This window comes from Sitophilus oryzae, unplaced genomic scaffold (assembly GCF_002938485.1).
Source record: "Sitophilus oryzae breed Bouriz unplaced genomic scaffold, Soryzae_2.0 scaffold_576_pilon_pilon, whole genome shotgun sequence".
Taxonomy (NCBI): Eukaryota; Metazoa; Arthropoda; class Insecta; order Coleoptera; family Curculionidae; genus Sitophilus; species Sitophilus oryzae.
This window is the reverse complement of record NW_022147169.1, coordinates 2032654-2104742: the sequence shown is the minus strand read 5'-3', so window position 1 is coordinate 2104742 and position 72089 is coordinate 2032654. Positions and strand designations below refer to the sequence as shown.

Genomic DNA, 72089 nt, shown 5'->3' with positions numbered 1-72089 from the left:
AAAATGTTTTAGGGTTTTTCTCATATACTGATTTTATTGCCAATAATACCAGTTATGTTCTACAGGATTTTTTGTTCTCATATTGGTTCATTTTAGATTAGACATTTTCCAGTCTTATCCGTTTTTAAAAAAGTCTAGCAACTTGGAGACTGTACAGGGTGGGTCAAATTCGACGCTTTTAAATGGAAACACCCTTTTCTGTAGGAGATAGACAAAAACTAATATCGGTGTCTGGAGCTCAATTTTTGTCAAAAACATGATGGTGAAAACCGCATATCGATATCTGTTACCGTTTCGGAGTTACGGGGTGTTTTTCAAAAATATGCATTTTTAATAAATCGCTGTAACTTTTATGCTATGGAATATGTTGTATTTTTTTGAAAACATTTCCAAAGCACCTTTTACAATAGACTTTAAGGTTTAAGTATAATTTTTGTAAAATTAATAATTTAAGAATTATCAACAGAAAATTTGATTTTTTATATGGGACACCCTGTATATTTTTAGTTTATTGAAAAGAATTTAAAATTACCTTTCCAAAAATACAACACACTTGATATTTTGCTCGATTCCTCTTCGAGATATAGAGTATATAAAAATTTGCCCGCTTCTACTTCGAAAAAATTCAAGTTGTGAGCATCAATTAAAAAGAAAATAATATTTGTTATGAGAGATGCAGAATTTTATAACAATTTAAAATATATATTAACCAACATCAACACATTTAAACTATATCTAATAGCAATAAAAATAAATAGCAAACCAAGACAAGATATTTTGCTACAGGTGTTCGACATATCGACTGTCTTCTGTTATGGACAGCCACACGGGGCCGTTTTTGAGCATTTCTCGCGGAATTCATTCTCAGTGGGAGTGAAAGACACCCTCTCATAACTGCTAAGTATTTCTAATTCTTGTCTAGATTATACGGAATAAGGAACCTTTATTCTTCAGCAAATATATCCATAGGATTAGATCCATGGGCACTAAGTCAGGCGGCCTCGACGGCCAACGGCTGGGATCTCGATTAGCTATTCAATTATTCTTGAAATTGGCTGCAAAAATTTGCTGATAACTTCAGCGTTCAGAGGCGGTGCGTCGTCATGCTGGAAAAATGTGTTTTCGAGTTCCATTAAGGGCATATCAGCAATAAGTGATCCAAAGCCTACTAGTTAAAAGTAGCGAAATTTTAAAAATTCTGTATTTCGAAGGGGATTATAACAAAATATCAAGTGTGCTATATTTTTGGAAAGGTAATTTTAAATTCTTTACAGTTAATTAAAAATATAGAGGGTGTCCCAAATAAAAAATCAATTTTTCTGTTGATAACTCTTAAATTATTAATTTAAAAAAAATTATACTTAAACCATTAAATTCTACGTAAAAAGGTGCTTTGGAAATGTTTTCATAGAAATACCAAATTTTCCATAGCAAAAAAGTTACAGCAATTTGTTAAAAATGCACATTTTTGAAAAACACCCCGTAACTCTGAAACGGTAACAGATATTGATGTGCGGTTTTCACCATCATATTTTTGATGAAAATTGAGCTCCAGACACCGATATTAGTTTTCGTTTATCTCCTATAGAAAAGGGTGTTTCCATTTAAAAGCGTCGAATTTGACCCACCCTGTACACTAAATAAATCTCTTCGTCAGTGGCCTACCAGTAGAAAGAACCACACATTTGCCATAAAATGTGTTTCTGTCGTTTCTTCTTGAGACAGACTGAAATCTGCACATGCTCCAAACAGGTTTAGATGCCTGTTCAGCTTACAAAGTCCTATTAGTAAACCCACTACAGCTTTAACAGTCTTTCCGTTTTTGCTTGCATTATTTTTCAATTCTTTGCAATATTTTAACACAAACTGCGTTTTGAAACGTGCTGATCTCTATATTTGTTAATTTATCTTTTTTTTTTGTTGTTTCAGATTCAAGGGTTAGGAGCTTTTTCGAGGTTTCACATTCAAACACTATACCGGGCATCAATAAAAAAATGGACCAATTATACGTGTATAAAAAAATATTATAACAATATTAAATGCGAAACTAAGAGACTTCTATTGTCCTTATTTATTTTTCCTTACACAACGTTGTTGTCAGAAGTATCACTGACCACTGACCGTTATTAAGTGTGAACTCATCTAAATTCTAAAACTACTGAGCTTAATATTCTAGAGCCGACCATTCACGATTCATTTATTCTTAAGGGCGTTGGTTAAATTTACTTAGTAATCGAAATGGTACATTATTCTTTTTTAATTATGGTGTCGTGCAATGGCCAAGTCATTATAATTATTACACAAATAAAGATGTCTAATATTGATACTAACAAGTTGTAACAAAATTGTTGAATAGGTGCTTAAAGAGAAACTAAATAAAATAAAATGACTTTGTTTTACATGAGATAGGTGCCCGGTGGCGTAGAGGTACAGGCTCTCGTCTACCAATCTCAAGGTAGTGGGTTCGTAACCACACCCGGTATTTCAGCCGACTATTTTTATTAAAATAAAGATAGTTTGGGTACCTAGGTCGACTGAGCCTTAAATGAGTACTTGGGATTCACAATCCTGAGGTAATAATAGACGGTTGAAGCGTAGTGCTAGCCACATTACCTTCCTTGTATACCGAACGGTCCCAGTATGGCAAGCTGTACCTTGCTACACCCAAGGCGTTAAACGCTATATACGGGAGCTATTATTATTATTATTTACATGAGATTCTACAATTTTTTATAGTGGGAGAATTGTACTTCGATACTTGGCATTTTTTACATTCTATGTTTTGTCTCATTTCTTTTTATGGGTTATCCTCCTACTTTTTTCTCGGGTAATATAATATAATTCAAAATAATATTAAAGAAGTTTGTCCAGAAATAATTCGTAAACTTTCTATTATTGTATGGCTAAGAAATGAAGATCGCTGTCATTTTAAATGTAAAATTATATAGAAAATGTCATCGATGTTATTATCCAAGCCAACCGAACGCCATTTTTTCTCGTTCGCTGTATTTAAGCAGTTGCTGTCGAACAGCAACTGTTTAGAAATGTTATTGATTTTTTCACTCGTGTATTCTTTCTTCCTTACTGAATAAAGTTCTTTATTATTATTATTACTCTGCTGAAATTTTTCGATCTATATAATTTGTTTTGCCATCGGTACCAATTGCCAAATCTAAATTCCCTTATGACAGGTTTTCCACCCATTCCAATCATTTTCGATTAATCCGTATAATGCTCGCAGCACCGCTAATGTTTTGCGCGCCCGGTATAACTTCATTACTTGGCTAATGTCGTTATCGCTAAATTTTATGGGTTTCATAAATTGAAAAAACCGTATAAATGTTCCGACACGAAGGGAATCAGCTATAATTTGAGTTTAGTCTTATTTCTAAACAAATATGGTAAAATTAACATCCTTAGTTCTTCTGGTACTTGTGGTAACAGTCGTTCAGGCAAGCAGTCAGTTAAATGCAGGTAAAAAAAAGGGAGTCAATCGCCAGATCTTCGCCAACATTCCATGTAAAGCTGGATACATACGTGTCATAGGTGGGAAGTGCCCAGAAACGTAAGTTTTTATATAAATAGAGAGATTGGATTTTTAAAAAAAATGTATCTTCTCTTGGTATTACCCACAAAACATGTTTTAGGGTCTTTCACATATACTGATTTTATTACCAGTAATACTAGTTATGTTCTACAATATTTTCTTTTTCTCATATTGGTTCATTTTAGGTTAGACACTCTCCGGTCTTATCCTTTTTTCAAAAAGTCTAGCCAGCTTGGAGACTGCACCCTCCATAAAGCTCTTCGTCAATGACCTACCCAATGACTAAAGAATATACACTCATGTAACAAAGTGTCTAGTCCTAGCAGTCAACTTTTAAGCTTGACCAATCAGGTTGGTTAGCGTGGTTATTTGAAGGGTGCTAATTCATTTGTGTTTGTCAAAAACTCTAACGTGATTGGTCGGGCTTAATAGTTGCCTGCTAGGGCTAAACACAAGTCATGTAAGAACGTTTTCGATGGGCCACCCTGTATGTACTTGATGTGTGCTATACGTCGATACTAGTTTTGTACCTTTTGTTAATATTTTAATACGGGTTTTCCGTAATTAATTAGTATGATGCCACCGCCTAACACCATAGGCGTAGTCAAAACATTTATCAAAAATATAAATATCCCTTCAACCAGCTAAGTTAAAAAAATATGGCCACGGCACTGTTTGGTGCCATGGTAACAATTTGCTCTCGAGTGTTATTTGTCCTTGAATTCTTTAGTCATTGGGCCTACCAGTAGAAAGAACCGCACATTTGTCATAAAATGTGTTTCTGTCGTTTCTTCTTCAGATTGACTGAAATCTGCACATGCCCCAAACGTCCAAACAGCTTTAGATGCCTGTTCCAGCTTACAACTTACAACGTCCTATTAGAAAACCCACTACAACTTTAACAGTCTTTCCGTCATTATTTTTCATTTCTTTGCAATTTTTTTACACAAACTTCATTTTGAAACGTGCTGATCTCTATTTATTTGCTATTTTATATCTTTTTTTTTTGTTTCAGATGGCCCAAAATAAGCTAAACCCTAAGCAAAAGAATATATACCGGCCATCAGTAAAAAATGGACCAATACTATGTATATAATATATTTATACTTGTATAAAATATATTTAATGCCTACTAAAAGAATTTCGGATTTTTCTTTATTTATTTTTGCTTACACAACGTTTCGGTCAGAATTATCACGACCGTTATCAAGTGTGAACTAAACTAAATCCTAAAACTACTGTGCTTATACAGGGTGGTTCAAAAAACATGTGCCATCTCTCGTGGGGAGATTTCTCACGTAAAAATAAGATTTATTTTTCATATCAACATAAGGCCGATTCTGCTTTGTTTGGCAGCTTTGTTGTCAAAAACATGATGGTGAAAACCGCATATCGATATCTGTTACCGTTTCGGAGTTACGGGGTATTTTTCAAAAATATGCATTTTTAACAAATCGCTGTAACTTTTTTGCTATGGAAAATTTTGTATTTTTATGAAAACATTTCCAAAGCACCTTTTTACGTAGAATTTAATGGTTTAAGTATAATTTTTATAAAATTAATAATTTAAGAATTATCAACAGAAAATTTGATTTTTTATATGGGACACCCTGTATATTTTTAATTTGTTGAAAAGAATTTAAAATTGCCTTTCCAAAAATATAACACACTTGATATTTTGCTCGATTCCTCTTCGAGACATAGAGTATATAAAAATTCGCCCGCTTTAAATAAGTAGGCTTTGAACGGCACCGGCTGTAATGCAAAAAAAATCTAGCTGTGAGAAACGAAAATAATATTTGCTATGAGAGATGCAGAATTTTATAGCAATTTAAAATATATTTAACCAACATCAACACATTTAAACTATATATAATAACAATAAAAATAAATAACAAACCAAGACATGAGATTTTGCTAGAGGTGTTCGACAATTCGACCGTCTTCTGTTATTGACAGACGGGGCAGTTTTTGAACATTTCTCGCGGAATTCATTAACTTAGTGGGGGTGAAAGATACCCTCTCATAACTGCTAAGTATTTCTAATACTTGTCTAGATTATACGGAAGAATATGAAACCTTTATTCTTCGGCAAATATATCCATAGGGTTAGATCCATGGGCACTAAGTCAGGCGGCCTCGACGTCCAACGGCTGAAATCTTGGTTAGCTATTCATTTATTCTTGAAATTGGCTGCAAAAATTTGCTGATAACTTCAGCCTTCAGAGGCGGTGCGTCGTCTTGCTGGAAAAATATGTTTTCGAGTTCCATTAAGGGCATATCATCAAGAGGTCCAAAGCCTACTAGTTAAAAGTGGCGAACTTTTAAAAATTCTGTATTTCGAAGGGGATTATAACAAAATATCAAGCTTGCTATATTTTTGGAAAGGTAATTTTAAATTCTTTTCAGTTAATTAAAAATATAGAGGGTGTCCCAAATAAAAAATCAATTTTTCTGTTGATAACTCTTAAATTATTAATTTAAAAAAAAATATAATTAAACCATTAAATTCTACGTAAAAAGGTGCTTTGGAAATGTTTTCATAGAAATACAAAATTTTCCATAGCAAAAAAGTGACAGCGATTTGTTAAAAATGCACATTTTTGAAAAACACCCCGTAACTCCGAAACGGTAACAGATATTGATGTGCGGTTTTCACCATCATGATTTTGATAAAAATTGAGCTCCAGGCACCGATATTAGTTTTCGTCTATCTCCTATAGAAAAGGGTGTTTCCATTTAAAAGCGTCGAATTTGACCCACCCTGTACAGTTTATGATCATCTGCTGATGATGTTAACATGGTTAGCGAAACGCGCGTCCAGTGTAAAAGTAAAAGTGTTTTGGTGTATTGTGGTGATTTAGTGTTTTTATTTTGATAAACCATACTCCAAAAACGCTTCCGCTTGGAGTAAAATGGCGCTAAAATTTGAATTATTTTTCGGTTTTTATTTTATTACTCGTAAGCCAGAGGACCTAAATACGCAAGTGTTTGGTTAAATGCTAAGGGCAACGTGGCTGATATGTGTGAAAAAAATTAGATTAATTGCTATAGAGGGTGTTGTTTTTGTGAGTGTCAACTGCACGCAACCTTGTCGAAAATTTTTGTCGCGCGCCACTGGATAAATTTGTATTTTTTTTATACCTTCCGTCTTTTTACTAACTTTTCTTGTTCTTAAATTTTGATATGTCGCTTAGTTTTCGAGATATTCCACAAAATTCCGAACATAGCTCAGCTGCGTTCGAAAAATGTTACTTAATTAGCAGCATGCCATAGATAAAAAATAATTCAAATTTTAGCGCCATTTTACTCCAAGCGGAAGCGTTTTTGGAGTATGGTTTATAATACAAACTATCATTATTTCGGTTAGTTCTATCGAGAGATACCTGAAGTTATTCTAGTAAAATCTGAATCACCCTGTATAAGCAACAAATGTGTTAAATCTTAAGGGGTATTCTCACTTCTCACGACTCGTGTACTTGACAAACATTTGTAATTGGTATACAGGGTATGTATACACGGTGCGTCGGGCATTTATACAGAATTTCTAAGTTATTTATTATAGCAGCTACGCCGAATTATCGCCAGACCCTGTGTGCCAATAAAAAATACTTGCTAGGTAGGTTTATTTGGCTGTCAATTGATATTTTTTTAATACACTTTTAACCATAGATTTTGAAGTAGTTTGATATACAGATAAAATCTGTTTAATTATAAGTATTGGGACATACTTTTTTAATGCCGATATTTTATGTAATATTGATAAATATTTATGTTTGGCATTTAATAACTTCCAAGTTTATTACAATAGTTAATTTTTCGTCGTAAAAAGAATTTTATTTTTTTCTACAACATAAAATAAAAGTATTATAACTAAGACGAATGATTTATTATTATAAATTAAATGTCAAATTTCAAATTAATTTTAAACAATAGTTTGTACGATGTTTACTAGAAAATTGTAAATATTTTGAGATTACATTTCTTAAGGGTTTTGACGGAAGCCAGTATCTGAGACGATTTTACAAAGATTAGTTCTACATCTCCGATATCAGTCGTACCAAAGTTTATGGCAAGCATCAAGCACATTGGGGCTACTACAGTGGTGCCCGAGGGTGCCCGAGGGTGCCACCCTTCCGCTACTGCTGTGCTGGGCACCCCCCAGAGAAATATTGTATTATGACTCTTGGCTACGTATTAATTGCTTGTGATGTAGTAAAAATGACGTGTTTTCTAGTTTTGTTTAGTTAATATTATTTTGTTGTGTTCAAAAGATGTGTTAATTTTTTTTAGGAAATTTTGTAGTTAATTTTTTAGTAAAGTAATCTACGGAAACACGGTTTGATAACCAAGTCTATGAAATTTATTGATAGAGAAATTCATGTAAACGTATTATTCAAAAAATGTGTTTTTTAAAATTATTCTTCATTTAAAAAAAAACAAAAGCACTAGGCTCGCCTGGGCGAACCCCTGACCCCCCCCCAGGATGAATTGCTAGTTAAGCTAATGATCAAGCATATGATCGGAAAAAAAAACGGCGTCAGCGATGGCTATGAAATGAAGATCAATAAATAAATGCCTTTACTGTCAAAAAATTTTACAATTTGTAGACAAAGGTAAAGTAAACAAACAAAAGAGAATACAAATCAAGTATACAAAACAGAGTACTAATATACATATATACAAACAAAATATATAGGTATAAACAAACAAGTAGTACAAATTACATTGTCAGTCTTATTGTTTAAAATAAACATTTATAAATGTTTACAATGTCAAAGAATAAAAACAAAATAAAAATAAGAATCAAAAATTATTTAGGTAGTTAATAGTAAATATAGTAATAGCAAATATTACACCATCAATGTTTACAAGATCAAATTCGATTATCAAAATATCTAGTCTTGTCTAGTAAATAAGATTTCCATGCTTTGCGAAATTAAGAAAATGATTTTATGGATTTGATTTTAAATGGCAGGTGATTGTGCATTTTTTTCGAGTTGTATAATATTGAACTTATAAACTAACTCTGAGCGTGGGGTAGGTAGATAAAGATCTTGTTCCGCGTTCCTGAGTGGATAAGTGTGAGATGGCCTTTCTTGAGAAGCTGATACATGCTTACGTAGTAGGCAAACGGATTCAAATATACTACTGTATTTTTCAAAAAAGTCCCGGCAATAAGTTCTACTGTTTAGTCCCAGTGAATATCGAACAGCTCTCTTCTGGAGCTTGAAAATGCGGTCAAATTGAGTCGCACAACACCTACCCCGGAACCCGGAATGGAAGGGCATATCTGAGGTGTGACTCACAAAGTAAATAATAAACAGTTCTAGCCACTGACAAGTTAAGCTCCTTAGAAACAGATCTTAATGCAAAACAGGCAGAGCTTAATTTCGTAGATATGCATGTCCCATTTTAGAGAATTGTCTACAACAAGTCCTAAGAATTTTACAGATTTTACGACGTCAATAGTGGTGTTGTTAAGTACAAAAGGCTGCAGCGAGTTTTTATACGACAAAGCTTTAGTTTTAGACACGTTGAGACGCAGGAGGTTCAAATCGCACCAAGATTTAATGGTGCTTAAGTCATTTTATATAATCCTATGAAGTGCCGTGACGTCCTTGTTGCTCCAAGTCGTCCGCATAAAATAATTAACTAGAAAGAAGTGTCAACTCTGTGTTAAATCGTGGAAACACGATACGCCACCGAAAGCCTTCGTTGTCGTCTGGAGAACTAATTTTCCAATTGACAGGTTGACATGATAAGGACATGATGGCTTAATTTTCATTTCCGTTTCCGGTTATTCAATGGCGGGCCCTCTTTCAGTTCAAATGTATTTTGTATTTTTTCTTTTCATAAATAAAACCAAAAAATAATTTATTCACATATATTTATTTGAAATATGGAACAGCGTGACTAAATAAATATAAAAATATAGAGGATTGTATTGTTTCACTACCAGTTAGTTAATTATATGTACTTTTAACGTAAATTAGTTAAGGTATAAGCATGACTTACAGTAATTTGTAAATAAACACACGTATTCGCAGACTTCAAGGACAGAAAACGGACACAGGGACATGAAAACGGGAGCCTTATACAAAAACCTGGGTATACCAAAACCTGAAAACAGAAAAACAAATTTTTTTATACTAAAATTAACAATGTAAAAATATCAATATTAAATTTATTTAATATTGATATATTAGGTATAAAGTATAAATATACTGTTTAAAAAAGCGTCCATTATTCCCAAAAAGACCTGGCTTATAAATCAAAAAGAAGCAAAAAGAGACTTTTAGTCGGATAACATAATCAGATTATCAGTCAGATTTATTGCATTATTGACAATAAATCGCACATACTGGAGATAACTAATGTTGGCTATAGTTAAAAATGATCTTACCTAGCTGTAAATTGTTTCCATTTTCAAAAAAATCGCCGATCAAAGAGATTATAACACCATTTTCTTGCATCTAAAAAATGAAAAACAGTGTTTATTTACTACCTATTTTTCATATACATGGGACTCAACGTAAGATTACTGCAGAAACGTCATTTTCTCCAGGATTCTTCATGTAACATATATTTTATATACTTTATTACCTTTATAATTATAAATTTCAGCCGAAATATTAAATTGAACTTCCAAAACGAAACTAAACGGAATGAATTAAAATGGCGTCGAATATTTTCGAATTTGTTCTAGAACAAATCTGAAGTTGTCTCTGAAACTATCTGTCAATTCTAAACTGTGAAGTTAGACAATAGATAGACAAAAACAATGCTGTCCTTGTCTAGGCGGCTATACTTGTCGTGAGGAGAATGACAGGAATGACACTAATGACTGTTTCCAATTTTCCTATTTCACTGTCACCCTCCTGGTCGTCCGCAAAAAGACATATTTTACCACTGATGTTTATGTTAGCAATGTCGTTAATAAAAAGAAGAAACAAAATAGGGCCTAGTACTGAGCCTTGAGGTACTCCACATTCTAAGAATTCACTGAAGATTGATCACTGTCAATTTAAATGTAAAATTATATAGGAAATGTGATCGATGTTCTTGTCCAAGCCAACTGGACTCCGTTTTTTTTCGATAATATGGTATAAGAATAATATGGTTAATAAACCATTTACACAATGAGTGGAAAGTGAAGCCCATCAAATGAAATGGGAATATCAATCTTGCGTAAGTTTATCCTTTTGGTTCAACACGATTTTTCTGCGCAGACCCCAAATAAATCGATCTGATTCGTCTACATCATCACCTGACCGCGCATTATTTTAAACTCTAATCTATACTAATATATAAAATCCTTAAGCGACTGACTCACTGATTAATCACGATCCTGCTCAAACCACTCAACGTAAGAAGCTCAATTTTGGCATACAGGTTGATTCTAGGCTGTAGAGGTTCGATAAGAAGGGATTTTTCCAAATTCCAGTTCCAAGGGGGTGAAACCACCCCTCAAATATTACAATATTTTTTATTTAGAAAACGGTCAAGTTTCCGAAAAAACGCTTAAACACGTACTGTTTGACCAGCGGATCTGTAGCTACGGAAGGAATGCGAGAAAAAAAAATCGATATTGCCACGTTTATCTATAAAATTGCAAAATTGCCAGACATGAACTATAAATTTAATATATTTTTATTATATATAATGTGTTTAGCATATATTCTGACGTATATTACTAAGGAATTTTAACGTAGTTCATATTGTTCGATATGTTTTATTTAATAACTTATTTCTTTCATTCTGTATAATCTGCCTATTATGAAAGTTGAAGATTTTCAACGATATCATTGGCAAACCGGCATCGCCGCGCATGGCCGCCTATTCATCGAACATGATTGGCGAGTACGTCACAGGATTTGTTACCACGCGGTTGCCATGGCTTTTACGCCTTTCCTATTCGCTTGCTTTATCCCCAACTTCACGGTCTCTTCTGAAAAGAGTAGGAATATTGAATACTATTGAAATATCCAGTGGCGGTGTCATTTTTTTTGATCATTATTACTTTATTTCATTATTTTATACCGGTTATCCTAAACTTTATTCCTATATTTTTAGTATATTTGATAGTTAAGTTGTGTTTTATTGTTTTGTTATCTTGTTATAATGTTTTTCGTTCGTAGTTTTTAATCATTAATATCAAGTTTGATCGTATATTTGTGTTTTAAAACGAATAAATTTGTTAAGGATAAGACGCTACATAGTCAGACAAGAGAAATAATAGCTAATTTATATAGGTAAGTTAATAATAACGTGGATGAAATCTCATTTGGTATATTTCCTTGTGTTCATAATAGGGTTTGCGATGAAGAAGCTACAGAGAGTTCGCTTGAGTTGCCGCTTAAACGTAAACTTGAGCGGATATTTCTTTATACCGGAGTTAGCGTATCGGCTATAAAAAAATTCACACAGAAGATAAAAAAAAAGGCTGAAAACTAACCCCGATAAAATGATATCCTCTCTGGAAAGAAACGACCACGTGAGACTTCTGTCGAAAAGCTCAACGACTTTTTCGAAGTGGTCAGAAATTTGATAAATAGATTTTATCTCGAATTCAAACTCGTCCCCACAATTAGAAAGCTTTTGCAAAAATTGCAGGAAGAATCGAATTTTCCTTTTGCAGGGAAACGCTTAGGGGGTTATTAAAATCAAATGAATTTTTTTATGTAAATGTTAAAATAACAGATAAATATTAATGGAGCGGCCCATTATATTGCAGGGAGAGATATAAATATATATACGCGAAATTCGAAAATATAGCCAAGTATTATCTATTTGGATGTAACATATGGGTAGACAATGACCTAACCTTTAAAAAACTGCTGGCGGAGCGATACCATATCTGGTGTAATAGGCACTATCAGATCTACTGAGTAAAATTATGTTTTGTTTGCGCTTCCAAAGTTAACTATTTTCAAGATTTTTTTTTTGCTGGAAATAGTTATATCTAAAATTATGTATTATAGAAAAAAATATAGTTAGTACAGATATATAAATAAATATACCTCAAGACTCAGTCTTGATCATCTGCTGATCGCAGACATGGTTAGCGAAACGTGCGTCCAGTGTAAAATTAAAAGTGTTTTGGTGTATTGTACTGATTTAGTGTTTTATTTTGCTGTGTAACACCAAAGGTTCCCAACCCCCAGCTGTAATTATTTCTTCTATTATATTAACAACACAATAATAAAATGATTCAAAATATTTAAGGGAGCTTTAATAAAAGCTTTTAGTGCTTATCTGCTAACTCAACAGTAACGATTCAAACAGCATAAAGTTTTTTGAAAAAAATTATTAATCTGAGTATTATATTTATGATACACATTATTTTCATATAACACCGTACGCCCATGCCTATTTTATGAATGAAATTGGGCGTGTTTTGTTTACAACTGCGTTCCCCTGCCGATACCCCGTAGCTACAGATCCGTTGGTCACACTATATATTTTATTTTGTTTCTTTACATATTTTAAGATTTTTTAAAAATGTATACAGGGTGTTTTGAACAATCTGGTCATTGATTAATCACGATCCTGCTTAAAGCGCTTGACGTAAAAAGCTGATTTTTAGAAAACGGATTGACTTTAGGGTGTAGAGGTTCGATAAGAAGGGATTTTTCGAAACTCAAATTCTAAGGGAGTGAAACCACCCGTCAAATATTAGAATATTTTCGAGGGGTAAGCCGCAGAGGGAAAAGTGTACACCGTAATTCCCTTTACTCAAATAATTCCTCAGAATTCCTCGTAATTCCTTCGGAATTCCTTGGAATTCCTGGTCTTCAAGGTCAAGGTCAATCATTCAAGGTCTTCCTTGGAATTCCTTGGTATGAACTCGTTAACTCTTTCAGTCTGAACCAGCGTTGCCACCTCGGTTTCGCAGTTCCGCTATGAATTTTCTGGTGATTTTTATAAATGTCTAATGTCTCTATAAGTACTAGATCTAACAATAAAAAGTACTATTACGAGATTTACGTTTTTTTAGTTAAATTTTAGGACCAATAGGGGATCATGAGGTAAAATACTGGAAATATGTCGGCACTTACTTATTAAAATTAATTTTTCGGATTTTTTGAAAATGATAGGTACCTAGTTATACTCGTATCTATAGGAAAGGAAATTAATAAACTTCAGTTGCACGTCATAATACGATCACCAGTAAATTCCATAAGATTACGCATGGTATCATTGATGAAGTGCACCTAAAGTTGTATTAATTTCCCTATAGTATATATCTAGGTATTATTCCGAGGAAATGAAAAATCAACTTTACACTTTCTGGAGTACTGAATAAAAAAAATCTTATGAGGGTTTCTTTAAAATGGCGAAATCAGGGAACGTTATAACTAGATCTCTCGGGGGGTGGTTCAGCTGTACTATTGGAAAATATTTTAGATATATAATCGAGGGTACAGTATTAAATTAAAAGAATATCTAACCTGTAGATATTTGATATTGGGAAATTTTGGAAGCGAAAACGAAAACGGATAGTAAAAAATCGCCTGCAAAACGTTATTCTTTAAATTTAGTACTACCTATTATAGTATTCATGGTTTACTAATGTTCGTTAATTTTTATAAAGTTGCTTGTAATTCCTCTTAATTCTGTGGAATTCCTCTAAATTTCTAAAGGAATTCCTTGGAATTCATTGGAATTCTTACAGAAATAATTGGAATTCCTAGTAATTCCTATGGAATTCCTTGGAATTCCTCGTAATTCCTTGGAATTCCTGTAGAATTCCTTCATAGTGTACACCATAATTCCTCTGCCGTTTACCCCTCGAATATTTTTTATTTTAAAAACGGTCAAGTTTCCGAAAAAACTCTTAAACACGTATATTTTATTTTGTTGTTTTACATATTTTAAGATTTTTTAAAAATTTATACAGGGTGTTTCATAAAATATGACCATTGAGTAATCACGATTTTGCTTAAACTGTTTGACTTTAAAGCTGATTTTTGGCAAACGGGTTGACTGTGTGATGTAGAGGTTCGATAAGGAGGGGTTTCTCGAATCTCAAATTCCAAGAGGGTGATAACGCCCCTCAAATATTACAATATCTGTTATTTAAAAAACGGTTAGTCTTTCGGGAAAAAGCTTGGAAACGCAACTGTCGAACTGCAACTTAGTCAACAAGCCCTTTATAATTATTATTACTTTGCTGAAATTTTTCGATCTATATAATTTGTTTTGCCATCGGTACCAATCACCAGATCTAAATTCCCTTATGACAGGTTTGCCACCCATTCGAATCATTTTCGATTAATCCGTATAATGCTCGCAGCGACGCTAATGTTTTGCGCGCCCGGTATAACTTCATTATTTGGCTTTGTCGTTATCGCTAAATTTTATGGGTTTCATAAATTGAAAAAACCGTATAAATGTTCCGACACGAAGGGAATCAGCTTTAATGTTTTAAGTTTAAAGTCTTATTTCTAAACAAATATGGTAAAATTAACAACCTTAGCTCTTCTGGTACTTATGGTGTTAAACGCAAGTATGGTGTTAAACGCAAGTACATCAAGCCGTGCACCCGGTCCCAATCTCTTCAGAAGTGAAAACTGTATTAGAAAAGGAGACGTACATTTAAGAGGGAAGTGCAGAAAAACGTAAGTTTTTATACAGGGTGTTTCAAAACAAATGCGAAAAACTTTAGGCGGTGATTCCTTGTTCAAAATAAAGGGTAGTTTGCTTTATAAACGTTGGGTCAAAAGTCAACCATTAGGGAGATATCGCGGTACAAAGATGGCGGAAAAATAATGTTTTTATTTTTTATCTTGAAAACGAAAAGAGATAGACTAATGAAATTTTATGGAAGCATTACTGTTATGAAAACACACTTGCCTTTGAAATAAACTACCCCTATCATTCTTGAAAGAACGAGGGAAAATCTTATCAAACACATGCAAATGCTTTAATTTGATAGTTTAGTTTGTTTAGAAACTTTTTACCTCTTGTGTTTTTTGATAAAACTCACCAATTGGAAATTAAAAAATAAAATGTAAAGCATTACATGTCAGGACAAAAACATTTTTAGATTAAGAATCTAGTGATAATAACGATAATAATAATCATCTAGATAATAACGTATTGCAGTAGAGTAATGTCAAATAAAATAATATTAGGAACATCCTAAAAGTAACAGCAGCTGACTAGATTTTTTTCCTAAAAAAATTACAGCAGCCCACTAGATTCTTTATCAGAAAATGTTTTTTGTCCTGACATGTAATGCTTAACATTTTATTTTTAATTTCAAATCGGTGAGTTTTATCAAAAAATACAAGAGAAAAAAAGTTTCTAAACAAACTAAACTATCCAAATTAATTTTTTTGCATGTGTTTGATAAGATTTTTCTTTAAATTTCGTTAACAAGAATGATAGGGGTAGTTTATTTCAAACCCTTCCTCTCATTTTAAAAAAGTGAAAAAATCTCCAGAAAGTGTGTTTTCATAACAGTAATGCTTTCATAAAATTTTATTAGTCTATCTCTTTTCGTTTTCAAGATAAAAAATAAAAACATTATTTTTCCGCCATATTTGTACCGCAATATTTCCCTAACGGTTGACTTTTGACCCAACGTTTATGAAGCAAACTACCCTTTATTATGAACAAGGAATCACCCCTGAAGTTTTTCGCATTTGTTTTGAAACACCCTGTATAAATAAGAGTTTGATTTTTTTAAAAAATGTATGTATCTTCTTTTGGAATTTGCAATTTTTTTACACAAACTGCATTTTGAAACGTGCTGATCTCTATTTGTTATTTTATATATTTTTTTGTTGTTTCAGACTCCAGGGTTAGGAGCTTTTTCGAGGTTTCACATTCAAACACTATACCGGGCATCAATAAAAAATTGGACCAATTATACGTGTATAAAAAAATATTATAACAATATTAAATGTGAAACTAAAATACTTCTATTGTCCTTATTTATTTTTCCTTACACAACGTTGTAGTCAGAAGTATCACTGACCACTGACCGTTATTAAGTGTGAACTCATCTAAATTCTAAAACTACTGAGCTTAATATTCTAGAGCCGACCATTCACGATTCATTTATTCTTAAGGGCGTTGGTTAAATTTACTTAGTAACCGAAATGGTAGATTATTCTTTTTTAATTACGGTGCCGTGCAATGGCCAAGTCATTATACTTATTACAGAAATAAAGATGTCTAATATTGATACTAACAAGTTGTAACAAAATTGTTGAATAGGTGCTTAAAGAGAAACTAAATAAAATAAAATGACTTTGTTTTACATGAGATAGGTGCCCGGTGGCGTAGAGGTACAGGCTCTCGTCTACCAATCTCAAGGTAGTGGGTTCGTAACCACACCCGGTATTTGATCAGCCGACTATTTTTATTAAAATAAAGATAGTTTGGGTACCTAGGTCGACTCAGCCTTAAATGAGTACTTGGGATTCACAATCCTGAGGTAATAATAGGCGGTTGAAGCGTAGTGCTATAGCCACATTACCTTCCTTGTATACCGAACGGTCCCAGTATGGCAAGCTGTACCTTGCTACTCCCAAGGCGTTAAACGCTATATACGGGAGCTATTATTATTATTATTTACATGAGATTCCACAATTTTTTATAGTGGGAGAATTGTACTTCGAGACTTGGCATTTTTTACATTCTATGTTTTGTCTCATTTCTTTTTATGGGTTATCCTCCTACTTTTTTCTCGGGTAATATAATATAATTCAAAATAATATTAAAGAAGTTTGTCCAGAAATAATTCATAAATTTTCAATTATTGTATGGCTATGAAATGAAGATCGCTGTCATTTTAAATGTAAAATTATATAGAAAATGTCATCGATGTTATTATCCAAGCCAACCGAACGCCATTTTTTCTCATCCGCTGTATTTAAACAGTTGCTGTCGAACAACAACTGTTTAGAAATGTTACTGATTTTTTTACTCGTGTTTCCTTCTTCCTTACCGAATAAAGTTCTTTATTATTATTATTACTCTGCTGAAATTTTTCGATCTATATAATTTGTTTTGCTATCGGTACCAATCACCATAACATAAATTCCTTTATGACAGGTTTGCCACCCATTCCAATCATTTTCGATTGATCCGTATAATGCTTGCAGCGACGCTAATGTATTGCGCGCCCGGTATAACTTCATTATTTGGCTTTGTCGTTATCGCTAAATTTTATGGGTTTCATAAATTGAAAAAATCGTATAAATGTTCCGACACGAAGGGAATCAGCTACAATTTGAGTTTAAAGTCTTATTTCTAAACAAATATGGTAAAATTAACAACCTTAGTTCTTCTGGTAATTGTGGTAACAGTCTTAAACGCAGGTATGTCTACATCAAGCGATGTAGGGAGCAAGGGGGTCAATCGCCAGATCCTCGGCCATATTCCATGTAAAGAAGGATACATACGTATAAAAGGGCAGTGCATAAAAGCGTAAGTTTTTTATAAATAGATAGTTTGGGGTTTTAAAAAAATGTATCTTCTTTTGGTATCCCCCCAAAAAATGTTTTAGAGACTTTCTCATAACCGATTTTATTACCAATAATAATAGTTATGTTCTACATGATTTTCTTTTTCTCATATTGGTTCATTTTAGATTAGACACTTTTCTTATCAATTTTTCAAAAAGTCTACCAACTTGGAGACTGCACCCTCCATAAAGCTCTTCGTCAGTGGCTTATCAGTACAAAAAACCACACATTTGTCATAAAATGTAAAATATAATGTAAAAAAAACTACTGTTACAACAATTCGTGGCATTTTTTTACACAAACTGCATTTTGAAATCTGCTGGTCTCTATTTATTTGTTATTTTATCTATCTTCTTTGTTGTTTCAGATACAAATTCAGTGAATCCAACTAAACACTAAGCAGAATAATGTATACCGGGCATCAATAAAAAAGGACCGATTATACATGTATAAAAAAATTAGATTATATATATATATATATATATATTGTTTTTATTATAACAATATTAAATGTGAAACTAAAAGAATTTCAGACTTCCCCATTGTTTTTATTTATTTTTGCTTACACAATGTTTCGGTCAGAAGTATCACTGACCACTGACCGTTATTAAGTGTGAACTCATCTAAATTCTAAAACTACTGAGCTTAATATTCTAGAGCCGACCATTCACGATTCATTTATTCTTAAGGACATTTTGGTTAGATTTACTTAGTAACCGAAATGGTAGATTATTCTTTTTTAATTATGGTGCCATGCAATGACCAAGTCATTATAATTATTACACAAATAAAGATGTCTAATATTGATACTAACAATTTGTAACAAAATTGTTGAATAGGTGCTTAAAGAGAAACTGAATAAAATAAAATGACTTTGTTTTACATGAGATAGGTGCCTGGTGACGTAGAGGTACAGGCTCTCGTCTACCAATCTCAAGGTAGTGGGTTCGTAACCACACCCGGTATTTGATCAGCCGACTATTTTTATTAAAATAAAGATAGTTTGGGTACCTAGGTCGAGTCAGCCTTAAATGAGTTCTTGGGATTCACAATCCTGAGGTAATAATAGACGGTTGAAGCGTAGTGCTAGCCACATTACCTTCCTTGTATACCGAACGGTCCCAGTATGGCAAGCTGTACCTTGCCACTCCCAAGGCGTTAAACGCTATATACGGGAGCTATTATTATTATTTACATGAGATTCCACAATTTTTTATAGTGGGAGAATTGTACTTCGAGACTTGGCATTTTTTACATTCTATGTTTTGTCTCATTTCTTTTTATGGGTTATCCTCCTACTTTTTTCTCGGGTAATATAATATAATTCAAAATAATATTAAAGAAGTTTGTCCAGAAATAATTCATAAACTTTCAATTATTGTATGGCTATGAAATGAAGATCGCTGTCATTTTAAATGTAAAATTATATGGAAAATGTCATCGATGTTATTATCCAAGCCAACCGAACGCTATTTTTGTCGTTCGCTGTATTTAAACAGTTGCTGTCGAACAACAACTGTTTAGAAATGTTATTGATTTTTTTACTCGTGTTTCCTTCTTCCTTACCGAATAAAGTTCTTTATTATTATTATTACTCTGCTGAAATTTTTCGATCTATATAATTTGTTTTGCCATCGGTACCAATCACCAAACATAAATTCCTTTATGACGGGTTTGCCACCCATTCCAATCATTTTCGATTGATCCGTATAAAGGCTGATTCATGGTACACCGGGCCGTACCCGAGCCGGGCACGGACGCGCTCTGGCGAAGCTCGGCCCGTGCTCGGCTTAGCATGAATGCATACGTATAAATAACATTTGACAATATTTGGCCGTGCCTTCACCGTCGCACGGCCCCGGCCCGTCACGGTGTACCATGAATCAGCCTTAATGCTTGCAGCGACGCTAATGTATTGCGCGCCCGGTATAACTTCATTATTTGGCTTTGTCGTTATCGCTAAATTTTATGGGTTTCATAAATTGAAAAAATCGTATAAATGTTCCGACACGAAGGGAATCAGCTACAATTTGAGTTTAAAGTCTTATTTCTAAACAAATATGGTAAAATTAACAACCTTAGTTCTTCTGGTACTTGTGGTAACAGTCTTAAACGCAGGTATATCTACATCAAGCGATGTAGGGAGCAAGGGAGTCAATCGCCATACGCTCCTCGGCCATATTCCATGTAAAGAAGGATACCTACGTAAAAAAGGAAAGTGCCTAAAAATGTAAGTCTTTATATAAATAGATAGTTTGGATTTAAAAAAAAATGTATCTTCTTTTGGTATTTCCCCCAAAAAATGTTTTAGGGTTTTTCTCATATACTGATTTTATTGCCAATAATACCAGTTATGTTCTACAGGATTTTATTTTTCTCAAATTGGTTCATTTTAGATTAGACATTCTCCAGTCTTATTTTTTTTTTGAAAAAGTCTAGCAACTTGAAGACTGTACACTCCATAAAGCTTTTCGTCAGTGGCCTACCAGTAGAAAGAACCGCACATTTGCCATAAAATGTGTTTCTGTCGTTTCTTCTTGAGATTGACTGAAATCTGCACATGTTCCAAACAGGTTTAGAGTTTAGATGCCTGTTCAGCTTACAATGTCCTATTAGTAAACCCACTACAGCTTTAACAATCTTTCCGTTTTTGCTTACATTATTTTTCAATTCTTTGCAATTTTTTAACACAAACTGCATTTTGAAACGTACTGATCTCTGTTTGTTATATCTATTTTTTTTGTTGTTTCAGATTCAAGAATTAGGATATTTTTGGAGGTTTCACATTCAAACACTATACCGGGCATCCATAAAAAAATGGACCCAATTATACGTGTATAAAAAAATATTATAACAATATTAAATGTGAAACTAAGAGACTTCCGTTGTCCTTATTTATTTTTCCTTACACAACGTTGTAGTCAGAAGTATCACTGACCACTGACCGTTATTAAGTGTGAATTCTAAACCTAAAACTACTGAGCTTAATATTCTATAGAGCCCACCATTCACGATTCATTTATTCTTAAGGACATTTTGGTTAAATTTACTTAGTAATCGAAATGGTAGATTATTCTTTTTTAATTACGGTGCCGTGCAATGGCCAAGTCATTATACTTATTACAGAAATAAAGATGTCTAATATTGATACTAACAAGTTGTAACAAAATTGTTGAATAGGTGCTTAAAGAGAAACTAAATAAAATAAACTGACTTTGTTTTACATGAGATCCCACAACTTTTTATAGTGGAAGAATTGTATTTCGAGACATTTTTTACATTCTTTGTTTTTGATGGGATCTCATTTCTTTTTATAGGTTATCCTCCTACTTTTTTCTCGAGGAAAATAATTCAAAATAATATTAAAGAAGTTTGTCCAGCAATAATTCATAAACTCTCAATTATTGTATAAAGTCAGATAATAATATCAAATGGATTAACTCTTCTTTTCTAACGAATTGCGCGTTTCCGACTTTCGTTATAACCCAAATTTCAACTTTAAATATGTTCAAGTCACCATTTTACCAATGCTTAATCAAAATCATGTTTTTGCCAATTTTACACATATTTTATTGTTTATCCCGAAAACTATAAGATAGGTATAGAAAAAGAAGAAAAATCATGAGATATGAAAGTAGTTTCCAAAAATGTAATAATATACTAGGTGTTCCATTTAAAATAACAAATATGCTACCACCTTTCAAATGATCCGACAACACCCAGACAACCCAGGGTCGTTCAACAAAGTTGAAGAGGTAATATTTTGACCAACTGTATAACAAGCAATCTAAATGAAAGAAAGGAACCTACGTTAGGTTAAAAATATTTTTATTGTGATACTAGTGACATTAGTGTAATACTAGGTGTTCCATTTAAAATAACAAATACGCTACCACTTTTCAAATGATCCGGGGACACTGTAACGCTGATAATATTTTAGATTATATCAATGAAATGAGAATATCAAATCTTGCGTAAGTTTATTCTTTTCGGTTCGACACGATTTTTATGCGCAGACCCCAAATAAAACGATCTGATTCTTAGACAAGGAAAGAGAGGGGACAGGTAACACGGCAGCTGAAAGTGAGGCAAGTTGTCACCACGCGAAATTCTCCAATGACGTAGCATCAGAAATTAGCTTGTGCCTAGACGGAACAAAATATTTATTAAAACGTAAACTAATATATCGTTCATTTTTGAGTAATGCATATACAATTTTGAATTTTATAGTCTCGCCTTTATAATATTAGAATATCTAAGTCGATAATGCAAAATGTATTTAACAGTTACAGTGGACTGATTATCAAGACAATTATTTATTTATTAACGTGTGTATAATGTATAATTAAATAAAAAATAATGTAATAACCAGGGGCGGCTTGTCCTATGAGGCAGATGAGGCAGTGCCTCACCAATACATTTGAAGAATTACACGTATTAATCGATACATCTTTAATCACAATTTTATATTTTTTTCCCTATTTGCATCAATAATAATTGTTTTTTTTTATCCGTCATTCTACAATAAATTACGTCGATGGTATTTCTTTAAACGCGCTTCCTTTTCCATATGCGACAAAAGGTTGTCGCCCACTAGACCGCTGCGCGGCGCGGCGCTGGGAAGAGAATTTTTTCCGGCTGCGAAGGGACTGCGCCCACTATAGCGCGCTTTTGAAACGCGGCAACGCTATTTAGTTATAGTCGAAGTGTCTTTTACTTACTGTAGTTTAGTTTTTAAAGCAATGAGTTCAAGTACGAACGAAAGCGTATTTTTTGTGCTCTTCTAACAGAGGAAGAGGAAGAGGGGGTGAGGAAAAGTTTGGACTCATACGATTAACGAAAAAAGAAAGAAATTTGGAGAATTTTACCATCTTTTTCCAGATTTAATAAAAGACAAAATCATTTTTTTCAGTATTACAAAATATAAAGGAAACATTTACGCACTCTCCTCAATTGAGGGTTTTAGAAGAAAAAACACCGGGTATATCTACTCATCATATTTTTTCAGAAGAGACAAATTACTAATATTTTTGATAATTCTTATTTATTCTGATGTGTATATTAGTTATGTGGTCAAAAAAAACCCTGATCTTTTTTATATATTTAGGTAATTAGAATTTAAAAATTGGAGATTGTCACTTTTGTTAAAAAGTGGAGATTGCCAGTTTTGCCTCTACACCCCTCAATTATATTAAATCTTTGATAGAAAAGCATTTCGTCCATCTGTCTCTAGTGAGGGAAGACTAAAAAAAATATCATATTCCTTTATGAAAATCGATTTGCCTAATTTACCTTTAAAAATACAATTCTGCCATTAATACATATCACTAGTTCCTAGTCAAAAAGCCAACTGAAAAGACTCGAATGCAAAATTATCTGCCTTGTGAGTACGCACACTGCAACGCGTCGAAACGCGGGAGACGGAAAAAAGTTGCTAGAGAAGTCTTCCGACTTCTTGACGGAAATTCCGTGGCGCGCTTCTGCGCTGCGCGCTCTAATGTGCGTTGGTCCATTTAAATACATGGCAAGCAGACAAAAGAAATTTCCACATGGCGCCGCGCCGCGTCGCGCCGCGGTCTAGTGGGCGACAACCTAAACTCGACGATATATATATCCATCTCATTTGTTCTTTAAGAAGTATATGTGCAGAGGTTTGCCTCTCGCCTTTCCTTGTCTAACGTATTGTGGTATATCGCATTGACGGAGCGACAGCGTTCATTGGAATCTTAAATCTATAGAATGAAAAGAAAAAGCATAGGCAAAACCTTTAGTTGAAGAGAGATAAAAAGTATGGAGTAGTAGCGCGTAAAAAGACCGTATTGATGCGAGCCTCAAATGTAAATTTAAACCTTAAAAGCCGTTCGTTAAAAATATGTACCACTTCCCGATCAGTCCGAGAGATTTTAGGCGACAGGCTGAAAATGCAGAATTGTATTATTTGGGAATTTGTATTAGTTTGAATCACAGTTTGAATTAACTCTGCCGGTTATTGCACTGTTTTGTCTCTAATTGATTAATATATACGTTTTTTAATGTGAATTGCATGTTTAATTACTCGTCTTACTGATTACAACCTATTAAGTAAATACCTAAAAAGTGGGCAGTGACTTGTTGATTGATATGATGATTTAGAGGGACCATGCATCATCAGAGGTAAAGTTTTTCGAATTCGAATCATTTCTAGATAAATTGTGTACTCGTATAGTCAAAAAGTAAAGCAACCTGTTACAGAGATTTCATTTTGTTTTATTTTTATAGGATGGGTAGAAAAACAAAATTTTACCATACAGAGTAAAATATAAGACAAAATATCCTGAGCACGCTTTGATAAAACTTTAGTGTTGCAATAGCCTTTGTAATAGGTACCGTATGATCGAAAAAAAACGGCGTCCAGTTGGCTTGAAAATGACGATCGATAACATTTCCCATATAATTTTACATGTAAAATGACAGCGATCTTCACTTCATAGCCATCGCTTACGCCGTTTTTACTCGATCATACGGTATAATACTGTGAATTATATTACATAAGGCTTAAGGCAACTGCTAAAAGTTTAGAAATATTTTAAATACAAAAATGTTTGCTTTTTAAGTTTGTAGGTATCTAAAATATTAAAAATAATATACAGTGTGTATTGCATTTAAAAAATTGAGATATAGCATTATAATATTGCAATGTTGGCCGTGCCATAAAAAAATCCCTGTATAAAATAATGTAAATTTTTCTCTGATTTCTTCTTTTGTCCTAAATACCTCGCTATATACGTACTTAAGCAATAATATATCAATAAGTCAAATTCACTCCAGGTTTTTACCACTTTTTAAAAAATGACATTTTTCAAATATGAATTATCATGGAAATCCCGCATATATAGTGCTTCAAATAAATCAATAGTGTGATCTATTCTGAATTTTATGCTGAACCCAATTCTGCAAAGAAAAATGGTAATGCGATTGCAATTTTAAACAAAATATTTTTTTAGGATATGCACTTTTTTATATAGAACTTTTTTTTCATATATTTGTCAACTCCGAAGATATTGAACTTCCTCGTACTAATGGTCACCCTATATAGATACTAATAAAAATTCTCTTCTAATGTGCCTCACCATCTTCCAGTGCTACGAGCCGCCCCTGGTAATAACATATATTTTAAACGTGTATATACATATCTACTGTATGATTTTTTAGTACCGATATTTTATGTAATATTGATAAATATGTTTGACATTTAATAACTTCCAAGTTTATTACAATAATCGATTTTTTGTCGTAAAAAGAATTTTATTTTTTCCACAACATAAAATAAAATTATTATAACTATAAGGTAAATAATTTTTGATTACAAATTAAACGTCACAGTTCAAATTAATTTTAAAAAATAGTTTGTATCCAGAGCTGCAGAAAACTTAAGTCATTTGATTTTAAGTCATTTTTCGAAAGCTGAATTAAGACTTAAAATTTAAGTCTTTTTTAAAATGACTTGTGACGTCTTTATTCAAAAATATAAAAAGATTTAAGTCTTTTTCGAAAAAGTCTGAAAATGACTTGACTTGAAATAAAATAATGTAAGTCAAAGACTTAAGACTTCATAATCATCTAAATCATTTAAACTTTATGTTGAATTTTTGTTGAATGTTGTTGAAATTATGTTGAATATGTTGAATGACTTAAACTTAAGTCTTTGTAAAACTGACTTGTTGCAGCTCTGATTGTTGGGGTTGGTCGGCCAGTAAGCAAAGAGTGTTATTTTTTCTGCTTTTAATCCGTCATTTTGTATAACTTTTAATTTTTTTCCTCTATATCTGTCGCTGTATTTTATATTATTTAAGAGAGCGCTTTAATACTTTAATTGATTTTGAATAGGTATCGGCGAGAGCGAGCGGCGCGAGCGGCACGACCACAGTGCTTCGAACATATGGCTCTAGAGGACAAAAATGCAAAACTTCTCTTTTATTGTAAGCAATTTATTCAAACTAGGTTTATTTGACACAAATGATGAGTACTCTCATTGTACTAAATGATGATGTTCTTAGTCCCACGTTTATGAAAAAAAAATCTTATAAATAATATTGTGTTCCATCTATATAATATGTGTTCCATCTAAGCAAATAATAATTAATTTATAGTATGAAAACGGTGTAAGTATTAAATAAATCCCTGTGATAAAAAAGAATTGAAATAACATTAGAACATGATTCCTACAATATAAGTCTAATATAAAATAAAAATGTTTTTCTTTAATTAATTAAAGAAAAACATTTTTATTAAAGTAATATTTAATTAAAAAAAAACTTAAGATACTATAAATTTACTTTAGGACAACAAAATGCATAGATCGTAACTACTCTGATTCAGAAGAATCACTGCTGACAGAATCTTCCAAATTTATAGTATCCAAATCACAGGTAGACGATGTATCCTCACATATAAGATATTTCTGTACATCATTTTATAATATGTTACTTTTTCGCGTTGTTACTGTTCTTTTTGTTGGTATGAGGGGTTCAGATGTTAATAGTTACCTCTTTAATAGACCATATCCATATATTATTTTTTCCTTTTCTTGGGTATGTGGTTTTATAATAAACTGAAAGATGGAAACTTTTTTTATGCGACGTTTCGCTCCAACATAGTGGACTTTTTCAGGCACAAGTGGTGTCTCATTTGACTGGAGGGTTCATCAATATCTAATAAAGAACACATTTTTTGAAATACATATAATTTTGATTTCTTGTCCTTATGATCGAGCCAAGTATTAACCAGATCGGCATTGCTTATCAATTTTACTCCATCTGAAAAGTATTATAAAATAAAGTTCGTCGCAAGCAGACGTAGGTGAACTATACAAAAATTAAAAGTGTATGAATATGACAACAAAAATATTTAATAAATACGATATGTTTTGATGTTTTTTTTTAAATGCCTTTTTGAAGTTTGAAAACGTAAAATTTTTATACCCATTTAAGAATCATCTTAAAAAATAAATAAAAACTAAACAATCACGACCTTGTTTAGAAATAAATTTAAAGTACATACCTTGTTTAACAATATTCATAGTGGCTTTCAATTAAGTACGTACCGTTTAACTCCATAATATACAGAACTACTATGAATGTTATTCTTTTCACTGATAAGATAATGATCGCAAAATTTATTTTTAGTGAAAATATTTGCTAACAAAAAACGCTGTTTATGAAAAATAATATACAGGATGGTTGAACATTGCTATAAGTATAAAATTATATATTCAGATATTAGTAAATTTTAACTTATTTTTTGATTTTTGTCCATGGGACGAAGCACTGTGCGACCGGTCGGAAAGTCGATTGTAGCCGCGCACTGGAGTCGCACGATCGACGGTCGACGGTCGAGAGTACGTCACCAGCATAAATTTGAGCATAGACGAGGAGAAGTTTATTCAAATTTAGTCAAATTCATTCGGCATTTCAAAAAATTATAAAGTATTATTACTATTTATATTTTTATGCAACTTTTTATATTTTATGCTTTATGATGGAAATTGATATTATTTAGATCTTAACCAAACACACATTAATAAATTTAGATCTTAACAAACCACATAAAATTAGTGAAATAGAGTGGAAGATGGGGATAAAATATACTACATGACTCTTAGCTTAACCGATTTTAACAAATTTGGTATAACTCAAAAGGGTTTAATTTGTTCTTTAAAAACAAAGCTAGATATGAAAAATAGTCAAATAAAACTTTTATTTCTAGTTTTTTAATCTAAATAAGTGTCATTACAAACATTTATATATCGCTTTTATTTTAAGTTTTTAAAATCTTTGTTTTAAGTCAGTAGTAAATAAAACGAAACTTGTGTTTACATTTTGTTTAATGATTGACGTTTCGACCAATTTTAATTCGGCCTTCTTCAGAATCTATAATATACGTATAAATAATTTTCTACGTTTGTGGTAAGAAAAAATTATATATTAAACACATTGTTAGTGATAAAATTGTATTGTATATTATAGATTCTAAAGAAGACCGAATTAAAATTAGTCGAAACGTCAATCATTAAACAAAATGTAAACACAAGTTTCGTTTTATTCACTACTGACTTAAAACCAAGATTTTAAAAACTTAAAATATAATAAAAAAGTCAAAGAAAATTGAAAAAATAAAAAATATAAATAGTTTTTATAGTACCGTATTATCGAAAAGGAACGGCATCAGCGATGACCATGAAATGAAGGTCGGTGCCATTTTATATGTAAATTTATATAGGAAATGTCATCAATCGTCATTTCCCATCCAACTGGACGCCGTTTTTTTCTAACATACGGAAGATATATGTACAAATATTTTATTCAAACATAAATATTATTTTCTCTATTTGTACCTTTTACGGAGCGATCAACATAGAAACATAGGATGACTATCAGCTGTTATTACTAACGTCAAAACAAACCAAAAATTAAATAATATGATAAGTTTTTTGACGATATTTAAATTCGATTTTCAAAGTAATGTGAGATAATCAAAACGAGATGAGAAATAAACGGGTTTAATCGGAAGGTTTTCTAATTCAGTTATTGAATAAGTGTAGTAAACAATATAGGTTACGTGCTTGTAAGAAATTTTTATCAGAAAGCGCATATTAAGTATGATATGGTCTCGTACACTTTCGATTAATAATTCATCGGACATGTTTAATGTAAAACCGCTCCACTAAAAACAGTCGCTCGGCGTAGACTATTCGCCCCCTCCCATGCATTCTCTGATTTCGCTTGATGGCGCGAGTATCGCCGATAGCTCGAAGCGCACCGAGCGCACCGATCTAATGCGGTGCGCGGGCTAAAGCTCCGCGCGCACTGCATCGGATCGGGCCGGCGAGAAACGGCGAAGGCGATGACTTGACTATCGTAGATAGGTAGAGGCATAGACAAACAGAAAAATTAAAAGACTGCCAGAAGACATACGACGCGCAGGCAAATGTACCTGTAGCGCATCGACGCAAGTGCCGAAATACGTCCATCTAGCTATCTGTGTTTCGACACTAGTCCGTTAGTCTTAGCATATTCAGAAAGAACACGCTAATCTCCAGCGTTGCCAATTTGTGGGGAATTTCCCTAATTTTGGGGAATCCGGAGCCGATTGGGAATTTTGTGGGGATTAGCAATAGGCGGCGAAAATAAGGGGAGTTTCAACATTTTATTGCTGATTGAAAATGGCGTAAAATTTTTAGCTTTAAAAACGGAGCGGGACGATACCTATATCTTTCCCAACTTAAAAATTATAATCTGCTTTTTACTTATGCTTCCCTTTGCAAATGCTTCAGTTGAAAGAAAATTTAGTGACCTCAAATTATTTAATGACTACTAGGGAAGGGATTAAAAAACAAGGAGTCAATTTACAGTTTAATCCCTCTAATATGTATAATAAATATTGTATTTTTATTAAAATTATTTTTTTTTGTTAAAATAATCATATGGGGAATTTTTGGTGAATCTGGACATTTTTCTCCCCAAATTGGCGAGTTTAATTTAGATTTTTGGATAGTTTAGAAAATTGACATTGGCAACGCCGCTAACCTCATTTTTTTGTTTGTTGTTTGTTCAAAAACCGGCACACGGCGTAGTACAAACGCTTGATCATTTTTTAAGAAATTTTGATTGTTAATTTTATTTTTGTGCAAACTAAACAGTGGTTTTTTATTAAAAAATAGCAGACAAAGGTAAGAAAGGTAATGTCCATGCAGAAGTTTTTATTTCACAGGCTATTCTTTCTAGAAATTATACCATCCAGCCCTCCTATTTAATTATTAAATAAAAGTGTGAAGGAGATATCAAGGGCTATTCTGTTAAAATATCATCCGGCCAGTCTAGGCCCTGTTGTGAACCAGAAGGTCTGCTAAGTTGGATGTTGGATATAGAATGGAAGGAATATCATGGCCGAGAACAAGGCATAATTGTATGTCCCTTGATGTAGGGGGGTAGGTTTGTTTCTAATAGGTAGTAAAACCAAAAATTCTACTGTGAATCTTCATATTCTAGGCCTGTAAAGATAAATAATTCCTGGAGCCATCTCGAGGTATAGTAAGTACTCAAGTCGGAGCGAATCAATTGGTAGCACGTTGAAATAAAATAATAGCCATCATAAAACTGTAAATATGGATATAACTAGTACAATGTAGCTATTTAACTGTAAGTACAATGTAGCTAGATATTTAGTAGAGTAGGGGTATTATAAATTAACACAAAATACAATAATTGGTCATTCTTTCCATTCCCATTCAATTCTTCCCATTTAATCGTTTTCCCATAAAAAAAGGAAAATTAAAATAAAGAGTGCCCTTAACCAAAAATAGTGAAATAAATGGAGATAGTCAAATTTTATATTAGCGTGTAAGACTTTGAATAAAAAGGCGTAAAAGGATTATAAATGCTGTATTTATATCCTTTAGTATCATGATAATATAAAACTTGAGTAGGTATCTCCATTTATATCACTGTTTTTGATTAAGGGCACTCTTAGTTTTAATTGCCTTAAAAATAATAAGTATAATAATAATTTAAATCTCCCGCTCTTTCATAGTTCGTACCTGTAGCCAAGTAGAGGGCGCTAAAAGCGCAATCTCCCAACATTTTACCACGCGATTCACCACTCTCTAAACTTTCTCTATGGGTAGAGGTAGGAATCTGGCCTCTACAGGCCGAAATGTTTTAGTGGACGCCGGCGCCGCGGCCGTCTATATGTACGATGGTCGCAGTCGCTTTTGCTGGTCGGTCCGATCCGATGCAGTGCGCGCCCTCCTTTATATTTATTTCAACGTAAACTGAAAATTACGTGTCGCTCGCTCTCGCCGATACCTATTCAGTGCAGCGTTATTTCCTGGTGTATTTTTTCTTCTTTACCGAATAAAGTTCTTTATTATTATTATTACTTTGCCGAAAATTTTTCGATCTATATAATTTGTTTTGTCATCGGTACCAATAACCAAACCTAAATTCCCTTATGACAGGTTTGCCACCCATTCCAACCATTTTCGATTGATCCGTATAAGCCTCGCAGCGACGCTAAGCTTTTTGCGCGCCCGGTATAACTTCATTATCGCCATATTTTATGGGTTTCATAAATTGAAAAAACCGTATAAATGTTCCGACACGAAGGGAATCAGCTACAATTTCAGTTGAAAGTCTTATTTCTAAACAAATATGGTAAAATTAATCACCTTAGTACTTCTGGTACTTGTGGTAACAGTCTTTCAGGCAAACAGTCAGTTAAACGCAAGTATTTCTACATCAAGCAATGTAGAGAACAAGGGAGTAAATCGCAATATCATCTTCGACAGTAAATGTAACCCTGGATACATACTTCTAAATGGAAAGTGCAGACCAACGTAAGTTTTTATATGAATAGAGTTTGGATTTTTAAAAACTTTCTGATATACTGGTTTTATTACCAATAATACCAGTTATGTTCTACAATATTTTCTTTTTCTCATATTGGACTAGATTATTTCATTTTAGATTAGAAGAGACATTGTCCAGTCTTATCTTTTTTCCAAAAAGTTAAAAGCTTGGATACTGTACTCTCCATAAAGCTCTTCGTCAATGGCCTATCAGCAGAAAGAACCGCACATTTGCCATAAAATGTGTTTCTGTCGATTCTTCTTGAGATTGACTGAAATCTGCACATGCTCCAAACAGCTTTAGACCCTGTTCAGCTTACAATGTCTTATTAGTAAACCCACTACAGCTTTAACAGTCTTTCTGTCTTTGCTTACTTTATTTTTCCATTCGTTGCAATTTTTTTACACAAACTGCATTTTGAAACGTGCTGATCTCTATTTGTTAATTCATCTATTTTTTTTGTTGTTTCAGATTCCGGACTAAACGCTAAGCAAAATAATACATATATACTGGGCATCAATAAAAAATGGACTAATTATACGTGTATAAAAAATATTGTAACAATAGTAAATGTGAAACTAAAAGAATTTCGGACTTCCATTGTCTTTATTTATTTTTCCTTATACAACGTTCGGACAGAAGTATCACTGACCGTTATCAAGTGTGAACTAAACTACGTTTTACGAGTGGCTCTCATTTTGTAGAAATTTCCATACTTGGATTGCTAAATAATTTATTATTGCTAGATATGAATACGGCCTCTTTAAATTTGCGCTTTTTCCAAAAGGGTTCTTTGTGGACAACCCGTGCTTCCGACCATTTTATGTTGTGGTGCTTGGACCACACATGATCTGCAATGCCCGACTTCATTGTTTCACCTCTTTGCGTATGTTTTTTATGTTCGTCAAAGTCGTACATGTACCGGGTGGCCAAATAAGAATGGACGCCGGCTGTATCTCAGAAACTACTTATCGTATAACTTTAGGAAAAAAAATCTAAAAAGTAAATCGACTAAGAGAAATCGCTGGAAAATATTTTCAACTTCGAAAAATGTCCGCTAAGGGGCGTTTCTCTGATAGCCAATCAGAAAACAGGGGTTTTCTCAAAAATATGCAGGTGAGCAGGTATTTTAAATATTACTCTTGTAATCATCGAGAAATTTGTAATTTTTTTGATATAGAGTGTTTTGCTCTATCTCATAAAATAAAGTGGTGGGGGAAGGTTAAACTTGCTTTTATTAAAATAAGGATAACTTTGGTTTAGGTTACCCGATTTATACAAACTAGGGCTCGTTTTCAAGAGCTTTTCTTCCTTAATGATCTCTAGTATATTTTTTTTCCATAATTTCTTTCGTGGTAGCTGGAGGGCGTTGTTTGACATCATAACAGATATTGGGGTTTTGCATAAAAAAATCTATATTTCTCTTTGTACAGTTAAATAGAGCACAAAATTTCCAAAATATCAGCGCAAACCGCAAGTTTCTATCTTCTCTCTAACCGGAAATATTAAGAGAACAAATCATGTTAGGCTGCCGCTTAGGATTATATGGTCTAAAAATTATAGTAGTAGGCTAGGAAACAAAAAGAGGTAAATTGGTAAAAAAAAACTTCTTCTTCTTCTTCCTTCTTCATACTAGGCGAATTGCCTGTTTGGTTTCGTCGTCTCTACCGGTTAGACTGACAAGTTGTCGCTCCATCGTTTTCGTGGACGTTCTAAGCTTCTGCGACCTAGCGGTGATTTGTCGCGTGCAACTCTCACTATCCTTCTGTTGTCCATTCTGCTGATATGCTCGTTCCATTCTTCCTTTCTGCTAAGTACCCACTCATTTACATTTTCCACCTTGCACGCTCTTCTTATGCTTTCATTTCTCTTCCTGTCCAGAAGCGTCTTTCCAGCTATTCTGCGTAGTACTCTCATTTCGGTTGTTTCTAGTAGTTGTTTAGTTTTCGCTGTATCAGGTCGAGTTTCTGCAGTGTATGTCATTATTGGTCGTAGCGTTGCCTTGTAAATTCTCGCTTTAGTCTCCACCTCAATGTTTTTATTTCGCCATATTGTATCATTTAGGCATCCTGCTATTCTGGTTACCTTCGTTGTCCGTTCTCGCACCTCCGCTTCTACATCACCATATCCTGAGATTTCTATGCCTAGATACTTAAACTTCATCTCTTGCTGAATAACATTGCCCTCGACTTCCAGTTTGCATCTTAGTGGTACTTTTAATGTCGTCATGCATTTAGTTTTCTGAGTCGATATTATCATAATAAGTGATTTGGCAGTGCAATTAAATCGATGTAATAAGCGCTGTAGATCGTTCTCATTTTCAGCTACCAATACGGCGTCGTCGGCATAGTTAGAATAGTAATTTCCTGGTCGCCCATACTGTATCCCTTCAGTAAACGTACATTTCCTATTATTTCGTCCATAATGATGTTGAAAAGAAGAGGGCTCAGGGAGTCACCTTGTCGGATACCACAGCCTACATTTATTGGTTCGGTCAGGACCCCGTTAATTTTAGCTTGAATTTGGTTCGCTTCATATATGTTTTGTATGGTTTTAACGAGGTTGTGTGGGATTTGCCTATTGTAAAGAAGGTGTACAACGTCTCTTAGCTGCACACGGTCGAACGCTTTTTCTAAATCAATAAAACACATATACGCTGGTTTGTTATATTCGATTGATTTTTCTGTTATCTGTCTTATGACAAAAACCGCGTCTGTGCATGATCTGCCCGATCTGAAACCTTGCTGTTCATCTGCTAAGCATGTTAAGTCGTTTATTTTGGTTGTTATCACTTTTGTCGTAAGTTTTAGTGTGGTGCTTAGAAGATTTATGCCTCTATAGTTTGAGGGCAGCTTCTTATCTCCTCTTTTAAACATCAAGATAGTGGTGCTGGTTCGCCATTCATCGGGTATCCTGTGTTGGTAAAGAATTTTTTGAATCAGGGATGTTAGCTGCTGTATGAGAGATAGTAAAAAAAAACTAAGTATGTAAAAAAACTATTCAAGAACACTTTAATTTTTTTTGGTAGATGTGTTTTTATCAATTAATTCGCATCGATAAAGGCTTATCAGTATGCCAGAGATAAGATATGTTTAATTAATTTAATCACTCTTACTTCTGCAATCTCAGTTTAATTGTTACTTTGAATGTTACCTGACGATTTTTGTAGAAATAATTAATTATGAGTAATCTACTCAAAGTTGTTATTTTCCTAATTACATTGGTGACATGTATAAGTGTGATCGCGTCGTTCAACTTGGGAGATAGACTAAAATCTTCATCCAACTCCGAATCAGAAGATCATGAGGATCCAGCAATATTCCGTATGGTTCAGAGCATAATAAATGTACCTTGTAAAGCTGGATACGTTTATATAAACAACAAATGCGTCAAATCTTATGATTAAAACGATTCAGGTAGGTTTTTTGGGAGTATTATTTGATCTTTTTTTTAATACATTAAATTTCGAAGTAGGTAGTTTGATATACAAGATGGTCCGAACTGTATTCCGGGAGCATATTCTGCAAATGAAAATAAGTAAAAAAGTTCGTATAAATGTATGTCCTAAAATACTTTGTTTCGGAGATACAGGGTGAAGAAGTTTCATTTTTGTTTCGATTTTTTCTAAATAATTTCTCAAGTAACGTCAATATTTGGATAAAAATTGGTATCTGGGTGTTTTGTATCACGAGAAATTTGATTTTAACCATAGAGTAAAGCCGTAACTATGGTAATATCAGAGATTAAGAAATTATACCGTGGGAAAATTTGCGGTGAACAGGCAGGGCCGGCGGAAGGGAAATATTGAGACCGGGCGAATACCCTACCTGGCGCCCCCCCCCCTATAGTTAACATGTTACCATAACAACTAAGTATATATATGCTACTTTAACAATAAAAATTCACTTAAAGGTACTTCAAAATTCTTCTCTTCGTTCAATCTTAGTCCGCGGTTGTTGTTTTTTCTATACCGGGTGCATCTTGAAAGCGACTCACCCTTATAACTATTTTAATTTTTTAGATAAAAAACGGAATTTGGTATGTTAGTATTTTTTTTTAGAATGAGTGGGAGGGGGTTAATCACTTCGACCTTACAGATCCATTGTGTCCCCCTTTCTTGAATCATAACTCATCATACAGTCCCAGGGCTTTGACAAAAGCCAGTATCTGGGGCGGTTTTATAGAGGGTAGTTCTCCGTCTCCAATATCAGTCGTACCAAAATTCATGGCACGAATGGTTGTCGTCTCGGCGCACTCAGTGATGAGGTGTACTGTGTTTCCTCATTTTCCCCACAGAATCTGCATTCGCCGTTTCTTCTTAGTTTCAATCTACTGAGGTGTTAATTGAGGAGACAGTGTCCTGTTAAAAACCCCGTGACAATCCGAAGATTGTTCTTACTTAAACCCAGGAAGATCTGTGATTTTTCTTAATCATAAGCCCTCAGAAACTTCTTCGAGTGTCTTAGACCGTTGCAAGATTCCCACTCCAGGTTGCGGACGGAATCTTCCAAGTTTTTGAGTTCCGCCTTGAGTTGATTACCACTTGGAAAGCAGAACGGTTCTGGTCCAGTTAGTGGAGTGTTCGCTCCTTTTCTAGCTAGATCATTTGCTTTTTCATTGCCTTCTATCCCTTGGTGAGCAGGCACCCAGAGTAGGAGGACTTTGTTTTCTTTGCCTAATTTATTCAGCTTCTCTATGCATTCTTTGGCCAATTTCGAATTGATTGATACTGAGTTGATCGCTTTTAACGCTGCTTGACTATCAGATAAGATGGCTATTTCTTGTTTCCGATAGTTCCTATCTAAGATAAGTTGTACGCATCTCTCGATAGCGTAGATTTCTGCCTGTAGGATACTAGGGTAAGTGCCCATTGGTTCGGAGTAATTAGCTCTCGGCGCAAACACTCCGATCCCTGTTCCCGTATTGGTTTTGGAAGCATCAGTATACCAAGTTATGGTATGGTCTTTTAACTGCTGGGCAAGCGTTTCGCTCTTCCAATCCTTCTTATTGCTCAATACTACATTGACATGTTTGTCAAAGTTGTACGTTCTTGGCATATCGTCCACTGGGAGTTTCAGGAGTGGTATTTCCTTTTTGAGGGTGTTCCAAGCCCCTGATCTGACAATTCTCCCAGTTCTAATTCCGTTAGTGACCATTCTAATCATTGTCGCATGGGCATCTCTACCAATGACAATGTGCAGTGGTGTTAGATCTAGAATGACCTCCATTGCTGCTGTTGGACAGGTTTTCATGGCTCCTGTGATACAAACGCATGCTAGTCTCTGGACTTTGCACAAGTTTAGCCTTGCCGTCCGTTGCTCTAGTTTTGTGAACCAGGCAACTGCTCCATAAGTAATCATGGGTCTTACTATCATGGTATACATCCAGCGCAAAGTGTTAGGGGAGCAGCCCCATCTATTTCCGGCCAGTCTTCTGCATATCATGAGAGCCTTTATGGCTTTGCTGGTAGTGTTCTTAATATGCCTGTTCCACAGGAGTTTACTGTCCAGGGTTATTCCCAGATATTTAACTTCCTGTGTTGGCAGTATTACCTTTCCATCTAGTTGAATTCTTTTCAAGTTTTTCAGACTTCGCTTTCTGGTGAATGGCACTATCGCGGTTTTGTCTGAGTTGATACTCAGCACGACAGTCCTACACCATCTCTCAGTGATACGGAGTCGTCTTTGGATAATATTACACAGGGTGCCTTTTCCCCCGAGCGATCATGACTATGTCATCTGCATACCCAATGCAGTGTATTCCCGCTAGAGTTAATTCATCTAGTAGTTCATCCACCACCAAGCTCCACAGCAAAGGGGAGGTTACTCCACCTTGTGGAGTTCCTTGCGTTGTTTTAACAGCTACAGTTAAATGTTAGTATATGACATAACTTATTATTAATTAAAAAAATCGTATTTTAAATTTCAATCTAGAGTGCCATGGCTGTGTTAAAAACACTAATTTTTAAACAAGGAGCCTTGGAAAAATAGATTTGATCGTCTAATGTTTTTCGTGTCTTGTCCTGGTGGGTTAAAAAATGCCCAAATCGTATTTTTAATCCTATGTCAATTTTTTTAAACGGAACAAGTGCTCATTTGCTGCATATTTGGAAAAAGAATTTTTTACGAATAATTTTGTACCAAACACTTGATATTTCGAGTCAAATTGTCGTTATGTACCGTATGTTACAATTTCAAATAAACCATATTATGCGAAAATGTAAAAGTTGACATATGATATGTCATTCTATTCAGATTGTCATTTTCTATCGCATAAAGTAGTAATATACCGAGGTTGACATTTAAAAATCAAAAGCTTTATTAATTTCCGGTGAAAGAGGAAGTGATGAAAAACAATTGAATATACATCAATTAATTCTAATTTATGTCGTATACTAACATACCAAATCTCGTTTTTTCATCTGAAAAAATAAACAAGTTATAAGAGCGAGCCAGTTTTGAGACGCACCCGGTATATAAATGATAAGCATAAGTGATCTTTGAAAACATTATTATTTAGTTGCAAGCAATTGCATTATGTTTCTATAAGAATTTAAGAAAAACTTCTTTTCTTTTTCACAATCAATCATTTCGTGCAGAATCAGTATAGGTATGATCAGATACAGTTTTGTCGGCTTCAAAATGAGGATCAGCCAGTGTTTGAGATTTGAGATGCATTCATTGTCTTGCTTTAATGAGAAATTTCTACGATTCTGCTACCATTTACCATGTATTACTACATATTCAATCCAGAATAATCAAAATCACCAGAAGATTGATATTTTTTCCCACTACTGTTAATAAATTAATGAGGCAAACTTACAAGCTTTTTTTGATAATGATATCGGGATAGCTTCTTCGATATTTAGCTTCTTGCGAATTGAATATTTGTTTCATATAATTTTAGGGCAGATCAGCCATTAACAAATAAAGGGTGTGGGTAGTAGACAAAGTGCAATTTTGAGCGGTCAGTCTAAAACTGTCAATTTTGCTGGCTCTTGACCCAAAACAGTTTATTGTTTAGAGAAAATTTATAAAAACAAGAATTATAGAAAGGAAGAGTTATTTACAAAAAAATTGATAGCTTTTCAGTTATAAGTAAAATACCACGAACAATTTTTTTTTAAATATTTTAGTTGCTGGCGTGGCGCCCCTCACATTCGGCGCCCCGGGCGGTCGCCCGGGTCGCCCGTTCCTTCCGCCGGCCCTGTGAACAGGCAGTTCTAAAAGGTTTTCGAAATATATACAGGGAAATTTAAAAGAAAATGTACGACATTCAACATCTTTTTTTTGCGAAAAAAACCTCATAGACGTGTTCCTGGGGTCAAAATATACCAGCCCTGAAAATATTTGCACTTATTTAAGACTCACCCTATATATGCTGCAACTACATCATAATCAAGGACTACAACACATACCAACCCTTTCTACGGTTATTAATTATCACCATCCTCGTTCCATTTGAAAAAAATGAGATATGATTAAAAATACGATTTGGGCATGTTTTAACTGGCCAGGTCTGGCACAAGGGAAACAATAGACAATCAAATCTATTTTTCTAATGCATCTTGATTAAAAATTAGTGTTTTCAATACAGCCATGATTTTTTTAAGCAAAAATGTCAAAAGTTGCCATATTATGATATGCTATTCTATTCAGAGTGTCATTTTCTATCGAATAGAGTAAAAAAATACTGAGGGTGCCATTTAAGAATCAAAAGTATTGTTGTAGCAATTTCCGGTTAAACAGGAAGTGGCCAAAAACAATTGAATACATTAATTAATAATAATTTGTCATATACTAACATACCAAATCTCGTTTTTTATCAGAAAAAATAAAGAAGTTATAGAGGTGAACCGCTCTTGAGAAACACCCGGTATATTATGTTCATGGCCCTAAAAAAATAATACCTTCTCTATAAATCAATAATATCAGAGAGAAAATTCAATCGCAGTTTACTATAAAGTGCTTCAATAGAATAGACCACAAAATTACATTCGTAACAATATCGCAAATCGTCACTCCTACAAATTCAAACTCGCAGATAGAACGCGGTCCCAGTTGGGAAGTTGCTCTTTATCATGGTCTCATATAAAGGGATATTTCTTCGGTTTGTCATTCATTTGCTCCATAAGATTTCATTTAGACATTTCAAAAAAAAAAATTCAAAAAATTTTGAATTTTCAAATTTTTTTTTCGCGAAAAAGACCTCATAGGCGTTTTTCTGGGGTTGAACTATATATATACTAGCATTTATTTCTGGGACACCTTGTACTGTGGTCCTCTTTTGATCCTTATATCCCTTTCAAAAAGTCTAGCAAACCTGGGGCGCTATTCTGTACATCGTCGGTATCGGCTATCGGTACGTATTTGTATACACTTAAATCAAGGAAAATCTTTCCATTAAATTACTGTGTTAAATATTCTTAGAACGAATGCGTTGCCCTCTATGAATTAAACTAAAAACTAGTAGTGGAAACTATCGAATGAATACTATCGAAACATTCGATAGTTGCAATTCATTCGAATAATTCGATAGCTAGTAAGAAAACATTCGTCGAAAACTATTCGAATAAAAATATCGAATAGATGCGTCATCTGCCTTGAAATATATTAATTCGGCACCAAAAACCATTCATTTATAAAATTCATTCATTTGTAAAATTCATTTATTCGTCAGGATCGATTATAATAAAATATAAACTGGATTTTAGTTGTCGCCCGGCGACGTAGGTTTCTTTCCTAGAAACCCGACAGCGGTCGGTGGCAATGGTATGAAAAAAGCCGGCATCTTTGATTTTGAGTCAGATAAAGATAAGGACACATTATTTTTTTTATTGAGGTGCTAGTATTTACACAGAAAATACATTATGAACGGCGCTGTTGCCGTATATTTGTATTAGTTGGTATTAGCAAAGAATATTATTCTTTGGTATTATAGTTAGTTAGGGATAGTTTGACTATATATTTTGTATTTTTTTTATTAATATTCTGTTGTTACACTGCAATAATACTTTTTATTTTGGATGTAGGAAAATGATTTTTAATGTTTTTAAGCAAAACTGGTTTAATAAATAATAATAACAGTAATAATTTGTTATATATATTAACACCAAAATTTAAAATCATTTAATATAAACATTTTTTTAAGTAGTAGCAAAATATAAACAACAACTTAGAAGTCCAAATTATTTATATTAGATCCTATTTAAAAATAATATAGTCTCTAAATTTTTTGTGTGGCAACGTTGGTTTATTAATTAATAATAATTACAGAACTAATTAGTTATATTAACAACAAATTTTAAAATCATGAAATGTAAACATTTATTAATTTTCTAAGCATGCAGTGTAATAGAAGAAAAATATAAATAAAAAATTAGAAATCAAAATAATTATATATGTGTATTACTTTTTATTACTTTGTATTAGTATTTAAAAATAATATTTGCTTTTACTGGCATTTACTTTAAAAAATAAATAAAATATTTCTTCGCAAAAATCTACATGTAAGAGAATTAGCATAAACAAAATACAAATATCGTTAACTTTTTTTTTAAATTGGCACGTGTAAAACTTTAATCAATCAATTTAATTTTCCCATCCCAAAATTTGAGTTCAATAACCATTTACTTAACCACATTACCACATTACTTAAATATGATTATTAAGTTCAACTAATTCATATTACTAAAACATCTAAAATACAAATACATATGTATTTTTAAAATTAATTGTAAGTTCACCTCATCTCTCTTAAAAATTGTTACTTCTCAAAATTTCCCATTAAAAAAATAGACCATATACCGTATAAAATTAAATAATTGATCGGAAAAAATAAAAGATCGGAAAATCACACAAATTTTCGGAAAAATTTTGACCACCTGCACACGTACACAATCATCAATTTAAAAAAAAACACTACTACTTTAGTATTTTAAATATTTTAATAAACGCAAAAATAGCACAGTATTTAGAAGGCAAGTTATAAAAATTTGGAAGGACTAATAATGCACTGACGCAGACAAAAATCAAACGAATACTAAATTTCATTTATAAAAAGCATTCGATAGTCGTGGCTTAACGATAATCATTTAGTTGCACGGCGAGGTTGTCACATATGGTTTAGTATACAAATGAATGAATGATTTTATTCGAATGAAACCATTCGATAGTTGAAATCATTCATTCAGTAACCATTCGATAGTCTAATTCATTCGATAGTTCCCATCGCTACTAAAAACCATATCGACACCTATAGATTCGTCATTTCTTAATAATAAAATATGCAAATACAACGAAAAGCATATATTTAATTTAATCTTGCGCAAGTCTGAGATAAAAGCAACAACATAATAAGAGATACCTACTGTGCAGAAGAATATTATAGTTATCGTAGTAGAATTATCTTTGTGTGCAGTTTGTATGTTCAAAGTTCCCCATATCTAAAAATAGAAAGACTTGTGTGCTAGTAAATTGGAATTAGATTTGAGTTTAAAATATTGTTTCTGAACAAATATGGAAAAATTAAGAACCTTAGTTCTTCTGGTACTTGTAGTAACAGTTTTAAACGTAGGTATGTCTACATCAAGAGATGTAAACAACAGCGGATTCACACCCAGACAACTAAATGTCGTAGAAGTTAAATGTAAACCTGGATTCGTACGTATATATGGGAAATGCATCAAGGCCTATATTATGTAATACAAACGTAAGTTTTTATATAAATAGATACATAGTTACGATTTAAAAAAAAATTCTGAACTTTGGTATTTTCCCCCCCAAAAAGAATGTTTTCGGAATTTTCTGATATACTGATTTTATTACCAATAGAATACAGGGTGTCCTAGGCTGAGCGTGCATTGTTTCTGTTGATAACTCTTAAATTATTAATTTTAAAAAAATTATACTTAAACCATTAAATACTACATGAAAAGGTGCTTTGGAAATGTTTTCATAGAAGTACAAAATTTTCCATAGCAAAAAAGTTACAGCGATTTGTTAAAAATGCACATTTTTGAAAAACACCCCGTAACTCCGAAACGGTAACATATATTGATGTGCGGTTTTCACCATCATGTTTTTGATTAAAATTGAGCTCCAGGCACCGATATTAGTTTTCGTCTATCTCCTATAGAAAAGGGTGTTTCCATTTAAAAGCGTCGAATTTGACCCACCCTGTACATGTTCCTATACCTAAAATAAATCGTTTTTAAGTAAATCGTTTATAACTAGTAGGCTCTGGACACCTTACTGATGATATGCCCTTAATGGAACTCGAAAACATATTTTTCCAGCAGGACGACGCACCGCCTCTGATCGCAGAAGTTATCAGCAAATTTTTGCAGCCAATTTCAAGAATAACTGAATAGCTAACCAAGATCCCAGCCGTTGGCCGTCGAGGCCGCCTGACTTAGTGCCCATGGATCTAATCCTATGGATATATTTGCGGAAGAATAAAGGTTCCTTATTCTTCCGTATAATCTAGACTAGAATTAGAAATACTTAGCAGTTATGAGAGGTTATCGTTCACCCCCACTGAGTTAATGAATTCCACGAGAAATGTTAAAAAAGATTTAGTTTTAAAGGGTATATTTTTTTGTTTTTTTTAACCAGTAGCTTATGACTTTAAACGTCACGCGATGTAAAACTATATCTGGCCATGTCACATGTCATATTGCCATTAACTATCACTAAAATACGAAATATTTATACGAGGTTTTACCAACAGTATTTATAATATACGAAATTCAAATAATTATTTTTTTGATAGAAGGATATAAATTGTCTGATGGTTTGACACTTAATGTCAAGGGAAGCTAGATAAAGTCAAGAAAAAATTTCGCTTTAAAACTAAATCTTAAATAACTTAAAAACAATTTATTATAGGTATAGGAACATGTATCAATAAAAAGTAATGAATCGAAAAATCTTTTCACTAGTGACATAAAAAATGGGGTGAGTTTCCATCTGAAAAAAATAATTTATGATATTTTTTCATCGCTCAGTTTCATGACAGCTACGGCCAATATTAGAGATATTCGAACAATTTAATAATCGAGAGATCTCATTGTGAAACAGTAATGTGCAAAAAAGCCCCGATCTAGATGTTGTAGTTGTGACAAAAACTTCCTTTTATTGAAAATTTAAGTCAAAAATCTTGCGAACGGCTACTCTTATATCGGAGGCGGTGGGAACAAGCTTTTGCTTCTGCACTTGACTAAAAAAATGATACCCACCTATACCTTACACTGCATACCAGAGGGCGCCACTTATTTCAAAAAGATGCTAATACTTACAAAGGATAGTACAAACTGAAATAAGAAAATTTGTACAAGTGTATTAATTGAATAGAAACTAAAATTAGTATAGCTATTAAATATTTTGAGAAACTGGATCAACCAATGAAACAATTCAAATACCCAAAAAAAAAGATTTATTACTTGTTAGAAATATTCGGTACCTATTCGGCACAGCAGTTATGTACATTAATATACAAGAATTATATTTAAGAAATATAATAATATAATGTATAATATTATTCAAACAATTATAATATAAAAAGAATACTTTTAGAGACGGTCCTGGTTTTATTCGAATATTAAATATCTAAATTTCAATTGACTTATTACGAAGATTCATGAACCTTTTTGTTTATATATAGTTAAGGGAAAAAGTTTAAAAGCTGCATCCAAGATTGCCCTTACAGGTCAAAGATCGTAATGATATAAAAGGTTAACATAAATAGATGTTAAATATGAATAATCAATCAATATAACATGATTATTTTAATAATCAAATACAAGTAAAATTTAAGCAATGCTGAAGGCAAATACTTAAAGTGTTAAAAAAAATAAAATGTAACAGAACATTAAATTTTATAAATTAAGGGTTAATGTAATGCTGAAGGCAAGTACTTAACCAGTTAAATGTAAAATGCTAAGAATAGTTAATTTCTTAACACGCTAATGACTATTTAGAATTAAATTAATAAAATTTTAGTTTACTATAAAAAATATACAGGCGTATACCAAATTATACTAAAAAAGGATCTTCTTAATGATACAAAAACATCACAGCATCCAACTTCTCCTCAGAGGGGTGCAGGGCTGAAATCTAAGCGAACAGGCTGCTACTGATTACTTCGGTAACTGAACACGTAAGAAAACTTGTGGAAAAACTTCTAGAAAAATATGCAGAACAACTTGCAGAAAACGTCTAGAAAAATGTCTAGAAATACTTGAAGAAAAATACGTGGAAAAATGCTGAGAAAAATACGTAGAAAAATCTGTAGAAAAACCTAAAAAGAAATGCACGGTATTAGTTAACCTTACATTTTAAAAAACTCGAAAAATTTACGAAGGTATTAATTTACCTCATTGTGAAGGCACACAATCAATAATTATTTAACATTTCTTCTCAAATAAGGGCTGGACCATAGACTTAAAATAAAATATAGACTGAGCATCTCATTCATAAATAGCTGGAACATGCGGTCAGACACTGTCTTGTTATTGTTGTGTTATTGTTTTAGGTTATAACGAGTGCGACACGAGCGATAGATAGGTTGTCTCTGTCGTAACGGTCGTTCCCTGACGACTCTGCCGAGAAACACAACACTGTCTTTCGTTTCTCAAGTACACCTGAACTCTCCGTATCATAGCCGGGTAATTTTTTATTTTAATGAAGCTATAATTAAATTAAAATATATCGTATTTAAACTTTTTATATTTTATTAAGATTTAGGACAGGTTTTTTAAATAAAAGTTTAGAAAAAACGTCTTAGAGTCCAAAAGGATAAAAATAATAAAATACACGTTATAGAAGAAATTTTATAATCGAAATTACGTAATTTTTGAAATTAATAATAAATTATTAATTTTAGTCAAACATTTACAACCCCTAATATTAATCAAAACAGGATCTATTCCACAGATATAATAGAATCGGCGACAGGGAGAGAAAAAAAATATGATTGTTGTATTTTTTTTTCTGGTTAAGTGATGTCTTATTATGTAAGTTAGAGAAAACATAAATCTGTTCCATTAAAGCAAGGAAGGTGATAGGAAGTGGATAAAATGAAAACTACATTTATTTAACTCGGTACTGTCTTTATTATACCGGGTGCGTCCCAAAAGTGGCTCATCCCCCATAATTTTTTTATATTTTCAAATAAAAAAACAATATTTAGTATGTTAATACATGACATAAATTAGGATTGATTGACGCATTCAATTGTTTTTGGTCACTTCCTGTTTCACCGGAAATGACTATAACATTTAATTTTTAAACGGCACCCTTGGTATATTTCTACTTTATTCGATAGAAAATGACACTCTGAATAGAATGACACATCATATGTCAACTTTTCACATTCTCGCATATGGTTTAATTGTAATTGTAACACGCGGTTCATAACGACAATTTGACACGAAATACCAAGTGTGTGGTATCAATATATTCATAAAAAAATGCTTTTTCCAAATATGCTAATGAGTCCCTTGTTCCCTTGTTCCATTTGAAAAAATTGACATATGTATGATTAAAAATACGATTTGTACATCTTTTAACCGGCCTAGACAAGACACGAAACCCATTAGACGATCAAAACTATTTTTCCAAGGCTCCTTGATTAAAACTTAGTGTTTTTAACAACACCATGACACCCTGGATTGAAATTTAAAATAGGATTTGTTTTTAAGCGACAATGTCAAAAGTTGACATATGATATGTCATTCTATTCAGAGTATCATTTTTATCGAATAAAGTAGCAATATACCGAGGGTGCCTTTAAAAATCAAAAGATGTAATCATTTCTGTGAAACAGGAAGAGACCAAAAACAATTGAATACGTCAATAAATCCTAATTTATGTCATATACCTACTAACATACAAATCTGTTTTTTTTTTATCTGAAAAAATAAAAGAGTTATAGGGGTGAGCCACTTTTGAGACGACCCGGTATATTAAAAAATATTGTTTCACAATGTAATATAATTTTAAAATTCTTGTATGTTATTTAAGATTCTGAAGATAATTTTAGAATAAACCGGAATATATTTTTAATAAAAACATTATTAATTATTAACAGGGTTATAATTATGATTTTGTTACAGTGTAAGTAAGTAAATAATGTAATGTAAGAGAGAAAAAATTCAGATTTTACATTTTACTAAAATATTATCTAAATAAGCGCCTTTCTACAACAACGCCACTGACTCCTAATGGGTAAATTGAGAGTTGCCTACCGGTCAAAAGTCGTTTCAGGACATAAATGGATTATTTATGTCAAATTTCTTGCAAATTTGGCACTGGCGAACCATATTTTATAGTTCTTGAACAGAAAAAGTCAATAAAATAAACCCTTAAGGACCACAAGCTAAGAAAATGCGTAATACAGCCGGGGAGATAGCGGCAACAAAGCTTTGCCGCACACGTCCGACACGTACTACAAGGTAATAAATGAATGAATAGGCTCCCTCGCCTCTAATCGGTGTTGTCATATTGTAAAGAACTTATCCTTTTTAAACAGTATCCGACTTATAATTTAGTAGTATAGGACTATTTAATACATCTCTGGAATATTAAAACCTACTTTATTAAACTGTAGTATTAATATCTCAATATATGTGTATAACAAGAAAAAAAATATTGATAATATTAAAGACGTGACAACATAGGCTGGATGAGGAAGGCTCGGTCGACTGTACCCAGAAGTAAACATGTGTACAAAAAATATTGTCTGTCCGCGTTGAGATGTAAATAGTGTAGTCTATATTTTATTTTAAGTCTATGGGCTGGACACTTCTCATCAAAAAAACTGGAATCTAAAAGAAAGGCATGTGAAGGTTTTTTCTACCGAATGGAATGTCAAGGAAAATCTTACCAAAACTATAGATCCACTAAAATCTCAATAATCAAAAGCTATATGGGACCTTCAACCATCTATAGGATACCAAAATCACAATATTTTTCCCATATTGTGAAAAATACCAGCTACATAAACTTAATTCTCAAAATGGCACAGTGACCTCGGTAACGGCCAAATCCGAGGTGGCGATTTTGACGTTTCCCGTCTTGTCGATACACCAGGGTACGATCCAATATTTTCGATAGAGAGCGTTCCGAAATTTAAGCGTAGTAGAAATGTAAAAAGAATATCGATACAATAATAAAATACCGTCTATAATAAAACAAAGTAGCATTTGGAAAATAAAAATGCTACATAGTTCTCTGGAAACTTCTAATGCACGCTCAGCCTGGGACACCCTGTATAACAGTTAAGTTTTACATGATGTTTTTTTCTCATTTAGATTCCTGGAGGTGGCTAGCGACCTATTCAGATCTATTGTGGCCCTCTTTTGACCCTTATATCCCTTTCAAAAAGTCTAGAAAACCTGCACATGGCTTCGTTCTTCAGTACCATCAGTTTTAAGAGTACCTGTTAGACCTATTGCATATGCAGCTTTGACCGTCTTTCTGTCTTTGCAATATTTTTTAATTCGTTGCAATTTTTTTATCCAAACTGCATTTTGAAACGTGTTTATCTCTATTTGTTATTTCATCTATTTTTCTTTGGTTTCAGATTCAGAAGTTCCAACTAAATACTGACCAATAAGAATATACACCAGGCATCAATAAAAAATGGACCAATTATACATGTATAAAAATATAACAATATTAAATGTCATAAAATAATGTACGTATTTAAATATGGCAGTTTTAGAATTTTACAGTTTTAGAAATATGGCAGTTTAGAACTTTTACATTCGTTAACATTTGTATAATGTTTTTTTTAGAAATATAGGTATCTTTCTATGTGTATTGTAGTATTAGATTTGGTAATATTAAATAGATAAAAACAGTTGTGTTATAATTTTTTTACCCTCATCCAACTAAATTTAAGTTATAGTGAATAATTTTGTTCTAGTTTATCGCAATGATAGATAGATAGATATACATCTTTATTTCAAGAATATATTGTAACATGACACAGGCTGAAATAGTGTCAAAGAAAACAAAAATATACAAAATAATTTCTGAGAGGTAACCAATAAATTTAAAAAAACACAAGAAATTCTGACTGTTAACATGTCAATATCTAGAACTGTATTAAAAAATGAAAAAATTACAAGGTATAGTATAAATTCTCTCCTGATTTAAAAAAATAATCAATACAAAAATGCAAAAGACAAAAAAAAAGACGTTTTTATCAAATTTTAACAAAATACAAATAAAATTAGAAAACATTATTTAGCAAGACGAAAAAAAAAGAGAATTTTACTAGAATTGGCTAAAAGATGTTTTATTTGATTATTGATTACAGTTCTACGTAAAATTATAAAAAATAAAGACGCAGATAGTAATTTTGAACGTATAGTTGGATAGCAAATCTCAAATTATGACCTTGTAATTATTTTGAACCTTATTGGAATTAATCAATAAGATATAAGATATGTATTTTTTCAAATATACTATAATCCAATTTGGGCATATACTTAATAATACCCAGGAAATTCATATAAAAAAGGCGAAAAATGCCCAAATTTTTCGATATTTTTTATACATTTTCAACAATAGTAAACATAGTCATAAAATTATGACAATTTCAAGATTTATAGGAAATATTATGTAGATTCAGAATGTATACACCTTTAAAGGCTTAGATACCTTGGCTTTGTGATGTGATAAAATTAATTTTTTGAACCCTTGTTTTTCAACTATTTTTGAAAACGGTTAAAAAACTTCCCCTACAACTTATACTGTATTTGTAAGACCACAATGACCTATATTTTCTTATTCTAACAGTACTTTCATCAAAATCGGTGACCTGACCAGAATCAACATAAATATTAAATATACATATGTATGGAGAAAAAAGTCGAAAAATTGATCATTTTTCGTTTTTTTTTACACATTTTCAAAGGTTCTTACAAATATAGTAAACATACTCATACAATAATAAAATATGAACATTTATAGGAAATTTTATGTAGATTCAGAATATATACACCTTTGAAGGTTTAGATACCTTTATTTTTTGAATCTTGTTTTTCGAGTTATTTTTGATTTGATGGCTAAAACTTCCCCTACAGCTAACACTGTACTCGTAGAACCACAATGGTCTATATTTTCTTATTCTACGCCTTTCAATAATTAGTAAATAGCAGCAGTTTTAATAAAGTCCCATTAAAATATATCAAACTCATGAAAAAATGCCTTAATAGTGGTTTTGCAATTTGAAATAAAATCTTCCTTAACATACATCTAAAAACCAAAATACTTACAAGAGAAAAAACAAGTCAAAATAGGTATTTTATACAAATCAATACAAAAATAATCGGTATCATGCTTGAAAGAGTAACAATGGCTTCTAAACATACAGAAACATTATAGTATCAACCTAACGATACTTAACACACGCTACTGCATAGAAGAGGTGTCATAGTATCCAAAGAATACCACCTCTTCCAATACCTATCTCTTTCTAAAACTCTATTTTGCTAACGCTGTCGTCCAGCATCACTATTGGACGACTCAGCAAGAATATCTCGATTGTATTCGTTGTCTGGTCATCTGGACTCTATCTTTATCTCGTTCTACTACACGGGCGCCTTCAATGATTTGTTCTTCGTCTGACAGGTTAACTATAATCCATCCTGCTACCTGGGTGACTAAAATAACTTTAACTTTCTTTTTAGGCTCCTCCCACGAACAAAGTAGTAGGTGGAGCAAAATAATTCCTAAACACACTGTTCCTGTAAAGGCCGAAGTGAGAAACAGTCTTGTCTGTTCAGTGTTGTTGAGCTGATGGTGCAGTTGAACTATTTTGCAATGAGACTTTTCGGGTTTTGCTCAATTGCGCTAAAACGGGACATTTTTCTGTCGGGAATAATTAAACAATGTCTTATCTGACACTGAGTTGATCCTGGAGAACCGGACATAAGTTTCTTCTATTGAAGTTTTTAGTTTGAAGTGAACAGTAAAAAAAGAGTTTTTTTAAGTGTCGACATTGACTTTTTGACGTTAAAGTGGATACCGACATGACAGTGACTGGAAACTTTGGAATAATGCACAGGCCCTGTTTTTCTGGATATCCATTTCAAGGTTGGTGTAGTATTAGACAGAGGATTGTAGATAGAAAATTTTACATATCTTGGCATTTTCTACACCATATTTTGCGTCTGTTTTAAATATTATTATATGTATACAGTTTATAACCCCAAAATGAGGACCAAAAGCAAATACGTACATTTTAATGCTAATAAAACCTCTCTTGAAAGTGAATATAATTAATAAAAATATAGCTATACAGGGTTCGGCAATAGTAGGTCAGGTATTTGTAGCTCCTATAGAATTAAGAATATTAAATTAATCAGCCATAAAAAATAAGAATTATGTTTAATTGTAAACCTAAAGAATATACGAGGATGTATTTCAGGAAAATATTTTAACTTTTATAGGGTGGCTCAAAAAAGTGTGATTGGATCTGTTAAACTGTTAAAATTGACTTATAAAATGCAATGTATTATTAACTTTATTTCTTCTCGCACGTTTTTTAATTATAGCTTCCATTTTTGAAAATTTTTGTATTCCTTTTCATAAGTTATTCGGGATTTAAATGGAAGTGTTTGGATATGGCGTTTGTCGCCTCAGCCTGAATATCTGTTGGTAATTTACTTATTTCGTTTTGACCCATTTCTGGCTCCAATTCAATCAGCAATCGACACGAAAGATAATTAAAAAATATTGACTCAAAACTGACAACTAAAGAGACAGCTTTATTTATTTGTCAAATTACATACGAAACCAAAGCCAACCCAGCACAAAATTTTTTCTACTCGTAAAATAATATATATTTGGGATTAATCTTATAAAATACAGTTATTGTACTATACAGATTATACAACTAAATGTTGCCTTCCCAGTCTCAATCGCCAGCCATCTCTGTCGTATACGAGCTCTTCTTCGATATTCCGATCTCTCATCGCCTGTCGTATACCATCGTCCCAGGACCGACGCGGGTGTCCCCTTTTGTTTCTTCCAGTGGGTGACCATTTGAATACACGTCTTGGCCATCTTGTGTCCTCCATCCTCATTAGATGACCAAACCTTCTCAAACCTCTTTTCTCTATTCGTTGAATCACTGTTTCTTGTGCCGATGTTCTGTTTCTGATTTTCTCGTTTCTCACTCTTTTTAATCTGGACACTCTAGCGCTTCTACGTAAGTAATCCATCTCTACAGCCAATACTCTCCGTTTATCTTCTTCTCTTAGGGCCCATATCTCACTCCCATAGCATAAGACAGATTCTACCATTGTTTGGCCAATATGTTTTTTACTATTTATATTAATATGTTTGTCCCACCAGATTGAGTTAAGTGCTCCTACCACTCTCCTCGCGTTCTGAATTCTCTGTCGTATCTCTGTCCCACCGATTCCATTTTTATCAACTATAGCTCCTACATATTTGAATGTGTCTACCTGTTGTATTTCTGCCTTGTCGTCAATTAGAATATCAAATTTGTTGTCGGAATTTAATACCAAATATTCTGTTTTTTCTAAACTGACTTCCCGATACTCAGTATATAGTCCCCTGAGCATAAACTCCATGTTAAAGGAATCTTGAGCAAATACTGCTTGATCGTCTGCAAAATTAAGTGTCAGAAGATGTTCCTCATTAATTGGAATACCCATTCCTTGACATGATCTCTTCCACCTCCTGAGAGCTATCTCCAGGTAAATATTAAACAAAAGAGGGGATACGCAACAACCTTGTCTCAGACCTTTCGTTGTACATATGGGTTCCGAGAGTATATTTCCTTGTTTTATATAACTGATGTTATCGGTGTACAGTTCTTTGATAACTTCTATAAGATGCTGCCTAACCCCAATAGTTTCTAATGCCATCCATAGTTTATTTCTCGGGACATTATCATATGCTTTCTTTATATCCACAAATGTTATATGTATTTCTTCATTCTTTCTTATCTTTTTTTCTGCTATTTGTTGTATGAGAAATAAATTGTCAGTATATGACCAACCGTTAAAGCGTAACTCGTTATGGGAAAAAATATTGTTTTATACACGACGATAAAATTGCATTATCCTCAATAATTCAATCCATATTGATAAAATACCATTTTATCGTCTTGTATAAAAAAATATCTATTTTTCTAAACTGCAATAAAAAAACGGCCTCTACTTATTAACTGCAGTATTTATCACCCAGTGTCAATGCAGATGACAATTACTGCACCAAATTAAGTTATACAATGTATTATACATTAGCCGTTGCCCTCCCAACTTCTATTAACCCATCTAGTTGAAAATAAATGAGTTTTTAATTACGTTAAACCTAACCAAACTAATTAAAACACTAATTTGGCCGATGCATCTTATACAACAAGATAAAAAAACGAAAATTAATGATATAGCTGGTGATTATCAACAGGAAATTATAACAGATTTCGTTTTTGTTTAATTTAAATCTAATTTTTCCGTCCAAATTACATCAAAATAATGACACTAATGACATATTATGTTTGGATTCATCATAAAACATCACAAATACCAATAAAAAATCGTTACTTTTGGTATATCTGTAGCTCCTAGAATAAAAACCTAAAGCACAAAATTTGTGCCTAAAGTATGTAGGAGGATGTATTTCAGGAAAATATTTTAATTTCTATAGGGTGGCTCAAAAAAGTGTGAATGGATCGGGATGATTTTTTGTATATTACTTTTTATTAGATGGAGAGTTAAAAAATTAACATTTTTTGTATTTAAAGTGTTTTAAATTAAATCTTAAATGTGCTTTACATACCAATCTAAAGTAAATAGCTAATATAGTTTTGATGTTAGGGCAGTTCTTGTATTTTAAATATATTTTTAAAAAAGGCTGAAAAATATATTTTTTTTATTTATTTATTTATTTCTCTGAAACTATCGAAATAGATTTACTCATATCTTAGGATTATGTAAAGTGATCTGAAAGGAAGCCAAAAATGCAATAATATACAGGATGTTCCATTTAAAAAAAAAATTGTAATAACATCAAAATCAGTCAAAGTCGCAGTTTTTGAGATATTCCGTGTTTTCGTAGTCTGTTTTTGAGAAAATCCGTGTGTACAACTCCAAACTCCCATCGGACGCGACCCCAGGTGGCGGATAGGTGAAATAACCGCGAACCAAAATTGGAAAAATGCCTTTACTTTGAAACTAAAAAAACTGCCTACCAGTTTTTGTTAAGTTATTTTAGTATGGGCGGCTATACGTGCCTCCCGGCGCCAATTTTTTTCATTGAATTTTGGTACTCTTACACACATTCTAATAGCATAGCGAATTACTTAGTCTAAACATTTGCAACAGTTCTGAATGGGTACACCCCATTACGGTATAGAAGTTAGTTTCTCATAAAACATTTTTCTATCTTAATGAATAGAGTCAGTAATTTTAACATTAGACACAAAAAGCTCGAGCTTTTTTATTTTCTACGTAAAGAAGGTGCTTTTTGTTAAGTTTTTTAAAGGTTATCCTATACGTCGAGGCATCGAAATCATGTGAGATGTAAGGAAATATTTGATACAAATTACAAGGTACGTTTCAAATGAGGCCTGGACCTTTCTCAGGAAGCACGGCACATTTATGTTCATAGAAACTTTTTCTTTTTTGGTACACTATTTTTTCGCACCCTGTATATAATTCTCTATTATCGCTAGCTAATGAAATTCATATTTATATCTTTACTGCTCTTTTTCATTTACTGCCCCTAACCTAACACAACCTAACCTAAGCCCACTTTTATTACATACCCTTAAATGTCAATTCTTGCTTGTTTACTTAATTTTAACAACAATTCCAGGAGCAATTTAAAATAGATTGTAAAAATGTTTACAAAAAAAATACAGTAAAACTTTACCTAAGTTCCATAAAAGGTTATAATTTTTTGTTATTTTCACCTCAATTTAGAAAATACAAGACAGCAATCAAAATGTAGTGATGGGCAAAACTGTTATTTTTAGATAACAGTTGAAACTGTTATAGTTATTTATAAAAAACAGCTTAAAATAACAGCTTAAAAATAACAGGTTTCTTTATTTTACTGCTAAATATCTGAAAGAGTATGAGGCGGTCACCGCCAGGCGTATTAACGCAGTTGCAAGTTGCAACAATGACGTGCTCGGTGGTAGTATTTCCAGGGTGTCAAAACATTTCTAAATATCGATTGTTATCTAAAATACCTCTCTAAAAACGGTGGTTGTTTACAAATAAGCGCTGTTTACAAATTGCGATATAAAAAAAGCCAAAATTCCGCCACTCGTCTATACCTACCTATACATTCCGATCTACCTACGCCCTGCCCCTCGATCCGCGTAGATCCTGAATTGCGTAGCAGTGTAGAGGGTGCATCTCACTCGACGGGCGAGAAGCTCTTAGTTATGATTTTACCATTTGCGGTCAAAAAATAGCAATATAAGAAAATGTGTAGTATATTCTTAATAAGTAAACCAACTACACACTAGAGTTCGAATTAATTTTACACTTAAACTAGCGTGTACCCGCGACTTCGTTCGCGTTATTTGGATAAAATTTTCTCACATTTGCCAAAAATAAGCTTTAAACGTTGAGCAGTTTAAGCAAAATCGTGGTTAATCAATTACTCAACTTTTTGGAACACCCTGTATGATTTTTTAAAAAATTTCAAAATATGTAAAAAAACAAAATAAATTATGCGTTTCCAGGCGTTTTCCCGAAAGACTAACCGTTTTTTAAATAATAAATATTGTAATATTTGAGGGGCGTTTTCACCCTCTTGGAATTGTAGATTCGAGAAACCCCTCCTTATTGAACCTCAACCCCAGTCAATCCGTTTGCCAAAAATCAGCTTTAAACGTCAAGCAGGGTCATATTTTATGAAACACCCTGTATATATTTTTAAAAAATCTTAAAATATGTAAAACAACATAATAAAATATACGTGTTTTAAGAGTTTTTTCCGAAAAACTCACCGGTTTTTAAATAAAAAATATTCTAATATTTGAGAGTAGTTTCACCCCCTTAGAATTCGAGTTTCGAAAAATCCCTTCTTATCGAACCTCTACACACTAAAGTCAATCCGTTTTCCAAAAATCAGCTTTTTACGTCAAGGGCTTTAAGCAGGATCGTGATTAATCAATGACCAGATTTTTCAAAACACCCTGTATACATTTTTAAAAAATCTTAAAATATTATTCTGAAAATTTTTCAGAATAAATAAATACATATTGAAACTTAATAAGTAAGTACTGAAACATACAGCGCAGCGCCATAATATCTCAACCTCCGCCCGTTATGCTCGTAACAGGTTGAAACAGAATGTATCTAAAAAAACTGATGCGTTATTCTCCAACCTGTTTCGAACCTCCATCGACAATCGACCGATGCAGCAGCGTTCCTTTGCCACTCCGATTATCTCGACCGCCGCCCTGTTATACTCGTAACAGGTTGAAAAACAACATATCTAAAATGACTGCTTCTCCAACCCGTTGCGAGCCTCCATCGACAATCGACCGATGCAGCAGCGTTCCTTTCCCACTCCTGTTATCTCGACCGCCAGGCGTTATGCCCGCAACTGTTTCAAAAAACCTGCTTCTTTTATATCCTATTATTTTTAAGCTGTTGCGAACCCAATACGACCATCGACGGTATCGACCGAAGCAGCTACGTTCGCCGTAGCGTTTTCCCCACTCCCTTGTCCGTTGTCTCGCCGCCTATATCGATGGTTGACGAAATAACATGTTTTTCATCCATACTAGTTGTTTTTTGGAATTGCTTCGAGCAGCATAGAATTTCGTTGCGGTGCAGGGCGCCGACTTCGTTTTTCGTTTCACGAGCGGCCGATCTCTACGTGTCGTTATTTTATATCTGTTATTTTTTAGAAGTAGTAACGGTTGCGTTATGTTATTTATAAATAATTGTTATAAAATAACAGATAGTTAAATAACAACCCATCACTATCAAAATGTATTAGCAATTAAGGTAACCCGTTTATATCAAGCCCGAAATGTACCACGAGGCCCACAGACGAAGCCCGATTTCGGGCTTGGTAAATATGTCTAATGCAATGTTTATAGATATTTTTGATATAGTACCTCTACAACAAAATCGGATAGTGTCTCAAGTCCCAAAACCCCCATATCTCAAGCAAAATCAGAACTATCAAGTTTGGGATTAAATATTTGTTCGTGTACTGGTTGTACTATTAATGTTAATATTGTAAATAATAACTAGAATATGCATTAGTGTTAAGTTTGATATTTGTTCATTCTTGAATATTTCGAAATAAATAAGTAGTTATGATTTAGTTCTTCATTTTCCAAAAATCAAAATTCCAAAATCCCATATAATTTACATGCAGTGTGCGAAATAGGCATTTCGCGCATTACTTCGCGCACAGTCTCATGGTTACGTAGGAAAATGTCACTTCGCACATTGCTATCAATTCGGGAACCTTGTCGTTTTTTGGACGTTTGTAGAAAAAAAAAATAGTTTGAATTTTATTTCATGTCTATTAATTTTTCGGCGAAAAAAACAATATTGCCTGTCGGTATTTCATCAATGGATGATAAAAGGTTAGATATGAACTGACAACACGGGAGTGATTTACAAATTACAATGATTGACGCCTATATGTTCGCGGTTAAAATAAAAACACTGTATATATTTGTGATATAGTTGTTGTATATACCCATTTAAATATACTGGGTCTTTAAGTTTAACGGGATTAACCACCACAAACACTTAAGTAAAAGTCTAGTACTAAAATATGAGTTGTTTTTAATAATATTAGTAAATTTTTAAATACATTTTTAAATATACATGATACAAAAAGTTACTTATTTCAAAAATATTGTTTTAATTTATCGCAAACAGTATTTTCCAGGCTTTTGTATAAAATTTGAAATACTAAAAAAATAAATAATTTCATCTGATAAATACTGGTTCTTTCTTTGAAACTTTTTTGTATTAAAATACTATTTATTTAAAGATTTTCTATAAATATATTGCTAAAAACCAAGCTTGTACCCTGCAAGACCGAGACCAAATCTTGGTCTCGTATTCGTTCAATAATATTATTACATTTCTAAATAACTTAAATATTACTGGTTACTGGTTAAAAAAAACAAACTTTACAAAACCGATTTTGGGAATTTCAACGAACGTTATTTGGAAAATTCTAAATTGTCTTTTCTTTACTGCTTTATTCTTTCAGGTCAAGGAAGAGTCAATCAACTGGGCGGAGTTTTTATCAACGGCAGACCGCTACCCAACCACATTCGACTGAAAATAGTGGAAATGGCCGCTGCAGGAATAAGACCCTGTGTCATTTCGAGACAGCTGAGAGTATCCCACGGCTGCGTGAGCAAAATCCTGAACAGATACCAGGTAACTAACTCAATTTGAATCGTTTTATTGTCCCTTAATAGTGATTTGATCAAAAACATATAATACGAGCCCTAACAACTATATGTTGGGACAAGGTCATATTATGGAATTATTGCCGTGGTTTTTCAAAACGACTGAAAAATATATGTTTAATTTTTTAAATATAAACATAGCCATATATCCTAAACAACTTGACAATATTTTTATGAATTTGTAAATCAATCCATATTTACAGTAGCGGATTTTGTTCATAAAAGGACAAATTTGCTGACAACTAAATGTTGGGACAAGTATTTTTAAATAATTAATATCATCATAGGCGGCTTTGCTATAAACGTCACAAATGTCGCAAACTGTTTACTTCAGCACTGACAGCTGGTAAGTGACTCGATACTTTGAGTAATGAGATTTACTGTAAGACATTTTAATTTTTTTAATTTTCAATTTTGTTAATTTAATCCAAAGTAATGGTTCGTGGAAAAGCTACAAATCAAAAACTACGCGAAATTATCCTTCGTCAATACAGTTCGAAAAACAATACAGGAAAAAGAATTCGAAAAGTTTCTGATGATTTAAGTATTCCAAAAACCACGGTCTTTAATATAATAAAAAATTACGGCGAATCTGCCAACGTAGACGTTAAAGGTAAAAGTTCGGGAAGGCCGAAAGTTGTATCTCAGAGAGATTTACGAAATTTAGTAAAAATTTGCAAGTCTGCGAGAAGAAGTACTCTTCGCGAAGTAACAGTTAAATGGAATATTGTAACTGGTTTAAATATATCAAAAGAATGTTGCCGAAAATATATCCACAAATGCGGTCTGGGGTTTTACAAGGTCAACTTTATTTTGTGTGGATAATCAATTACCTGAAGATTATTGATACAAATTCTTATTTAGGCCAAAGAAAAACCGCCACTGACAGAAATTCAAAAGAAAAATCGCTACAATTGGGCAAAATCTAAATTATCGTGGACATAAAATGATTGGAATAAGGTCATATTTAGTGATGAGTCTAAATTTGATGTTTGCGTTGGAGATCATCGAAAACGAATAATACGAAATAAAGCAGAAGAATTTCGTAAAGATTTCTTAAAGAGGGTTGTTAAATTTCCTAAGGGGATTATGGTTTGGGGTTGCATATCAGCAAGAGGTTTGGGTAAATTAAATTTTATAGATGGCACTGTTAACGCTCAAAAATATCAACATATTCATGCATTTTGTTGATGTTTCACCATCAAAATTTTAAAAATAAAGAAATTGTATAAAAATGTGCTACAATACGGATATAGTATAATCGTTTATCTATAATTTAATTCTTCATTTGTGTAAAAATACCTAGCCAATTTTACATAAAACAATAAATGCCGAAAGCTTATTTTGCTACTTTTTCGGTCTAGTGAAATGGACTATTAAGAAGCCCAATACGATATACGCACAATACAAAGCCCAAACAATCTGGTTTATAACCCACACTGACCTTCCTACGTTATTTTACGCCCTACGTGGCTGTTTTAACGACCGAGTACAATCGGTACTTCCTTTAGGAATGATTAGAAGTCGTACCAGTTTCACGCCGATCAATTTCCCAGACCTTTTAATTTAGCGGTTCAGGAAAAGCGTAAAGGTCTGTTTACGGAGTTCCATTTCTCTTAAATACTCTCAGTAAACGATAAAAAATGTGTCCTTAACTTGAATTTTTCAGAGGGCATGTTCACACGCGTCCGGTTTTACCGTCAGTCTCGTTTCAGGCTCCTTTCAGTCATAATTTACGACATATTTTTGTTATTTCGTAAGAAAATTGTTGATTTTTCGTAAAAATAACCCTTCTCCAATAACTATCTTGTATTTTTAAGTAGGTTGTAGTACCAAGTACTTCGGTGCAGAACGAAATAAATTAAATTGCAATTTGGAAATGGCCAGAAAAAAAAAATTAATTGTAAAATTATAATATAGAAAATCTGATATAACTTCTTTAGCAAATGAGCTACAGCACTACACAATCCACAAAACACCAAACAATATAAATTATTCATCCCATAACACGCTAAGGGGATATTATAGAGAAAAAAATACCTAGCCAGATTGCAAAACACAAATTACTTGCAAAAAACATTCGAGCTTCACTGTATTTCTGTTCAAATTCTAAAAAAAATGTTTAACATTACAGCCCAATGGACTGTAAAGTATCACATTACCGCCCACAAATTTGGGCTGTAAAGTGCACATTACAGCCCATTAAACGCTTTTTCGCCAGAAAAAATTCGAGCCTCACTGTATTTTTGTTCAAATTCTAAAAAAACGTTTTTTAACATTACAACCCAATGGGCTGTAAAGTATCACATTACCGCCCACAAATTTGAGCTGTAAAGTGCACATTACAGCCCATTAAACGCTTTTTCGTCTTTTTCAGGAAACTGGGTCTATCCGGCCCGGAGTTATCGGTGGCTCTAAGCCCAGAGTAGCTACGCCGGAAATAGAGACGAGAATAGAGCAGTACAAACGAGAAAATCCTTCAATTTTTAGCTGGGAAATTCGTGATCGATTAGTGAAAGAAGGAATTTGTGACAGGAGTACTGCCCCAAGTGTTTCGGCTATATCCAGACTACTTAGAGGAAAAGGAGATTCAGATGGTGAGTTAAAGCACGTAGATTGCAAAATCCTTAATCAATGCAGAATAGACCATCTATTATCTATAGATTCCTCTTTCATCAATTGTGGCTCATAAATAAATTGTAATCTTGTTTTAAAAATGAATTCTCAAGTCTTCCTTTGAAAATCTAAAGCTATGGCAACGTTTTAATCTCAATTCGAAACTAGTTATGGCAAGAGCACTTCTATAACGACCTCTACCAATACCTCAGTGAAGGACGGCGTGTTTTTTCAACGGTTTTTTGTTTCAAGAACCAACACCTTCCGAACGATTTGACCGATTATTTGGTTACTTAATAGTCATCGGTGTCAATGTTAAAATCTCGAAATTTCTCAATAGCTTATACACAAGATGTCATTTCAATGATTCATTTCAAAATTGTAGCGTTTTGTTTATATTCTATTTTTCTAAAGACTAGTAATAAATGGTCAATTTTTAAACTATTTCCACCGATTTTGATAAAACTGCTATTATTTACGATGATGGAGAATAAGAAAACATAGGCCATTATAGATCTGTTTTAAGCATAACCAAAAATCAATCTCAATACAAATGCCAAATTTAAAGAAGATTGGAGAACGAATGTTCTATAAGAAGAGATTTTTTGGTGGTGTCGCCTTTCTTGGCGTAAATAAACTCCTGCGGCGTTGCCGCTCTGACTTGCGGTGTCGGGCTTCAAAGAAGCCGCTTAGTTAATTGTCTGACAATGACGTAACAGATTGGGAAACGGCGAGGGTTCTATAAACTCGAAGCTACAAAGAAAGCTAGCTGCTACCTGTTTTAGATTGTTATTGATTGATTTTCGGTAGCTATCGCCCGATACGACGACGGATTTCGTGGGGTATCGGTAACAGGTTCTATCGAAGAATAAAAATAAACAGTGCTGTATACAGGGTATCCAAAATTTGAGCCTCATCATTGGTAGCTCGGAAACTATAAGATATTGTGTGTATGTTAGATAACTCATTATATAGTCTCAGAGAGACGCTGTTACAGATGGTAGTTCCCCACCTCCGATATCGATAGTACCAAAGTTTATGGTACGAATGGTTGTCGTCTAGTGTTTCCCCATTTTCCCCAAAGAATCTGCATTCGCCGTTGTTTCTCAGCTTCAGTCTACTGAGACAGTGTGTTCCTGTCCGTGAGTCCTGAGAAATTTCTTCGAGTGTCTTAGACGGGAGGATTCTCATTCCAGATTACAGGTGGAGTCTTCCCAGGTTTGGCATGATTTAAATCAAATGATTTATTTAATTTTAATCATATGATTTAAATAAAAAAATCAACTTTTTTAAAACTACAATAAATCGAAAAATAACTGTAAAAAGTTATAAAAATGTGTCCTAGAAAACTATAAAAAATATTTCTATAACAGATATACCCTATATTCATTAAATAAAATGTTACACTTGCTATTATAGTAACGTTCAAATACTTTTAATAAATCGAAAAATAATTGTAAATGTTATAAAACTATATAAAAAATGATTTGTATAACACATATACCTTCTTCTATTGATCGATTAAAATGTTGGACCGATTTTTGAAGTAATTTCGTGTGAATCCATTAGACTTACAAAGGTCAGGAATTTATTTTGAAATTTATGTACAAGTGACAAAAAAACGCTGTTCGAATACATTTCATTCGCAACCTCTAGTGCAGAAAAAGGTTCTTTTGATGTTAGACTATATCTTCAAATCGTTGTCGGAAAATATGCTGTTTTATAATATCTTTTTTGGAACAGCTGTTATCTTCTAGTTCTTTCCAAATTTCTACCGACATTTCGACCTGCAGTATTTTACACTTTGACAATAGACAATACTAATTTCATTCTCGACTTAAGACTATTTCCGAACAATAGTGTATTGTGTAAGGAGTAAAAATTATACTTTTTTTGACGAGGTTATACGTTTGACGGACTAGCGTAAACAGGGAGGCACAAAAGTACATTTTTACTCCGAGTAGAATATACTATATTTTTTCAAACATTACAAATAATTTTTTCATCAATTTTAAACGTTGCGAATATAAAAACTTTTATCCTTAGGTAAAAGTGCTTTACTTTATTACTTTTATGCCTAGGCGTTGAAATGACAAAAATTAATACTCTTGTGACATTTCCAAAAAAAAAATCTTTTTGATCTGAAGCGAGCGACTTTTTTTGCGAAATAAACTTGCGTGCATAGAAATCGGCCCACTCTAAACTTTTGACTTTATTTGTGTCTTTTAGAATCTATTTATCAGACCAAGAAAAAAATATGAGCTGTTTCAAAGACAATTTAACATGCTTTAATATGATTATAAATTTATCCAAAGTACTTATCGTTTATATGCGTAGCAACGGGTAAACCAATGAAGGGTTTTTTGTGTTGTGGTGACAATAAGAATAAAAAACTTATCAAATATTGCAATTACTACTTTACTGATACTTTGTAATCGAAATTTGTACATTGTTCTTTCATTGTTTGATTTGTTGTGTTTCATTGTTTGATTAGTGTTTTAATTTAATGCATACATCTCGGCAAAAAGCTGCCAAAGTAATCGCTTTAATTGAAAATGTACTTAAACACAGAGCTGCAGCTCGGCAACTGCATATAATACACGGAGCGGTTCGAAGAGTGTGTGAACGATATGAGGAGACTCGATCCTTTCGTAGGCGACCTGGAACGGAAAGAAATATACAACGGATCGTGATGACCGCTTTATTGTGTCAACAATATTAAGAAATTGGCATCTTAATGCTATTCAGGTGCAACAACAGCTCCGTGAAACACGAGGAGTGACTATTAGTCAGAGGACAGTAAGACGAAGATTGAAGGAAAGTAACATGACCCCCAAAACACCCGCAATTGGTCCAAAACTTACCCCAGCTCATCGTCAAACACGCCTGCCTTTTGCACGGAACATCTGAATTGGCCACTAGAACAATGGGAATGTGTTTTATTCTCAGATGAGACCAGGATATGCCTCTATGGTAGCGACCGAAGAAGAAAAATGTACCGGAGGCCAGGTGAGCGATTCGCAGAATGCTGCATTGAGGAGCGGATTGCTTATGGAGGTGGTTCTTGCATGATCTGGGGTACAATTTCTATAACTGCACGAACCGACCCAATTTTCATCCGTTGGGGCGACCGTCGGCACGGGAGAGGAGGTTTAACTGGTGCTAGGTATATAGAGGAGATTTTAACAGTTCATGTGGTACCTTACGTCGACTACATTGGAAACGAATTCACTTTTATGCATGACAATGCGAGGGCACACACATCAAGAATCGTACACGATTACATTTCAGAAGCCGGTTTTCGGGTTATGGAATGGCCAGCATGCAGTCCAGATTAAAACACGATAGAATATTTATGGGATGAGCTAAAACGAAGGATTCGTACCATTTAAAGAGCCCCAACCTCTATCCCAGAGCTCATTGTTGCAGTATAAGAAGAGTGGCTTAACATACCGCAAGCAACAATATCAAACTTGATTGAATCTATGCCAAACTGTATGAGAGATGTTGTAAGAGCAAGAGGGAGTCGTACCCATTATTGAAAATTTATTTTAGTTAATTGTCAATCAATAAATAAATAAATAATGGCATACATCTTAGTAATATAAAACGATAATTTGTTTCATGCATTAATTTAATAATTTTAATCCAAAGAAACCGAAATACAAATGAATATCTCTAAACTCTTTTCAAAGAATATAAAATTGTCTTTCAAACAGTATATATTTTTTCTTAATCTGACAAATATGTTCTAGAAAATATATAGTTAACTTCTAAAGTTTGCCTTGGGCCGATTTCTATGCATGCAAGTGTATATTGGAGACTGATGTGGGAAAATAACACGCGCCATAGAATAATTGTTAATGTTATCAGTATCGGGCAGAGTTATGAAGATTTGGCCATTTAGGATAGGACTTTAATTGGAATTAAGTCCTAATTATTTGGAAATCCGATTTAAATAATGTTTTCTATTAAAATAAAAAAATCGGATTTAAATTAAAAAAATCTGATTTTTTTGATTTTAAAAAAAATCATGATTTTTTCCAACCCTGAGTATTCCCGGTTCTTTAAGTTGGTTTCCACTCGGGAAGCAGAACGGTTCTGGTCCAGTTAGTGCAGTGTTCGTTCCTTTTCTAGCTTTTTCATTGCCTGCTGCATTTTTACAAAACAATTAAAAATGTTACCACACTTTTAATAACTGCCAATGTATTATCCTTTTGTTCATTTTTTTAAATATTAATTCCAAATACGTTATTTAAAATTTTAAAAAAATAACACGCAATATGCGGTAACAGGTATCAGTTTCCACTGGTATAGCGTTTTTTTTTAATTAACCAGAAAAAAAACACTGCTATAGAGCAGAGTACAAATAATGGAAGGAAATGACTTTCATTTTTAAAAGAAACCATATTACGCAAGGCTTGCAAGTGATTAGCCCGAACGTACGGTATATTCCTATATTGTATTTATCGACTTTCTGTACGACACCGCCCTTATATAGCGTTGAAAATGAAATATTGGACTTCTACTTTGTAATATATTATGCTCTAATTTAGTGCTTGTAATATAAATTGTAGATGTAAATTGTATGGGAAGGGGCAAGTTATAGATTTATTGTGTCACTCTTTCTTGAGTTATAACTGATCATACAGTCTCCTTATCTGAGACGGTTTTACAGAGGTTAGTTCTCCACCCCCCATATCAGTCGCACCAAAATTTATGGCATGAATGGTTGTCGTCTTGGCTCACTCAGTAATGAGGTGTTCCGGTGTTTCCCCATTTTCCCCACAGAATCTGCAGACCGTTGGAGGATTCCATTCCAGGTTACAGGTGGAGTCTTCCCAGGTTTGGCATGATTTAGAATCAAATGTAGATTTATTTAATTTTAATCATATGATTTAAATAAAAATCAACTTTTTAAAACTACAATAAATCGAAAGTGTAAAAGTTATAAAATGTGTCCTAGAAAACTATAAAAATATTTCTATAACAGTTATACCCTATATTCATTAAATAAAATGTTACACTTGCTATTATAGTAACGTTCAAATACTTTTAATAAATCGAAAAATAATTGTAAATGTTATAAAACTATATAAAAAATGATTTGTATAACACATATACCTACTACATTTCTATTGATCAATTAAAATGTTGGACCGATTTTTGAAGTAATTTCGTGTGAATCCATTAGACTTACAAAGGCCAGGAATTTATTTTGAAATTTATGTACAAGTGACAAAAAAACGCTGTTCGAATACATTTCATTCGCAACCTCTAGTGCAGAAAAAGGTTCTTTTGATGTTAGACTATATCTTCAAATCGTTGTCAGAAAATATGCTGATTTATAATATCTTTTTTCGAACAGCACACACATCAAGAATCGTAAACGATTACATTTCAGAAGTCGGTTTTCGGGTTATGGAATGGCCAGCATGCAGTCCAGATTAAAACACGATAGAACATTTATGGGATGAGCTAAAACGAAGGATTCGTACCAGATAAAGAGCCCCAACCTCTATCCCAAAGCTCATTGTTGCAGTATAAGAAGAGTGGCTTAACATACCGCAAGCAACAATATCAAACTTGATTGAATCTATGCCAAACTGTATGAGAGATGTTGTAAGAGCAAGAGGGAGTCATACCCATTATTGAAAATTTATTTTAGTTAATTGTCAATCAATAAATAAATAAATAATGGCATACATCTTAGTAATAAAAAACGATAATTTGTTTCATGCATTAATTTAATAATTTTAATCCAAAGAAACCGAAATACAAATGAATATCTCTAAACTCTTCAAAGAATATAAAATTGTCTTTCAAACAGTATACCTATATTTTTTCTTAATCTGACAAATATATTCTAGAAAATATATAGTTAACTTCAAAAGTTTGCCTTGGGCCGATTTCTATGCGCGCAAGTGTATATTGGAGACTGATGTGGGAAAATAACACGCGCCATAGAATCATTGTCAATGTTATCAGTATCGGGCAGAGTTATGAAGATTTAGCCATTTAGAATAGGACTTTAATTGGAATTAAGTCCTAATTATTTGGAAATCCGATTTAAATAATGTTTTCTATTAAAATAAAAAAATCGGATTTAAATTTAAAAAATCTGATTTTTTTGATTTTAAAAAAAATCATGATTTTTTCCAACCCTGAGTATTCCCGGTTCTTTAAGTTGGTTTCCACTCGGGAAGCAGAACGGTTCTGATCCAGTTAGTGCAGTGTTCGCTCCTTTTCTAGCTTTTTCATTGCCTGCTGCATTTTTACAAAACAATTAAAAATGTTACCACACTTTTAATAACTGCCAATGTATTATCCTTTTGTTCGTTTTTTTAAATTCTCCAAATACGTTATTTAAAATTTAAAAAAAATAACACGCAATATGCGGTAACAGGTATCAGTTTCCACTGGTATAGCGTTTTTTTTTAATTAACCAGAAAAAAAACACTGCTATAGAGCAGAGTACAAATAATGGAAGGAAATGACTTTCATTTTTAAAAGAAACCATATTATGCAAGGCTTGCAAGTGATTAGCCCGAACGTACGGTATATTCCTATATTGTATTATCGACTTTCTGTACGACACCGCCTTTATATAGCGTTGAAAATGAAATATTGGACTTCTACTTTGTAATATATTATGCTCTAATTTAGTGCATGTAATATAAATTGTAGATGTAAATTGTATGGGAAGGGGCAAGTTATAGATTTATTGAGTCACTCTTTCTTGAGTTATAACTGATCATACAGTCTCCTTATCTGAGACGGTTTTACAGAGGTTAGTTCTCCACCCCCCATATCAGTCGCACCAAAATTTATGGCATGAATGGTTGTCGTCTTGGCTCACTCAGTAATGAGGTGTTCCGGTGTTTCCCCATTTTCCCCACAGAATCTGCATTCGCCGTTATTTCTTAAGTTCAATCTACTGAGATATTCATTAAATATTTATTTATTAAAATTATTCGTTAAAACCCCCGTGACAATCCGAAGATTGTTCTTACATAAATCAAGAAAGGTTGCAGAAATTTCTTCGAGCGTCTTAGACCGTCGCACACACGGGAAAATGCTACGTTTAGCTTGACAAAAATCGAAATTAGAAATATTTTTTTCGTATGTTCATCGTAGAGGTGTGTAGTTCGTGAACGAACTAGTTCCAATGAACTATTCCGACCCCGGAATGAAAGGGACTAGTTCCTGATTTCTCAAAGAACTAGTTCCTCAGGACCTATTCCGGGATCGAGACTGTGACCGATATATAATAATATGCGACGGCGACGGATCGGCCAGCACGCGTAGCCCTATGGTAGGCAGGAGTGGGGAGTGCCAGCCGTACGTTATCGGATCCGGACCTAGAGGAACTAAATAAAAGACTATTTTACGTACGTACGGATCGGGCCAGCGCGATCGATGCTAGGCAGGAGTAGGGAGTGCCAGCCGTATGTTATCGAATCCGGACATAGAGGAACTAATTGAAAGACTAGTTCACGGGAATCTATTTAGTCGGCAGATCCGAGATATAATACAAGGCGACGACGATGGATTCGGCCTTGTCTATTACCACAGAAAATTGTCGTGGATATTGTGTTTGATTTTTAGTTTATTTTTTAAATATTTTATGGCAATGTTTCACTTTAGGTCCCTAAAATTAAGAAATATCTTATAAAACGAAGTAGATATTCTGAATTTTTAGACAAAAACAAAATGGTTGAAGTGAGGAAAAATGCAATTTTTTGTAAAATGTTTGTAGTATTTGCTCCAATTGGTTTGTGATATAGTTTTTTAAACTCTGATTTGAGTTTCTTTTTTATTTTTTTTATCTGCAATAAAACTTACCTATATGTTTTTAACATACACAATTACACGTCTCGTTATATCTCCGTACATTATAAAAATTATACAGATCATACTGTGAATAGTTCTGATTGACAACGAAACGCATTAGCAAGCAAGGGGGATGTCAATATTAGTCGGGAACTATTGTGAACTAAAGACCTAGTTTAGGAACTATTCCTCCGGAGGAACTAGAACTAAGGAACTAGAATTCCCATAAGTTCATCCACTTACTGTCGTTCTTATAAAATCTGTGGACATAATTTTAAATATTATAATTTTTCCGAGCAACTATAACGAGCACTTTCTGGGATGAGCGTTAGCCTTGCACAAACGTGGAGTGCAAAAGAGTGTCATTTACACCCAGCACAGCCACTTGAAAATTAATTATCATTATAGATAGTACAGCTACAGGCTACAGCCATGTAGTACAATTAAATAACATCAATATAATAAATTTGAACTGTTTCGAATGTAGACAAAATATATTTTATTCACGACTCGTCTATAATTTGATTATTATGTACATGAGTTTATGAAATAATAATAATATTCATTATTCGCTAGTGAATAATGGTTTCATTATTCACCGCTTCCACGGATATCTCGATCCAAACTCCAAAGAAGAGCTGTGCTCGATCCAAACCGGCTTGGAATGCGATTGTACCAAAATGTTATCTACTATTTTTGATAGATGTAAGGCAATTTTAACGGTTGCTATGGAAACAAATTTATAATATTTAAAATTAGCCCTACAAATGTAATAAGAAAAACAATGTGTGGATAAACACACGAAAAAAAATTAATCTGGATTTTCGTCAAGCTAAACATAGCATTTTGCCGTGTGTGCGTCGGAGGATTTCCATTCCAGCTTACGAGTGCTTAGAATTAGTGCTTTCGTTCTTGAAATATGTCCCAAACTCATGTTTTTTTTTTAAATGGGATACCTATCCTATAAAACTATTTATTTGTAATAGGAAAAAACCTCCCTTCCTTGTAATCGTCGCGTCACTTAAAAACAGTAATATTTCATACAAAAAACCATATGCATGACGTAGCTAGAAAAATAATAACCCATAATTACAACAAATTGGGTGTATATCGTGTGTGTTAAAAAATATACAAGGGGGAAATATTATATGGCGTGACGCTACCTCCACAAATTAACTGTAACCAATACGATACCAGGGACGGATTCCATTAAAATTTATTTGCCAGCCGTGAGGGGAGCCAACAGGACGTGACTGGGTACTATTCGACCATCGGGTGGGATCGTTTTTAATTTAGTCCAATAAATACAAAAACGGAGGGGCCCGTTTGATGTTGCTTGTGCCACAGAAGAGGGTATTCCCTGTATATATAGAGGTATTTGGTGCTTAGTCATAATATCTTGTTATCGGGTTATATATCGTGGTTATAATTTGGTAATTGAGATGGTTTTTTATTGGTATTAAATTTTTTACGTTCTCATCGTTGTTAGTGAAGTTAGTAATAAGCACAGTTTTAGCGATGTTTCCTTTCTTCAAAAAACACTTCTTTGATACAGGTTTAGCTTGTTCAGGTAAATTTGTTGTAATCGGCACTTTATTCCTGCCTTAGCAGTAATCCGATTTCTATGAAAGAATCCGATTTCTAAGCAGAATTTGTAATCCGATTTCAATGATTATGGTATTAGTTTGTAGATAAATTTGTTGGTATTATTTTTTATTAGTTTAATGGCTTATATATTTCGATTAGGTGGGCTTATAACGGGGTAAATCAAAACTTCGTTTTTTGCAATGTAGAATGTAGAATGTAGAATGTTTAGGAGGGGAGATAATCACCGCGACCTTATAGATCTATTGTGTGCTCCCCTTTCTTGAGTTATAACGAGTTATAACTCATCATACAGTCTCAGGGCTTTAAGAAAAGCCAGTATCTGAGGCGGCTCCACAGAGGCCAGCTCTCCATCCTCGACATCAGACGTACCAAGGTTCATGGCACGAATGGTCGTCGTCTCGGCGCACTCAGTGATAAGGTGTTCTGGTGTTTCCCCATTTTCCCCACAAAATCTGCATTCGCCGCTGTTTCTCAGTTTCAGCCTACTGAGGTGTTCGTTGAGGAGACAGTGTCCTGTTAGAAACCCCGTGACAATCCGAAGATTGTTTTTACTTAAATCAAGGAAAACCTTTGATTTTTCTCGGTCGTGTCTTAGACCGTTGGAAGACACCCATTCCAAGTTACGGATGGAGTAGATTCTTCAGTTCCGCTTTCAGTTGGTTCCCGTTTGGAAAACAGAACGGTTCTGGTCTAGTTAGTGGAGTGTTCGCTCCTTTCATTGCCTTCTATCCCTTGGTGAGCAGGCACCCAGAGTAGGAGGACTTTATTTTCTTTGCCTAATTTGTTGAGCTTCTCCAGGCATTCTTTGACCAACTTCGAATTGATGGTTACTGAGTTGATCGCGTTAAGTGCTGCTTGACTATCGGATAGGATGGCAATTTCCTGTTTTCGATAGTTCCTATCTAAGATAAATTGTACGCATCTTTCGATAGCGCAAATTTCTGCCTGAAGGATACTGGGGTAGGTGCCCATTGGTTCGTAGTATTCAGTTTTCGGCCCAAATACTCCTATCCCTGTCCCTGCTTTGGTTTTGGAACCATCAGTATACCACATGATGGTATGGTCTTTTATATGCTGAGTAAGCGTCTCTTCCAATCCTTTTTTTTTGCAATAAATTCTAACACCCTGTGGAAAAAATGCGACGGGCATTTTGGACAAAAAAAAATTCCTGTAATCTTACATGTATTCCTAATATTTCATTTTTTGAATTAACTTCTTATCTCTATTCTTTTATGAGTTTTAAATAACGTACTGATATTTTTACAATCTTGAATTTGTTGAAAATGGAGCTCTCAATACCCACCGTTATATTATGAGGATGTCCTCCAAGAAGTTGTCGTTCCATTTGTTCCTTTCATTTGAAATCAGTTTATACTGATGCATGATAATGTCAGGCCCCACGTTTGCCGGGGTAACGAGTTCGGAGTACGAGTAGTTAACGAGTACCTGGATGAGATTGGACTACGAAGATTGGAATGGCCTCCTGGTAGTCTCGACCTCAATCCAATCGAACATTTGTGCGATGAGGTTAAAAGAGCTGTTACAAGAGCTATGGGCTATGGCTAGCGTTAACGGAGATTCCTCCGTTAATGCTAGCCTTAATTGTGAAGGGTTTTCTTGATCTATAGCTCAATATTAATCAAACGTTACAAAATAAAAAGTTAAATTTTTAGGGTGGCAGAATTTTGTGCCGGAGAGTATATCATTTTAGAATTAAGTCCTTGTTATTCCTGTGCCACTGTCTGTTTCTGCTTTTTCCTGATCCAGAAAAAAATAATTATCCCTTTAAGTATAAACATGTCACTAAGGAACACCCTGTTATATCTACCACAGAGTAGATAGTCCTTCCCAAAAAGATCGTGGACCCAAAAAAAATATTTAAAAAAATACAGGAGCAGGTGAACACATAATTAAGAGTCCTTTTCTTCCAAAGACAAAATTAACCACCAAACAAAAAACGAAAAAAAAAAGAGCTAAAAGAAGAAAATCTACCACAAGTCGAGTGGTCAAAATAATTAAAAAATATCTCATTTCTGGGCAATATTAAAACCCCCGACGCCGATACTCACATGGCCTTCTTTGTCGGCTGAAAAACAAACGATCCACTGCCAATTATCGCCAATGGAGTTGGCAAAAATAGTACAAAACTTATTAATGATC

At 33.3% G+C, this 72089-nt stretch overlaps 1 protein-coding gene and 6 long non-coding RNA genes across 8 annotated transcripts in view; all 7 read left to right on the top strand.

Moving 5' to 3' along the window:
- The window catches only part of LOC115887520, a 2334-nt gene extending 275 nt beyond the window's left edge, over positions 1-2059 (top strand). Inside the window, exon 2 of the long non-coding RNA XR_004051095.1 lies at positions 1930-2059. This is a non-coding gene — a long non-coding RNA (uncharacterized LOC115887520). The remainder of the gene's footprint in view (positions 1-1929) is intronic.
- Positions 2060-3427: 1368 nt separating this feature from the next.
- On the top strand, positions 3428-4688 carry LOC115887524. Its single transcript, XR_004051099.1, has 2 exons — positions 3428-3565; positions 4563-4688. It is a non-coding gene; the product is annotated as an uncharacterized LOC115887524 (long non-coding RNA).
- Positions 4689-14961: 10273 nt separating this feature from the next.
- Positions 14962-16476, top strand: LOC115887521. The gene is made up of 2 exons (XR_004051096.1): positions 14962-15171; positions 16351-16476. It is a non-coding gene; the product is annotated as an uncharacterized LOC115887521 (long non-coding RNA).
- Positions 16477-20103: 3627 nt separating this feature from the next.
- Positions 20104-20909, top strand: LOC115887522. Its single transcript, XR_004051097.1, has 2 exons — positions 20104-20260; positions 20783-20909. It is a non-coding gene; the product is annotated as an uncharacterized LOC115887522 (long non-coding RNA).
- Positions 20910-31264: 10355 nt separating this feature from the next.
- On the top strand, positions 31265-32013 carry LOC115887523. Its single transcript, XR_004051098.1, has 2 exons — positions 31265-31402; positions 31887-32013. It is a non-coding gene; the product is annotated as an uncharacterized LOC115887523 (long non-coding RNA).
- A 1974-nt stretch (positions 32014-33987) lies between these two features.
- LOC115887527 lies at positions 33988-48280 on the top strand. 2 transcript variants are annotated; one of them, XR_004051100.1, is made up of 2 exons: positions 33988-34831; positions 48000-48280. It is a non-coding gene; the product is annotated as an uncharacterized LOC115887527 (long non-coding RNA). The 2 variants fall into 2 exon arrangements; XR_004051101.1 differs by lacking the exon at positions 33988-34831 and adding an exon at positions 41659-42125.
- A 1935-nt stretch (positions 48281-50215) lies between these two features.
- Positions 50216-72089, top strand: part of LOC115887533 (protein gooseberry-like) — a 31342-nt gene continuing 9468 nt past the window's right edge. The window contains exons 1-3 of the mRNA XM_030906994.1: positions 50216-50521; positions 57668-57840; positions 60250-60469. Coding sequence (XP_030762854.1) covers positions 50458-50521; positions 57668-57840; positions 60250-60469 — 457 coding nt within the window. The 5' untranslated portion in view covers positions 50216-50457. The remainder of the gene's footprint in view (positions 50522-57667; positions 57841-60249; positions 60470-72089) is intronic.